This window comes from Nicotiana tabacum, chromosome 19, assembly GCF_000715075.1.
Source record: "Nicotiana tabacum cultivar K326 chromosome 19, ASM71507v2, whole genome shotgun sequence".
Lineage (NCBI taxonomy): Eukaryota > Viridiplantae > Streptophyta > Magnoliopsida > Solanales > Solanaceae > Nicotiana > Nicotiana tabacum.
Window position 1 is genome coordinate 36,250,642 of NC_134098.1, and position 72,089 is coordinate 36,322,730.

A 72,089-nucleotide genomic window follows, 5' to 3' on the forward strand; every position below is an offset into this window, starting at 1 on the left:
CGGGACTCAATCTTGTTCGCAAGTAAACCTTTCTTTCTGGGAACTATGTGAACAAAGCGATTTGTTCGAGCTCTTATGCAGTTGATTTAGTAATTATGTCTGTTTCTTTCGGTAACTGTAAAGATCTAGGCACTTGTAAATATCTGATGTCTCTTTCTATAAGGCCCTGTAAAATTTCACCTAAAACCCGGGTTTTCGTGGTGCCGAGGTAGGCTAATGTATTTGAGGCGGTACGGACTTTTTGGGTTGAAAAGTGCATTGGGGAGTTGAAGAAACATTATTGCAAAACATTCGTTTCAAGCAAAAGGAATTGAATCTGAGGCAGACAAGATGGCTTGAGTTACTCAAAGACTACGACATTGATATCCTATATCATCCGGGGAAGGCTAATGTTGTGCCAGATGCTCTTAGCCAAAAATCTATGGGCAGTTTAGTTCACTCGGAGGCATATCAAAGGCTGTTGGCTAAGGAGGTTCATCGGTTGGCTAGTTTGGGAGTTCGTCTTGCGGACTCTAATGAAGGAGGGGTGATTGTGCAAAATAGGGATGAATCATCGCTTGTTGTGGAAGTCAAGGAGAAGCAATATGATGATCCATTGTTGGTACAATTAAAGGAGGGGATTCATAAGTATAAGACTATGGATTTTTCTCTTGGTATGGATGATGGTACGCTAAGGTACCAAGGGTGATTATGTGTTCCAAATATAGATGGTCTCCGGGAAAGAATCATGACTGAAGCTCATAATTTTAGCTATTCCGTGCACCCAGGCTCTACAAAGATGTATCGTGATCTTAAGGAAGTCTATTGGTGGAATGATATGAAGAGGAATGTAGCGGACTTTTGTGGCAAGATGTCCAAATTGTCAGCAAGTGAAGCCCAAACACCAAAGGCCCGACTGGTTGGCACAAAACATCGAGATTCCATTGTGGAAGTCGGAGATGATCAACATGGACTTTGTGGTAGGACTACCTCGCACTCCTCGAAAGTTCGACTCGATTTGGGTGATTATGGATCGACTCACAAAATCAGCACACTTCTTACCTGTTAAGGCTATCGACACAGCGGAACAATATGCTCAGTTGTATATCAAGAAAATAGTCAGGTTGCATGGCATCCCAATTTCTATTATCTCCGACCAAGGGGCACAGTTCACAACTAATTTTTGGAAGATATTTTAGCAAGGGTTAGGTACACAGGCAAATCTTAGTACAGCTTTCCATCCACAGACCGACGGGCAAGCAGAGCGGACCATTCAGACGCTTGAGGATATGTTGTGCGCTTATGTTCTTGACTTCAAGGGTAGCTGGATGATCATTTGCCACTCATAGAATTTGCCTACAACAACAACTATCATGCTAGCATTCAGATGGCACCGTTCGAGGCTCTGTATGGTAGGACATGTAGATCTCTCATTGGGTGGTTTGAGATTGGAAAAGTGGAGTTCGTAGGGCCAGACCTCGTGCATCAGGCTATTGAGAAGGTTAAGATCATTAAGGAACGGTTGAAAACTGCTCTAAGCCGTCAAAAGTCCCATTCGGATGTGCGTCGCAAGGATTTGGAGTTCAAAGATAATGATTGGGTATTCTTGAAGGTTTCCCCCATGAAGGGTATAACGCGGTTTGGTAAAAAAGGGAAGTTGAGTCCGAAGTATGTCGGACCGTACAAAATCATTCAGATGATTGGTCCTTACAAGATTAAACTACCTCCAGAGATGTCTTTAGTGCACCCAGTGTTTCATGTATCCATGTTAAAGAAGGTGGTTGGAGATCCATCGCTTATTGTTCCGATTGAGACTATTGAGGTTAATGAGGAATTGACTTATGAAGAGATTCCAGTTGCCATTCTTGATAGGCAAGTCCGAAAGTTGAGAAATAAAGAAATTGCCTCCGTGAAAGTGCTATGGCGAAACCAACAAGTCGAAGAGGCCACCTAGGAGGCCGAGGAAGAAATGAAGAAGAAGTACCCTCATTTGTTTGAATAACTATGTATTTATGAGGTTGTGTTCTATGAAAATGTTAAGAGTTACCTTCTATGAATTATGTTTCACTTGTACAGTTGATGTTATGGGTATTCCTTTTTGGTAATATATCGCTTATGAGGCCACAGTTAGTGTTGTTTTCATGTTATGTTTCATCGTTGGATTATGTATATGTTGTTAGAATTGGTTTTTGGGTTCTCTGATAGGTGGATAGGCCCAGTTATATGGGAAACTCTACCAAAATTTCTGGAGATTTGGGGAGTTAGTTAAAAAAATTGGAGTTGCAGGTGTGTGAATTAAGAGTTGAATCACATTGGATGCTAATGGCGGATTTTGACCCTCATTCGAGGACGAATGATCTTAAGTGGGGGAGGATGTAAGGACACGTAAAATTTCACCAAAAACCCGTGATTTTGTGGTGCCGAGGTAGGCTAATATATTTAAGAGTTGTAGACTTTTTGGGTTGAACAGTGCGTTGGGGAGTTGAAAAAAAATTGTTGTAGAACATGGCATTTCTGCGGTCCATTATACGACCGCAGAACTACTCCGCAGACCGCAGACCCGTCGCGGAGTGAAACAGAGAAATGAGCCAATTTTGGAGGTTGTTTTGCGGTCAGTTATGCGACCGCATAAACATTTCACGGGCCGCACATCCGTCGCAAAACCAGCATGAGAAATTTTGGAAGGAGGTTCTGCGGTCCATTATGCGATCGCAGAATTGATCTGCGGACCGCAGACCTGTTGTATACCTGCACATAAGTGCCCAGTTCCAGAGGGCCATTACGCGGTCCATTTTGCAGACGGCATAAGTATTATGCGGTTGCCTATGCGACCGCAGATTTGCATCGGGGATTCATTTTTCCTAATTTCATAACCCAACCCTATTTCATTTTATATAGCCATAGGGGTCATTTTTGAGGGATTATCTGATATTTTAGAGAGAGTAGAGAGCTATTCTAGAGAGAGAAAAGGGAGGATTCAAGGATTTCATTACTCAACTCTATCAATCCTTGGAATTTCACCAAGAAAAACTTGCTAGGATTTCTAAAAGGTAAAAATTTCTTCTCCCAATTCTCCAATTTCAGATTTGGGTTGGTTATGGGTGATGAGAGTAAACTTATCACGTGCATGAGCTAATAGGGATTGTGGGGAAGTTGTTGGACAATCTTGGGTGGTTTTGTTGTTGAATTGGTTGAGGAAAAGTTGGGTTGTCATTGTAGCAGCTCTTGCCATACGAATTCCTCTAATCGTGCTTGTAATTCTCACATCTTCTATAAATTGGCATTGTTAGGAGTGTCGGGATGTTATTGTTACACCACAGAAAGCTCTTTCGAGGTATGAAGGTTGAACTCTTCTTATATATGGTTCTAGGTGGGAGGGGAAGGAAAGACGGGTGTAGTTCGAACTTGAAACACCGTTGAGGTGGGATATTCAAGCTAGTTAATTGATTCCCAAATTGCATAACGTGTGAGAACCCTCATGTGTTAATAATTCTCTATTTTGACTTAACTATGTTATACCCCTTTTAGGAAAAAAGTTTTGTATGAATCAATGTGATCAAATTCTTATATCTCATATGATGAAATCTTATGAACTTATATTTGTTAAGGCCAAATGTGCCAAAGGGTTTGATTTGAAAGGAAATCTTTTGTACAAACTATTATCGTTTTGAGAATCCAGATTGTGGTATTGTGATTACACCTCCACCCGCACACATTGGGGTGAGGCGGCAGGTCCGCTTTGTGTAGAGATTGTGGCATTGTGATTAAACCTCCACACGCACACATTAGGGTGAGGTGGCAGGGCCGCTTTGTGTAAAGATTGTGGCATTGTGATTACACCTTCACCAACACACATTGGGGTGAGGCGACAATGTTGCTTTGTGTAGAGATTGTGGTATTGTGGTAGAGGTTGTTATAGAGGATCCCCAACTTTAAATTTATAAATGTTATTGAAAGCTTTAAATGTATTTTCTATGGTTTTAACAATTATTTAATCTCTTTTATTGCTTTCATGATTCGTCACATTCATGTTGTACTTCCAATCCTTGAAGGGGGTGTTTGGTTTTCATACTAGTACTATTCGACATGTACTAATGTCTCTTTTGCCGGGTGCGCTGCATCTTTAATGGATACAGGTGGTTTAACAGCAGGTGAATTTGATCAGTGATAGCGGTACACCCTCTTCCCGACTGACTTGGTGAGCCCCACTTCATTTCGGGGTCGAATATCTTTTGTTCCTTGTGTATTATGTTTTGAGGTATAACCGGGGCCTTGTTGCAGGCACTATCATAGTACTTTTTTGTATCTATTAGGGGCTCCGTAGACATAGTGAGGGTTATATGTTGGTGTTGGGAAAGTCAAACTAGCAATGTTATATTTGCACCACGCGTTCCACTTCAAACTATGATAGTGTATGTATTTTGAGACTTATAAATGATGTAACTAATGGTAATGAATTGGTGTTGCTCACATGATCTTTTCCTGGTCTAATTAATGAAATAGATTTTCTCTTTATTCATGGGTGAATGCGGGTAGAAGGTATTGTACAGGCTTGCTTGGCCGGGTTATCTCGGTTGAGCGTCGGTCACGCTCCCCGAGGTCGGGGCGTGACAGTTTCTCATTGTCGTCTTCTACCGGGACGGAAATGGAAGTTGACACCATTTTTTGTAATTGCTATTTATTGATTCCTATTGCCTTACTGCTAGACAAAGTGACAGGATTCATTTCCCTTGCAGTAAGTTGTTAAACTCTAATCTACTTAATCCCATCCAGTGTTAGGAACTTTAGCAATTGATGGTAATTTGATGACATAGCCTTCATTTCGTGAATCCATGATCTACCAAGAATCACATTATAGCCCATATTGCCATCCACAACTTCAAACAAAATGGATTTTGTCACCCCCTCAGCATATGTTGGCAACACGATTTCTCATGTCATCACACTTGTTAGGTTGAACTAGCCAGCAGCTTTGTCGTCGGAACTACGTTTCAGTCCAATTTCGCTTGTTTTAAGACTCTGAATTTGATAAAAACTGCTAAACTACCTGGATCAACCAACACACGCTTAATTTAAAAATCTAAAACATTTAAATATATTAAGAGAGCGTCATTGTGCAGTAAAATAAGGCCATCTACCCTAGTTGCTCCAAATCAGGATTAGACATGAGATGTGTTATGCAGTTGTTAACTCGATTAATAGTCTAGCGGGCCCAGCGTTAGACCCATGGCACCTCATATAGAGCAGTTAGTGCGAGAGTTTGGGATTTTATTTATCTAGACCCTCTGGTAATCATTGGAACAAATCCAAATGAAGATCCTCGAATCTTTTAAATCAGATGCAACAAACTTTACGAGTTATGCATGCCACTAATACTGAGTCCGTAGAGCTTGCTTCTTATAGATTGCGGGATGTTGATGTGACTTGGTATGAGACTTGGGAACAATATAGGGGACCTCTTGCCCATTCAACAGGATGGAATGAGTTTTCTGAGCATTTTTGCAGCAGTATTTGCTTGTTGAGCTCCACCGAGTAAGGCAAGATAGATTCTTACGGTTGGAGCAAAGTAATACGAGTGTCCGGGAGTATCGTATACAATTTAACTCCTTGGATCGATATGCCCCTTCGGTTGTGGCTGAGATGAGTGATAGAGTACATTGATTTGTAGGTGGTCTGGGACCATATTTGATTAATGAATGTACCATTGCTTCTCTGAATCTGAATACGAATATTGCTCATATTCAAGCCTATGCACAGAACTTGGAGGATCTAAAGAGGCAGCAATGAGCCGCTCGAGAGCATGATCGGGGCCAACATAAGAGAACCCGATCCATAGGTAATACGGGAGAGTCTCGAGGTGGGGTTAGGCCACCATTTTCTAGGCATCCATCTTATCCGGCGACTATTGCACCCTCGCAGATCCCAGGCTGGCATTGTGATCGGACCACTTATTATGATCAGGATCAAAATTCCCGGTGACAGAGCTCACAGTATAGTAGAGGTTCTAGTAACATGAGTCCCCCGTTGTCGCATTATGTCCGATGTGGTAGGACCTTTTTTGGGCAATCTCGCCAAGGTTCGGACTTATGTTATTCGCGTGGGTAGCCCGACCACATTATGCGCTTCTGCCAAGATTACATGTGGCTGCTTCTCGAATAGACATGTTGTCACGACCTAAACTAATGGACCGCGACGGGCACACGGTATCTTACTAAACCGAGTGTCAATGTTACATATCCTTATTATCGTATTGTCATTGGCAAATGGGCCAAATGGGCAGTCATGGGATAACCGGAATAAACATAAGGGAATACTCAATATAAGATGACTCAATCTGATATAAAAAACTTATACATTTGACATACGGGCCTTTAAGGGTACACTGAACATAGGCCGACAAGGCCATACAATCTTTCATATACATGATATCTGTCTACAAACCTCTAAGAATACATAATTGTCATAAAGGTCGGGACAGAGCGCTGTCATACTAATTAATACATATCTTCATTATATTGACCAAATAGCAATTCCGGAGCAATTGGAGCTCACTAACACCTTCCGCTGAACTGATAGCCTATTTGGAGGACTCTCGATCTGGCTATCGGGACATGCGGGCATGAAACACAGCATCCCCAGGCAAAAGAGACGTCAGTACAAATAATATACCGAGTATGTAAGGAATGAAAATCAGTAAACAATAGACATGAGAGAAACATAGAGTAAAAGACTCAACATGTAAGTCTGAATAACTTTATGAATCATTAATATTTACAATGCCATGCAAATGCGTATAAATATCATACCATGTATAGGTATATGCGTACATAATATCATCAAGCCTCTGAGGGCATCCCATCATATCATCTTGGCTACTGTGGGTAAATCATCAACGTATACCAGCTGATCAGGTGGTGGTGCATATATAATGTCGTAACCTTTTCCCATATCCCATATACATATAATATACGCGTATATAACGCCATCTGGTCATGGGTCAATGTACATGTATAAATGAATGAACTGCATATGAAATACGTCAATAAAATCTCTCGGAACGTCATAAGACCATTATGCCTTTGATTAATGTCATAAAATAAACTTATCAACTTACGTATTTTCTGAGACTCATGAACAGATGATAGAATAATAAGACACATGGGGAATCAAGAATATAGACACCTCTAGTATTTCTATAAATAGAGTCATTTATGAAAGTTGCGTATTTTGCTCGTTTCATTTGTATCATTTGGATCATGCCAAAAGAAAGAAGGGATAGACTTAACATGCCTGAGCCGATTCTCTTGACAATCCCTCTAACACACGTCAATTGCGACAACACGTAATGGCGGATCGAAGTAGGGAAAAATCTGTATGATATTCTTGAGAAAGATTGTACCGTACTTTCTTAGAATTGCACCTCACGCATAATTGGATCTTGTATGAATTTCGTTGAAGCAATTTCACGTTGCCATCACTTGTAGGAGTTTGCTGGAGCACTTCACTTTGCTATGAAGATTTAAATGTGTCTCTCTTTGAATCTTTAAGATGTCTTTTACCTCAGTGGGTGTGGCCCCACTAAGTTGATGAGTTAGCCACAAAAGATCCTCTAGTTGCCACCTATTTTAATGACTATGAATCATTACTTGGGCTTTAAAATCAAGACCCCTTGGCTGCCACATTAGGATATTAATCAACCTTATCCAAATATGCTTAATTAATTAGTTAATCTCCCACTAAAATTAATAATTACCCAATTATCAACATAATCAAGAATTATCTCAAGTTACTCAAAATACTACTCACTTTTAACACACTTTATACACCTTATAATCATGGTCATGTGGTACCTTGTATATCATTAGTCCATAAATACGGGGTATTATAGCTTGGACCGTATTTTATCTCAAAATGACAACCTTCAACGAAACTCATTTCTTCGATTTGCTTACCCTGTCACCTTCCCGAACTTGTTTGAAATACCATAATACTTATAATTTTAAAATAATCTCATTCCCGAGCTTACGTCAATTAACTTACGACGAAACTTTAACATATGAAAATGCGGGATGAAACATCTCATTTCTGAGCTTCCATCAATTTACTTATGGTGTACTTTCACGTACGAAAACATGAGGTGTAACATCATTCCTCCCTTTGGAATATTCATCCTCAAATGTTGACTGATGCACTTATCATTATCATAACCTATAGCTGTTGCTAATACTTTAGTACTCTCCTTGCCATCTAGGCAATTGTTTTGTAAATAAATCCAAAGGGCAGGGCATTCCCTCTTTAGGCCTTTTTCTCACACCATGACTTGTGGTCGGAATCCTTCCAATCTCGTAACTGTTGTTACCTTTTGTCATGCAGCCTATACGACTCTGACCTTGTAAGTGCGCCTGTGCGACTCTTCTCCCCTTTTCCCTCCGGCTTTTAGCCAATCTCTAGGCCTCACTTTGTAAACATATACAGAACTTGACAAGATGTCCCTGTGGGCATCTATAAGTATACTGAAGTTCTTCGCTCGGTACTTTGTCGCACTTACGAATATTGCTATATCTTATTTCATAGACCCGGTTCTCTACCCGCATGACTTTACTGCATCTAGGTAGGTCAAACTATACCATAACTCTTACTTCGATTTACCGTTACTGAGGTCTGCTACCAAACTCCAGGTTACTTTCGTTGCTTATCCTATATGTATATATCTAAGTCTTTTAATGCTTCTTCATTACTGTTCATCTTAAGACTGATGGCCTAATCTCATCTCACACTTTGTAACATTTATCCATCCATTGTTGATTCACTTCAATATTGATCTACAATCTACCACTGAAGGCTTGAAACTTCTTACGTAATACATTGTCGCTAGGGCTCACGTCTCATCGGGGAATATCTGAAATGATTAGACTGATCCACCTGGGGGCGATACTATACTTCCATAACCGTATTTCATAGCATCCCAATGTGATTCACATTACGTGGGTATTTTAATCATGTACCATCCATGAAATCATTACTCAATTGAAGGTCCAAACGTCATCCTTTATCTATCACAATTACACCCTCAGTCTACTACCAGGGCAGCATTCCATCTCTTCTAAATGCTACTAGTCTTAGACTCCTTTGAGTTCATTCAGGCTATCTGAGCTTTCTATAACTTAGAGAGACTATTAGCTCTCTTGTTTTCATGAGCTTAATCCTGAGGACTTATCCATTCTCGTAACCCTCTTACTCGCCCTTTCTTATCCCTACTCCCGTCTTCTAGAACCTTATCATTTTACCATGCAATAGCTTGCGACCTACACATATCTATTTATCTTACTCGCACCCTTTCAACTTGCTTGCATCAAAGATTTCCTTATGTCATTCAGGAACATCAAGCGAGACATCACATCGTCTCTAACTCTTCTTTACTCTCTTAATCAGGCTTCTTGATACCTAGAAACCATAGGCTGGAAGACATGCTACTGACGACGCCGCTATCATTCCTGGATATTGAATCCCCGCGCTTCTAGCCTTCTATCCGAAGTGTGGACTATTCACAACCTTCTGCACTTGAGTATCTCATACGTTGTTCACCATTACCTTACTTACCTTAAAATCTCACATCACATCTTCTATTCTTTTCATAACCTCCCTTCCACATAGGTATGATTCACACTCACAACTTGAAGCTCTATTATAATACTTGTACCTCTGGTGCATACACAATCCGGTGGGAGCTTCATACTGACTTCCTATGAGGCTGCTACTCTCCCAACTGGCTTTATCATAGAGTCATTATAAAATATGGCTATTATACTGTCTCTCTTGTACCTTTGATATTAAGAGTGATTCTGCTATGTTCCCAATCACGATTCCTATAATTTTCTGAGTACAATAATGTCATGCCCCGAACCTAGGAGCGAGACAAGCACCCGGTGCCTCACCTAACCTGGCATACCAAATTGCGACTAGGGGACTCTGAACGCATAATGTCATACTTTGGCCATGGGGCCACCTTGCAAGACAATTTGTGAAGCAAAATATAAAACTGAATGGAAACTAGCGCTAACTAAACATCAATATAAAGCTAGGCTGAAAAGGCCGTCAAAGCTACTACAGCTGACAAACCACCAAATTATACATACCAGGCCTACAAACCCAACATACTGCACTAACCAACAGGATATGTCTACAAGCCTCTACTGATAGATGTACTATGATCGGAATAGGGCCCCGACCTACCCATAACATATATACAGATATACATAAGATGTACACAACACTCTAGACATGGCAACTCCGAAAGACGTGGAGCTTACCGATCAGGCTGAACTTGGGAAACACCTACTGAGGAGATCTACTCGTCTGTCTATCTGAACCTGCATGCATGAAATGCAGCGTCCTCGGAAAAGGGACGTCAGTACGAAATAATGTATCGAGTATGTAAGGCAATAACATAACTGAAAATCAAAACTGAACTGATAATATAATAACTGGAAGTAACTGGGAGTCAAAGATGATCTGGAGATATACTTACCTGCTGATACTGACTCAACTCCTTCAATATAGTAAGTAAAATAATTGTACGGCCTTATAAGGCTCGGTATATATAACTGCTCTGCCATAGTAGGCTCGCTCATAGGCGCTCGGCCATACTAGGCTATGTATCTCGACCATGCTGGGCTCGCTCATAGGCGCTCGGCCACAGTAGGCTCGATATATAACTTTCCATCTGATCAGAGGTTGTCCAATAGGGGCCTGCCCATCGATTATAGCTCGATGGTAATGAAAATACTGTAATACTGTATATATAGGCTTGCTTCTCTCTTGACTGGAAGAAGACAATACTAAAATTGAATATAGAGTCTCGATAAGGAATAATATTGTAACTTATGAGACTAGAATAGTGTGAATAAATTCATGAATATGAACTTCTCTTTTTGTCTCATTACTAACACATGTAGCTACGAGATCATGCCAAAATGAAGGAAGGCTTAGCCTTAACATACCTTATCACAACCTTTTCAATCACCAAGTTGAACTCACCTCTTCGCACCTTAATCTACAAGAATGATAATAATACTATCGTTAAGTTACGAAAGGTACAACTATCGCACAACGAACGACAAACCTATTTTGTATTAAAACGGGCAGCATCTCCCCTATAATCCTTACTTCCTCCAAATTCAAGATAACACCAACAATACAAGAACAGAATAATAACAACATATATACATCATTTTCCAGCCCTATATACACCATCAAATACTACAAAACAGCCCAACACACCCCAATCTCTTCGTACACAAAACGACCACCGTAGTAGTGTCAAACGACCCGAAAATGTTATGACGAATGACCAGCCAACCACCCTACATTTATATGGTGTTTATAAACCCCCTTCCTCCTCCAAAACTCCACAAAATAGTAGTAAAACACGCAGCCCAACAGCAACACAAAACAGTCCACAAAACAGTCCGCTACAAGTGAATAACTCGAACTCACGGCTTCCGATCACCGTCCCGTGAGTTCTCACAAGTATAGAACGACTTACCATGAATTTATAGAAGAAAAACTGGATGAAAGAGAGAAGTAAACTCACCTTATTTGTTGGATAACTCAGCTCCTATCTTGGTTCTTCAAACTCTAGGTTTTACCTCCAATTAGAACTTGAAAGGGAGAGAAAATCAATTAGGGTTTGTGGGAAATTTTTGGGAGGATTCTTTGCAGAGCTTATATCTGGTTATTATGCTCTATTTTAAGTCTAATATATGAAGAAAATAGGCCTTTAAAAGGTCTCTTTGGACGACCCGAAATGGCCCATTTTTGGGCTTTCATTTAAGCAAGTAGGTGACACACCTACTTGTCACCTAGCAGCTTGCGCAGTATCGCAAAAATGCCCATATCTCATTACTCCGATATCATATTGACAAACCCTTTAATGTATTGGAAAATAGACTCATAGATCTTTAATTTGATGGGTGGAACACCCCATAACTCTAAGTATATTGGGAGAAAATTGCAGTTACATTTGACCCAAAGTTTCAGTAAAACTTATGAGTGTAACTTGTGATGACTTTCATCGACTTTTGTTCCACAACTCGCTTGACATTAAAACATAATACACGGATGTCATACGACTAATATAAATCATAACATAATCTCCTTATCATGTTAATCACCCTAGTCTCACCCCAAAGGCACATGTTATAACATTCCCAACTTGTCGACTTTCGACGAAACATTGTTTTATTTAATTGCTTTAGCTTCTGAACTGTCCAACCCTCTTTGTACTTGTGGTTCATGATCTTCAATATTTGTAACCTTAGAGGTAACATGATTAACTTACTTTATATACTTTTAAATATTATCTCATTTTTGGTCCTACATTAGTTTGCTTACGATGCATTTTTACGTACAAAAATTTAGGGTGTAACAAATAATCCGACTCCTGATTAACTTTGTTGATGTAACTCTTTAGTTTCCTCTTCCTTCTGATTAGCCTTTATGTAGGCTTAAGCTATCTTCCGATCTGCGGCTTCTGGTATTAGCTATTACTTTAGCCTTTCATGGATGCTATGGAATATCCATGATACAATCTTCTAATGATTCAATCCTTTGTCTATGACCTGGACTCAATTCTTTCTTTTAACTTATACCGGAGTCTTCTACGGCTATATGATTGTCAGAATTATATGCTGCATGGATACCACTCCGAAATCTTAAGTGCATTCATAACGTAACTAACTTTGGATCATTGATCGAATAATTCCTTTCGTTCCTTCTCAGCTTTCTTTAAATATAAGCAATTACTTTTCCTGGTCGTTCTGCCCCCTTGTTGCGTGCATACTTAGCTTATCTTAGTTCCCACGTATGCCGGAATTTTCGTGCAACTCATATGATCTCGAATATTACTTTTGACTTTACTTCTCGTTCATTAGCCACGGTAGGTGCTACTTTCTTATGGAGTGCATACAATGTTGTAGTGAGACTGTTTTTACATGGCCATTTCTTCTTCAAGTTACTACGCTTAGGTTGAAGCCTCCTTCCTTATTTCCTTAGCTAGTCTTTCATTGTAGTACTTAGGGAAGACCCTCTGACTCTGGTAAAGCTACGAGCTTATTACATCGTATACCCAATAAAATTTTTGATGTTCGTACTCACCTATAATTATCCTTAGTTAATTACCTCCACGCTCATGTGCTCGTATAGTTGCTTCTGAACTGAAGTTTTGACTGTCTTCCCAGTGAGACTCTCTTTTATTTCCGTAACATTCATACAGTACGTTTAACTACCCCAACTCCTATCTGAATATTTCTCAAGGGTCATGTTGTCGTAACTGCGAGGCTGAATTCACTATATTAGGTTTTACTTTGTTTATCTTGCACTATCTGTTGATTTGTTTGTATCCTCATGTCTACCCATAAATAGGCCCTTCCTGAATCAATTACTAATTACTCGTTGGCCCCTTCTCATGTCAATATTCCGCAAAATATTTCTTGGGTTATTTCCTTTGCCTTAACTTACCTCTCGCATTGGCTCCTTATTTATCAGTAACATCCCGGGCAGGAATCCTTATTTCCTTTCCTTGACACCGTGCTTGCATAATGTTCTGTAATCGTAGCATATCTGTAGGATTTAGATAAGTGCAATCTCCTTCCTTTCTCATTTTTATCGCATTCTTCCTTTACCATTCCATAGTTACTAGAACCACTTAATTTTGACTTAATGCCACATCACTCCATATCCCCCCCCCCCCTTTAGGGGAGTACTAAGATTTAGTGCTACTGCGATCTACCTATAGATGTTTTATCTCTTCATCTCTGGCGTCTTTTCACATCATCGATGACCCTTACTCGCCTTGCGGTAATCCTTTTGTACCAAGGATAACTAAATTCCTTACTCACCTAGTATAATTGGCACACATAGTCCCTTAAGCTTAACTTTGCTCACATTGCTTGCTTTAGGGAAGCGTCTTCCTGAATGAACTTTCTCTGAATTTCTCATGAATCTTCTTTTGTTGTCCATTCTATTATCGTCGGAATGAAATATGAAATTCTCATGATGTCGACCATTATCAAATCACTCAGTCCCTAATTCATGTTTAGTTTATCTTGTTCACCAATCCATAGTGATTTCTATTACTTTGGGTCTAACTTTTCCTTGTGGTAATCACGTTAGAGTCACGAACTTATTTCTCGAAATGAGGATGTGACTTTATGACATATACTCTTTTGTTGCCTCAAGGCCTAACACCTCTCGTCTTTTCCTTCACTTGACTATAAACTCTGTAATACTGCCATTGCCATCCATATATCACATCTTACTCGTAATACTTCATTATCTCTCTTCTTATTTCCATGCTAATGTTTCTGTCTACCACTTTATTTTGAGAACCTCAACAAGACATTCTTTTGCTTTTAGCTCCCCTTGCTCCATCCATTGGCTCTTCGGGTTGCCTAACATTCTCTCTCTACTAGGGACAGGAGCCATACTAAAGTAATATTTATCCCTTCAAGGCTTCCAGTGCCTATCTTTGTAGTACTCATATCTAGCTGTACTATTTTAAAGTGCACCATCTAGGTGTCTCACAAGGAGATCTATTAGCACATTTGCAATATCCTTTGGAAATGTCAGCTAACGTAACAATCCATCCACCATTTTGGGTTACCCTAACCCCAACTAGATCCTGATATTCTGCCTTCTCTTATACTACTTCTGTTAGCCCCCCATAGGGCATAAATGAGATGGGTGTGGCCAATTGTACATACCTCTGTTATTGTTGAAGGTAACTCAAAAGGCTTATATTCCTCTACCTGAATTATAAATATTGATAATCTTCATTAGCTAGGTACCTCGTACCCTTTTTCATCTTGCTTCTTTTACTTGTTAAAATTTGTATCTATCTTCTGAATCTCTCGTTGCCTTTCACCATAGGGATGGATAGATATTCTTGCCTTAAGGCTCCTTATCAAGAAGCTTACACGTCTTAGTACACGAATGATCTGCCGGAGACCTTACATTTACTCATCATAAGCATGATGCAAAATTGAGTTCCTCTGACTCAACTCTTCCACATCTATATCTCTTACCAACCGTCTTTCTGGATATAGGTATCGCCGTATTATGAATAAGATGGAGTTTAGAAAATTAAGTTCTTATAACTAAGCTCTACCACACGATCTAGAGTAAGAAGAAAGAGTGACAATCCTAAATGCCCTGTAGCCTCCTGCTTATAAGTGTGGTGCACAATACACCCATAAACAAGACTCTACTAGATACGGCTTGTAGACTCCCTAGGACAGAACTGCTCTGATACCACTTTTGTCACAACCCAAACCGATGGGCCACGATGGGCACCCGGTGCCTTACTCAACCGAGTACCAATATTACATATCCTTATTATTGTACTGTCATTGGCAAATGGGCCAAACAGGCCGTCATGGGCTAACCAGAATAAACATAAGGGAATACTCAATATAAGACGGCCCAATCTGATATAAAAACGTATACATTTGACATACGGGGCCTATAAGGCCACAATGAGCACTCGTACACTGAACATAGGCCGACAAGGCCATACAATCTTTCATATACATGACATCTATCTACAAACCTCTAAGAATACATAATTGTCATAAAGGTAGGGACAGAGCCTCGTCATACCAATTAATACATATCTTCATTATACTGACCAAATAGCAATTCCGGAGCAATTGGAGCTCACCAATACCTTCCGCTGAGCTGATAGCCTACTTGGATGACTGTCGATCTGGCTATCGGGACATGCGGGCATGAAACGCAGCGTCCCCAGGCAAAAGAGACGTCGGTACAAATAATGTACTGAGTATGTAAGGAATAAAAATCAGTAAATAATAGACATGAGAGAAACATAGAGTAAAAGACTCAACATGTAAGTCTGAATAACTCTGTGAATCATTAATATTTACAATGCCATGCAAATGCGTATAAATGTCATACCATGCATAGGTATATGCGTACATAACATCATCAAGCCTTCTCGGCTACTGTGGGCAAATTATCAACGTATACCAGCTGATCTGGCAAATCATCAACATATACCAGCTGATCAGGTGGTGGTGCGTATATAATACTGTAACCTTTTTCCATATCCCATATACATATAATATATGCGTATATAACGCCATCTGGTCATGGGTCAATGTACATGTATAAATGAATGAAATGCATATGAAATACGTCAATAAAATCTCTCGGAACGTCATAGGACCATTATGCCTTTGATTAATGTCATAAAATAAACTTATCAACTTACGTATTTTCTGAGACTCATGAACAGATGATAGAATAATAAGACACATGGGGAATCAAGAATATAGACACCTCTAGTATTTCTATAAATAGAGTCATTTATGAAAGTTGCGTATTTTGCTCATTTCATTTGTATCATTTGGATCATGCCAAAAGAAAGACGGGATAGCCTTAACATGCCCGAGCCGATTCTCTTGACAATCCCTCTAACACACGTCAATTGCGACAACACGTAACAGCGGATCGAAGTAGGAAAAAATCCGTATGATATTCTTGAGAAAGATTGTACCGTACTTTCTTAGAATTGCACCTCACGCATAATTAGATCTTGTATGAATTTCGTTGAAGCAATTTCACGTTGCCATCACTTGTAGGAGTTTGCTGGAGCACTTCACTTTGCTATAAAGATTGAAATATGTCTCTCTTTGAATCTTTAAGATGTCTTTTACCTCAGTGGGTGTGGCCTCACTAAGTTGATGAGTTAGCCACAAAAGATCCTCTAGTTGCCACCTATTTTAATGATTATGAGTTATTACTTGAGCTTTAAAATCAAGACCCCTTGGCTGCCACATTAGGATATTAATCAACCTTATCCAAATATGCTTAATTAATTAGTTAATCTCCCACTAAAATCAATAATTACGTAATTATCAACATAATCAAGAATTATCTCAAGTTACTCAAAATACTACTCATTTTTAACACACTTTATATACCTTATAATCATGGTCATATGGTACCTTGTATGTCATTAGTGCATAAATACGGGGTATTATAGCTTGGACCGTATTTTATCTCAAAATGACAACCTTCAACGAAACTCATTTTCTTCGATTTGCTTACCCTCTCACCTTCACGAACTTGTTTGAAATACCATAATATTTATAATTTCAAAATAATCTCATTCCCGAGCTTACGTCGATTAACTTACGACGAAACTTTAACATATGAAAATGCGGGATGGAACATCTCATTTCCGAGCTTCCATCAATTTACTTATGGCTTACTTTCACGTACGAAAACATGAGGTGTAACATACGTGGCAGTGAAGACAGGTAAGTGATGAGTCAGCAAATGGGTAGCACCGGTTATAAGCGTGTGACCGATATTATATAAGTTCCGAAGGTATCAAGACCAGTGACGAGAGTTTGAAAGTAAGGTACCATTTGGAGAGGATAACATTAAAGGAGCAGCCGTTACATAAAATTATAACATTTATTCTTAACTGTTATTTAGCTATCAAGAAGGGGGTTTTACTCGCCTTAAAGAGGAGCATGATTTGGGGATCTTGTCTCCTCTAATTTAACTATAAATAGTGAAATTTATACTCATTGAAGGACACAAAATACTTGTACGAAAAAATGCTGACACTATTCTCTCATCGATAAAATTTTATTTTATTGTTATTAAGATTTTCGCATTGTTCTTGACCCCGAAGAGATCAATTTGAAGCTCTAATTTGTTTTTTCCTCATTTATCCTTATTTTACTTGCTTTGCTCTTTATTATTTTATTTTATCGGATCAATTTAATTCACGCGTCTATAAACCACGTAACAAATTCAACTGTGCCTATTTGCGAGTAAACAGTTCAGATTTATCACATATCACATCTTATTCCTCTATTTATATAATTACCTTTAGGCTTACACAAAGATTGCCTTAAACATGACATTAATAATTTGGATTATGGGGAAGATCATGGAAGATTACGGAGGTGTGAAAGTTATAACTATAATAGTGAGGAGTAATAGGAATTAATTACATAATGGAGAAAAGTATTGGGAACAGTGGATATCCATAGTAAATACTATAATTTACAATAAAATAATCTATACTATATTAAAAGCACGAATGCCCTTAGCGAAATGTCGTTCGCCTTTTTTACCCTCTAAAATTTCATTTCATATTGGACAAACTTGTAATTTAATCATTTTTTATAATTTAGAATTTTAAAATCAATATATTTTATTATTAAATATTTCTTTTTTGAACTATGTGCAAACTCCTGATATTTAGGTTGTATAAATTTGTTCCTTATTTGGCTTCTATCCTATATATAGTAGTTAAAGTATGCACACGTAATTGAAGTTTACTTTACTAGCACATTAGGACGAGTAAGAATAAGTCTTTAAATAAGTTTAAAAACGACATGCCTACGTTCGAAAATAACAATTATTTATAGTCATAATAAATATATACTATTATGTAGCTTAAGTTTATATTTAAATATCGCAATATATACTTATATAAAATCATAAACCCAATTATAAAATTCGATAAGGAATCATAGATAAGATATTCAAATTTATTGAGATTAATAGCAATAGGCCGTGCTTTAATTTATAAGAAATTGCATATTTCTTTAAAATCTTTTTTTAGTTGAACAATACCGGAAATCCTTATATTCAGGTAATTTTATTTTGTATATTTTATTTGTTTATTTGAGTTATGTAACATAATTATAATACCTTTCATTTATTTTGTAGGACATAATGAAACATGCGCTTTTAAAACAAGCCATAAATATTTATATGGATATATATCATCTTATTTAGAGTAAATTAAAAGGTTTAAGGTTAAATTATTTCTAAAATAAAAAAGTATGATATTCTTTTTTGGGACAGACTAGAAAAAAAAGTATGACACATAAATTAAGATAGAAAGACTAGAATTTTAAAATCAATAAAAAAATTATCTTGTATATACTCATTAAATGAACGAGGTAACATAACGACAATTCATTCGGAAAGTATGCAGTAAGGTAAAATAAATAAACTTCTTACCAAAAAAGTATTAGAAATTTATGTTGCAGCCTTCACACGCAATTACAGTTAAAGCAACAAAGATAACCCATAAATATGAGTTTATTATTTCATGTTAAAGCAATACTTATACTATGAGAGACACAAAATCATCATCATTCAATTTTTTTTTTTGTGGCAATTTACACTTTTTTTCTTTCATTTTAATTTATATCTCAACCATATTTATATTTTTACCAATATTTATAACATGCAGTTTTATGAATATTCATTTATAATATTTATAAAGTATAGTCTTGCGCATACCTAAGACTAAGTATTTCTTATATATATTCATTTTCATGGCTCATGGCTCATGGCTTATAAATTTCAGTTTGGGTTGTTTTTGAAGTTTTGTGAGTGAAAATTTTAAAAAATAATTTTTTGTAATTTTTTAAATTTTTAAAAATTTTCTAAATATATTTTCAAGTAAAAATTAAAAATTTTATGAACATAAAAAAAAATAAAATTGTTTTGGAAAAATCTTCAACCAAATTGTATGTCCAAACGGGCCCTTCTTTTATTGATACGAGGTAAAAACAGAAGGTGAGATTATTACTAATCCCTCAAACAACTGTGCTTTCTCTCGTTTACTCTTTGCAGTCTTGCCTCGACTTCTTCACCTTCTTGCCCGTCTTTCTCTCATTCTGAGCTTCCATATCATCCCTATACCTTCCTCTCTTATACACCCACCAATTTTACCAATTACCACAGGATAATTTTTTTTTCCCACCCTAAACTTTGTTTCCCTGAAAGAAGGGTCGCGTCTGTATCCAATCTAACTAATACCCACAACAAAATCATCTTCTCCGCACCTTAGGTTTTTCTCTGTAGGGTTGCCGCGGTTGCATCCTTTATCCTTCTTTTCACTGATAAATACTGCTTGATTTTTCTCTGTAGGGTCTTCTTATCTAACTCGCTTTTATTCTATTTATCGACATATGTATCAGAATTGTATATTTTGAAAGCACCGTTTAAAAATTAAATTAGGTTAAAAAAGAAGAATCTTTGGAACCGTTCAATCGAATTCCCCCAAAGTTATGGTGTCTTCGATCATATGCCACGTGGGACCCAGTGAAGCAGAGACGAATCATACCCCATTCTACTCTCGAAAGAGATTAAAGCCTTCGGATTCACAGGGTTCTATTGAGGATGAAAATCCCGCTGATGTACTGTCTACAATGGAGTTCACTATTGGGTATTGCCTGATTTTACCATGTCTAATTTTTATTTTCAATTGGTATATTTGCACTTTTAGTCCCTACTTATTGCCAAATTCTAATTTGGTCCTTGTGATATATGGTTAAACACATTTAATTTTCAATTAAAGGAAATGTGCTCTTTTGATCCTTCTACTTGTAAATTTTCACAAATATAACGAATTGGTAACTGTTAAACCATTCAACTACACGTCTATTGTATTAATTTTGTCTTGCTACTCCATATTTGAGGGTAATATAATTCTAAAAATAGTCTATATACCATATTTTCTATGTAAAGGGACCAAAATCATACTTTTTAATTAATTCAAGGTTACATATGCTGAGTGAATCTCAGGTTCAAATCGCAATGAAGGCAAAAAAGACACTAGGTGATTTCTTCCCATGTGCCTTAAGACTTAGTTGGCAGAGTTAGTGGGTACCTGTGCTGGGGAGGTAGCAAGTACGCACAAGTTGGCCCAGATTCCACCGACTTAACAAAAAAATGCGTAGTGAAATATCACAAGGACTAAAATCAGGGGAATCATAGTAGTTAAGTTGGTTGGCTATTGGCTATCTGAACTTTCACCTTATTGGTGAGGGTTCGATTACCCACCTTGTAATCCCCTTCCCCATTTCCCACTAGAAAAAAAACAAGGACTAAAATCAGAATTTACTAGTAGCAGATGGATCACAAGTGCAATTATCCCTTTTCAATTTTATGTGCACACTTCACACTATTTATGCTTTATTGTTTCTTCTGTTTTTCCGGGCTTGGTGTGATATTATCAGTTGCTTGAAAAATCTTGGTTCACCATTATGTGTGGAAATGAGTTGCCAGTCTAATGGGGAGATTGAGAATGTTTCATCGCCTCGTGATGTCGGTGGCAGTTCAGTGGGTGACAAGATCAGTATAGTGTACCCTCAACCTCCACTTGCAACCGGATGGATGTATGTCAATCAACAGGGTCAAATGTGTGGTCCTTACATTAAAGAACAATTATATGAGGGTCTATCTACTGGTTTCTTGCCTGAAGAACTTCTGGTTTATCCCATCTTAAACGGGACTATTTCAAATGCAGTGCCCTTAAAGTATTTCAATCAATTTCCTGACCATGTTGCAACTGGCTTTGCTTATTTAACTGTTTCGTCCGGACCGATGAATAAGTTCTCCGGAGTTGCCAAAGACTTAGGAGGAAATGGGGTGGAGTTGCCAACAACTTCCCCTTACTCTGACTCAGAGGCTAAACATGGAACTCATTCCTTGAACCAGCATATCTCGACCACTGGCTTTGTGGGAACAGTTGCTCCCTCTATGTCTATGGTACTTTCTCTTTTTTGTTCTGAGGTGATTCTCTTATAATTATTAATGTAATTATGGAATCTGGATGAAACAAATATACTTTTATTGTATTTTCTGCTATTCTGATTCCCTATTTATGACCTTCCTTTGCTTAATATTTTGTGTGAAATAGGACTACGAGGAATCGTGTTGGCTGTTTGAGGATCATGATGGGAGGAAACATGGGCCGCACTCTCTTGTAGAGCTTTATTCATGGTATCATTATGGTTACATTCTGGATTCAGTGACGGTGAGCCTTATATCTTCCTTAGCATTTTGTAAGTCTTTAACCTAGCACTATAGCACATGGTGCAGCTGTTTCTCCTACTATCCCACTCATTCTGCTGGAAGATGTTTTTTTTTGTTGGATGTACCATTGGATTTTCTAAGCTATATGCGAAACTGTATCTATGTAAATGGTGCACCAGTTTTGATGGGTGGTGCTACTGATCACTTAACTTTTTCAAAATTCAATATGACTGGGTTTTAGCGGAAGTACAAAAGCTGGGAGAACTCTTTCAACTAAATATTAGTATTGTTTTTATAAGTGATATGATTTTTATTAGAGAAGCAAACTTGGGAGGTGGGGAAGTAGCCCCTTTTTTGAACAGTCAAGTAAGGGACAGGTATGCATTATTTGTATAGACAACTCAGGAGAAGAGGCTCTTTTTGTGATAATCTTGAAAGTAGGAACGTTATAGGATTCATTTCTTTTTTCTTGTTCTTTTTGAAAAGGTAATAGGATTCATTTCTATTAAGGTGAATTCTTAGAATTTCTGTTGCGACAAAGTTCTATTACCATAGTTAGTGCCATATTTCAAAGGTGTCTTGATCTTAATTCTGTGTGGGCCTGTTAGATTTCGATTATTCTTGTTGTCACTTTCTTCCTCCTGACTTCTGTCAGTTGGTCTTAGTTAACCCATAGTCTCTTCTCTTTTTATCCGCACGTTATTCCCGCACATCTTCTAATATCTCTAACTTTGCCAGTATAGCTTTCCTATATTCTTTGCTCTTGTTGCCGGGTTAAAGCTCTTGTCACAACTTGAAAAGGTTTGTTTATTAACTGTTTCTCTATTCTACTTTATATCATTTGTCCCACGTTGCATTCTCCAAACCAAACCCAAAGATACTTCACAATTCTGTTAAGTAGTCTCCCCTTTTCTTATCTTCACATCAGTTGAACTTTATTTTTTCATTATGAATTATTCCCATGAGTTTCAACTGCTTCTCTTTGTTTTTCTAGCCTCATATAGCTCAATTACTAGTTTGGATTCTAGGCAGTTGAAAAGACTGTTCATGGTTCTCATCGCCAATTAGTTTAAAATCAAAGTTTGCATCCATAGATTGGTAATCACAAGAGAATCCTACTCTTAACTCGTCGCTTTAATTTTTTCTTAGGTTTCTGGACTAATTGTTTCAGTGTAAATTAGGGCCTCTACTTGAATTTTTTTGGGTACATTTGCTTCTCATTCAAACCTATTTATTTGCTTTACTCAGTAGGTTATTTTTTTTTTACACTGCTCTTTGAATTTTTGGTCCCATCGGAGTGTTGTGGCAATAATGCTATGGTAATGAAGCACTAATTAAGTTTTTTTTCTTGGTTTTGTGTTGATTTGAAGATTTTGACCTTTTTTTCCTCGTTGGCTGTATTATTGGAGATTTTCCAAATTTTTCATGCAAGGTGGCACCGAACCTAATTGGTATGTGCTCAATGTTTTCTTTTTCATGTTTACTTTTGCAGATACATCATGCTGATAGTAAGTTCAGACCCTTTACTCTGAAATCTTTAATAAGTAGTTGGACTACGGCTACCCCTGGAGCTCTTATGTCTAATTCCAATGGGCATGAGACTGCCTTTCTACCAGATTTTGTATCTGAGATTTCTCATGAAGTATGCTCACAGCTTCATATGGTGATCATGAAAGCAGCTCGTAGGACTCTGCTTGATGAGATTGTTAGTCATGCAATTTCAGAGTGCATCTCTAAAAAGAAAGATCGCAAGAAAGTCACTAATCAGTCTGTCAAAATGTCCTCCCCTAGTACCAGAATGGTAAATAACATTCAAGCATCAAATTGACATTTAGAATCTTGCGTGCTACTTATCATTTATGCTGTGAACAGTCTGCAGGTTTTAGTGGCAGTAAGGCCTTAGTTGCTCCTGAGAGCAGTACAAAAGCTCCTAATCTTCTTGACCAGAAATCTCCTACTGCTGAAATTTCTTTGCAGTCTTCAGGAAGTTCAAAATCTGTCGGAAGCTTTGAGAACTTTTGTGATTCTTATACAGTTGTTTGCAGAACGTTATTTGACTCTTCCATGCAAAGCATCTGGAATGCAGTCTTCTGTGACCATGTCTCAGAGTTTGCATCTGCGTGGAGGAAGAAAAAGCGATGGTCACCTCCTTGTCCTATGGTTGAATCAAAAATTCTAGCAAAGTCGTACACCAATTGCACCACAAAGCTCTCTACTAAAGTTGTAAGTTTTTTATGCTGTTGTTTTTCCTGTCATTCTGCAGTGCTTATATATCCTGTCTTATTGACAGACTTATGATTTTGTAGTTGCAAGTGGAGGAAGAATCTTTTGGCTGTGATCTTTATTTACCTCCAGGGTTTGAGGAGAAGATTGTGACAGTGGATTTGCCTTCAGTGTTTTCATCAAAAGATTGCACCACAAAGCTCTCCACTGAAGTCGTAAGTTTATTATGCTGTTGTTCTTTCCTGTCATTTTGCAGTGCTTGTGTCTCCTGTCTTACAGACAGATCTATGACTTTGTAGTTGCAAGTGGATCAAGAATCTTTCGGCTGTGATATTGATCTCCCTCCAGGGTTTGAGACAAAGAATGTGACAGTGAATTTGCCTTCAGTTTCGTCATCAAAAGATTGCACCGCAAAGCTCTCTACTGAAAGCGTAAGTTTTTTATGCTGTTGTTTTTTCCTGTCATTTTGCACTGCTTGTGTCTCCTTTCTTACAGACAGACCTATGACTTTGCAGTTGCAAGTGGAGCAAGAATCTTTCGACTTTGATCTTGATTCCCCCCCAGGGTTTGAGACAAAGAAAGTGACAGTGGAGTTGTCTTCAGTTTCTTCATCTTTTAATGATGAAAAGGGGTTGTCCAAATCCAGTCATGCTATGGACTCTGAAGCTAATGACCGTATGCAACTTATCCTTGAGAGTGTATTGGAAGAACTCCACCTGTCTGCTAAGATGTCATTGGAAGAATACTTTACCAGCCTTTTGCATGAAGAGGTGACGGGAAAAGTTTCCCTTGAAGATGGCATGATAATCAAGGTGAATGTCTGAACTTGCTGTAATTTTTGTATACTTTATGCTCTCTCCCCTAGAAGAGGATAGGTGGTGGAGAGATTTTGTTGAAGTAATGCCTTACCTGCTAATGTTTTCCCCTGTACAATTGGAGACGCCAATGTGTTACCAAATATAGTGAATTTCAGTTTCTCAAGGAACAGTTTTATTCTGCAGGTTGCTGAGGACTCGAATATCTGTCTTGGTGTTGCAAGTGAAAATGATTCTTCTGATGCCATTTCGGTTTCAAAAAACTTATCATGTATAGATATTCAGAACACTTCACCGCTCGAAAAATCATTGCACCAGAACTCTATTGATACATACATGATTCCTTCATCTTATTGTCTTTCAAGTGCATTTCAGAAGTCTGCTTGTTTAGACAATGCCACCATAGATGAAATGACTGACGAGCTGCAACCACCTCAATGTGAAGCTGTTCCTGTGCAAACTTCTAAAGTTCGGCTTGCTAGGTCTGATGATCATATTCTGAGGATAGTATGGTATGCTATCCTGTCAAATTGCCGGCAGAAGTTACACGAGAAAGCACTGGGAGAGTTGAAATTTTTTCTTCTTGACGACGTTAGAAAATTTTTGACGACTTGGTGTTCTGCGAAGAGACGTGGTAAACCAGAGGATTCTGAGGTGAGTGCAAATTTTGGGCTTCTTAGTGCTGTCAGTTCAAAGAGTTAATTTTTTACCCCAGTTCAGTGAGTTAATCTTTTTCCTCAATTCAGTTAATTTTTTACCCTCGATTTGGAGGCTAATTTCTCCTTAGTTTAAAGAGTTAAGGTTTGCTGAATGTACTTCTGCTTTGTCAGGTTACAAGAAGCAAAGCATATAACGAGAAACGTGATAACTCTCCAGTTGCATTGAGCAAAAGCGTGGATGATTTTCCTAAGGCACCTACAGTAGCAGGGAAATACACATACTACCGGAAGAAAAAGTTGGTCAAAAGAATGTCAGGTTCTTCACTGCAGCCTCTCCCTGATAGAGACGTTGGCTTTCAAAAGAGATCTTCTTCCAAGTCAAGGAAACAAGATCTCTTGGGGGAGGCAACAGAGAGCACTAAAGGTGTCAATGCAGCTTCAAGTGTTAAGGAAATTGGGCTGAAAGAATGTCGCGGAGAGTTGTTCACTAATGCTTCTTCAGTTACTCCTCCATCATCGCTTATTAATTGCAACACCATCTCAGAGAAGGTTGCCTCTGTTTCCCGAGGTATTTCAGTTTTCCTGAGTTTTCTCAAATGTCATTATATTTTTTTGTCATGTTTATCGTACTTGTACCAAATTTTGCAGCAGAGAGAAGTAATGCAAGCCGCAATAAACTGAAGGCTACTTTTGTCGTTGAGGACTCCAGTAATAATGGAAAGGTTGATGGAGACGTTGGCTTCAAAAAGAGATCTTCTAACAAGTCAAGGAAACAAGATCTCTTGGGGGAGGCAACAGAGAGATCTAAAGGTGACAATGCAGCTTCAAGTGTTAAGGAAATTCGGCTGAAAGAATGTCGCAGAGAGTTGTTCACTGATGCTTCTTTAGTTGTTCCTCCATCACTAGTTATTAATTGTAACACCATCTCAGAGAAGGTTGCATCTGTCTCCCGAGGTATTTCAGTTTCCTGAGTTACTCTATTCAAAAGTCATTATATTTCTTGGTCATGTTCGGTGTACTCAGTTATTAATTGTAACACTATCTTAGAGAAGGTTGCATCTGTCTCCCGAGGTATTTCAGTTTTCCCGAGTTACTTTATTCATAAGTCATTATATTTCTTGGTCATGTTTGGTGTACTGTACCAAATTTTGCAGCGGGGAGAAGTAATGCAACCCGCAAGAAACTGAAGTCTACTTTTGTTGCTGAGGATTCCGGTGATATTGGGAAAGTTGATGGAGACGTTGGCTTCAAAAAGAGATCTTCTAACAAGTCAAGGAAACAAAATCTCTTGGGGGAGGCAACTGAGAGCACTAAAGGTGACAATGCAACTTCAAGTGTGAAGAAAATTGGGCTGAAAGATTGTCACAGAGAGTTGTTCACTAATGCTTCTTTAGTTGTTCCTCCATCAGTGGTTATTAATTGTAACACTATCTCAGAGAAAGTTGCATCTTTCTCCAAAGGTATTTCCGTTTTCCTTGGTTACTTTTCTCAAATGTCACCAGAATGGACATTATATTTATTGATCATGTTTATCACACTACTAAATTTTGCAGTGGGGAGAAGTAATGCAAGCTGCAAAAAACTCAAGGTTACTTTTGACTCTGAGGGCTCCAGTGACAATGGAAAGGTAGCTGAGGTTGTGAACAGCGAATTGGGCACACTTGAAATGGAACCTTCTGCTTGTTTGAAAAAGACTCCTCAATGTTAGTGTTTAAGTATCATCTAAATTGTGCTCTATCTTTCCTTCGTTTATGTTATCACTGTTCGCATGATCTCCCATGTTTATTTCCTCTATAATAAGTCTTGTTTGGGCTATTGAGCAGTGGCCAAATTACCGAAGTTGAATAAGAGAAAACTCGAGAATAATATGTCAGCATCTCGTTCAAGAAAAATTCAGAGAGTATCAAGTGGTGCTGGCAGCCAAGCAGCAACGAAGGAGGTTGTTGTAGAGAAGAAACAGAAGGGTAAATCCCGGACAGCAAAGCATTGTCCACAATCAGATGGCTGTGCTCGATCTTCCATCAATGGTTGGGAATGGCATAAATGGTCGTTGAGGGCAACTCCTACTGAAAGGGTTCGTGTTAGGGGAATTACTATTGATCATATTCAATCTGTCAGTTCAGATGCTAATGGTTCTCAAGTGTTGAATGCTAAGGGAATTTCTGCAAGAACAAACAGGGTTAAGTTGCGCAACCTCCTTGCTGCTGCCGATGGTGCAGATCTCTTGAAAGCTACTCAGTTGAAGGTAACATGAGAATGCACTAAGTTATAATTTTTTTTGGATTTATTTGTTTTTTGTAATTTGTTATATACAAGTTACATATCATCTCTGTCTTTGTTAGGCGAGGAAGAAGCGCCTACGCTTCCAACGAAGTAAGATACATGACTGGGGTCTTCTTGCCCTTGAGCCGATTGAGGCTGAAGACTTTGTCATTGAATATGTTGGGGAGCTTATACGTCGGCGTGTAAGAGCATTATTTCCCTTCCTGAAGTACATTCCAGCATGCTGCTTTTGCCTAAGTCTTCTTCATCCATTTTGGTGTCTTAGCTTTGTTTAATTTGTGGCCAAATAGTTTTGTTTGATTGTCTGAAACACTAATCTCAAGTGCTCATTATTTGAACTGTTACTCAGTTTTTGAGCTTTTCAGGTATCCGACATACGAGAGCACTATTATGAGAAGATTGGAATTGGGAGCAGTTACCTTTTCAGACTGGACGATGATTATGTGGTGAGAAAGTATTTTGAGAATTCAATTTCTTGTACTATTTACTTGATGATACAGATTTCTCACATGGTTTTACTTAAGATAGAAAAAGAAACTTTATTAATACAGGAAGCTAGAAATTCTATTCTAGCTGTACTCTGTCTATATCTATCCAAAAAAAGCCATTACTCTTGGATCACACTGATGTAATGAAACTCACTCATCCCAAATCTATTTTGGTCCATATTGCTGTTAAAATGTTCTGGTAGTACTGTCTGATCGAAAAGACCATGTTATAGAAGCACGAAGGCAGACGCACGAAGGCATTATTTTCTTAGTGTTCCAAAATCTGGTAGTAATAAGCTCATTAAAAAGTCTTTCCCTGTATCCCGGACAATATCTCAGTGTATAGAGCAATGCAAAAAGGCATTATTTTCTTCTTCTGCTGCTCGAAAGCACTTTTTGTTTTTGGCTGAACTCCTCAAATCTTAAAAAAGTGCTTTGGCCCCAAAAAGTGCTTTTGGCTTCCTAGAAGCTTGGCCAAACAGACTATTACTAAGGAGCATTTATGACATGTCAAACTAGAAGTAGGATTGGTGTTTAAGAAACTATAATTAATAAAAAAAGATGATTCACACATCTCTCCTCAAGCCTTAAGTAGTTTGGGATTGAGGTATAGAGTAGTAGTTGTTGTACACATCTCCGTTCACCTTCCCTTATGTGTCAAATTTCATTTTTTCTGTAACAAATTACCTATCACTAGAATGAATCACTATTATCAGGATATTGACTTTTCACCCTCACAATCTTAACTAAAACATTTTGCAGACCATTATTTAGTTTACCTTCTTGTTTCATGTCAAACAAACTAGGTAGAAGCTTTAGATGAATCTAATGGTGACAAATGCAACTGTCTGTAATTAATATAGGTTGAAAGCTATCTGTCCAAAATAAAAATGGAAAAAAGAAGTTAACAGCTTTAATTTAAGATTTTATTTCCATATTTATTTAATCTGTACTTCCATATGTTGCACCTACGAATGGAAGCCAGAAACCTAACAGGAATGAGAAAGAAAAAGCAAATGGAAACACCCTAAGAGGTTGGCCTAGCGGTTAAAGAGGTGGAGTAACAACAATAGTGATCAATGCTCGAGCCCTAGCAAAGGCGACTCTAGGTGAATTTTTCCCATCTACCTAAATAATTGGTGGGTAGAATTACCTGATACCTGTGGTGGTGGGAGGTCGTAGGTACTCAACGGATTAGTCAAGATGAGTTGACTAAAGATGTGAAAACATGCACAACAATATACGAAGTTATTAAATTGGAAAATCACACAAATATACGCACAAAAAAGATTGAGATCTGGAGTTTATCTTTTTAACAAGGAAAAAGCCTGTAGAAATATTACAAACACCTAAAGATATGTATTAATCAAATTTAATACATAACACTAAGAGCTTCTCATTCCTGAAGCAAAACTAAGTTGAATGAGGGATTAACACTTGGCCTACTATGGGCAAAATCTTTTAGGGGTAAATTGGTTATCTCACCGATTGATTGGAATCTTTTGGGTATTTAATGGTTTTGTGACTTAAAGAATTGAATACGGAAGATTTATGTAGTGTGTGAAACATATACTTAGCAAGATCACTAGTAAAGAAATCAAGAAGTAATTATTTCCGGATCTTATGTTCTTTAAATGCGCAGCTTATCAGTCAAGACACCTGGTTGCAAACGGAAGATATTAGTTCACTACCCCAAAAGCCGAAAGTTAGACCCCAATACTGAAGTATGGTCTAAAGAAGTCTAACACCTAGCTACAACAACAACAACTACCCAGTAGAATCCCACCAGTGGGGTCTGGGGAGGGTAGAGTGTACGCAGACCTTACCCCTACCCCGGAGGGGTAGAGAGGCTGTTTCCGGGAGACCCTCGGCTCAGAGTCTAACACCTAGATAATTGCTTATTAAGGTTACGTAGTGGAATTGGACTTGTTCCCATTCTACAAACCAGATTGATCTACATATTAGGTTTGTTATTGAAATGAGATACACTTGTATAGAGCTGAATGGATACATATAGTTGAATAATTGATTGATAAATTGAATTGTCAAGTTTTAAATGGTGTAATAACTGCTTAATGGAACCACATGACTGTTCAGTTGAGCTGGATCTGAAAATCAATTGCTACTAGATTCCCAAACATGGGGATTAATATTTGGGAAAAGGGCCAAGTATACCCCTCTACTTTCATATATTGTCTATATTTGACCTCCGTTATACTATCGGGCCAAATTTACCCCTGCCGTTATACTATCGGACCAAATTTACCCCTACAATCAGCAAACTTTTAAAAATACTCCTTGATCTGTTAAGTAATCCAAAATCTCCCAAATTCCTTTTATTTAAATCACTTGTTGTTCTTCTTGGTCCACTAATTTTGAAATAATTGGCATTTACCTGCTTTCTAAATTAGAGAAAAACAAATAAGAGAAAAAAATATTAAATAATACAACCGAATAAACAAAGTATAGTAAATTGAAAAATCTAAATTAGGTAGCTTTTCTAAATTTTAAAAGTATTTACAACATCCCAATTTTAATGATTTCGTTGCACCAAATGTATGGAGACTTTGCAAGTATTAGTGATTGAAGTTGAAGTTCCTCGGAGACTTTACATTGTCTAATTCAACTTTGCTTTAATTAAATGCCTACACATTATGCACTCTTAAGTTAGTCGATCGAACTCTATACTAACCAGGCAATGACAAAATAAATTTGAATATACATGTACATACATGATGATCAACTGCATATAATACACTATAGACCCACTAAATTCTACGGTGTGTATATGATTGAAAAATAAAAAAAATTCTAAACCAATTTTATTTATTACAAGAAGAGAAATGGGTGCATTGGTAATTAAAAAAGAATTATGAATAATTTGTATAGTCTAGTAACTTTAACATTCACATCAATAGTAATTTTTGAAAATAATGGAGCAAGAAGAACAACAAGTGATTTAAATAAAAATAATTTGGGAGATTTTGGATTACTTAACATATCAAGGGGTATTTTTAAAAGTTTGCTGATTTTATGGATATATTTGGCCCGATAGTATAACAGTAGGGGTAAATTTGGCCTGATAGTATAACGGAGGTTAAATGTAGACAATATATGAAAGTAAAGGGGTATATTTGGCCCTTTTCCCTTAATATTTGGATTGCTAATTCTTGTAATTGAAATTGCTGTTGTTTGTTTCTGAATGGTGGATGCAATTCGCACTTTACCAGGGGCTATAGTGACCGTGATAACCCTGGGTATAATGCTAAGTCTAAAGGAATACTCCTCCAAATCATGCAAATTTTCTGGGAGTTAAGTCTAATTAATTCGATGTTGAAACAATAGTCATATTATGTTGTATATTATGAGAATTTGATGGAGATTGAACCAACATTTCTTAATAACTGACTGATTCTTGTTCAGGTTGATGCAACAAAACGTGGTGGTATAGCCAGATTCATAAACCATTCTTGTGAGGTAACGTTCTTACCGTTAGAATTACATGACTCTGTGATATGAAGTAAGTACTGCAGGTTTTTCCATTCAACATAACGCCATCCGTTTGATTTTAATGAATGTTGCAGCCGAATTGCTATACAAAAGTTATAAGTGTTGAGGGTCAGAAAAAGATCTTCATATATGCTAAGCGGCATATTGCAGCTGGTGAAGAGATTACTTACAATTACAAATTTCCTTTGGAGGAAAAGAAGATCCCCTGCAACTGTGGTTCCAAGAGGTAATATTTTGGTCGAAGATTGAATTCTTAGCTAAGGTTTTCTTTTTTGATAAAGAAATTCTTACCTAAGTTTTTATTGTCTCTGCGATATAAAACACGAGGTATATGACGGGAAGAAATTTATTGCTAGTTTTATCCTGTGTTTGATAGTTCTGTTGGTGAAACACAATCTCCTTAACAAGATGACAGTTGACGAGTATGTTTTTTTTTCCTTTTCTGGATGACATTTGGACAAGACTTGCATATTAATTCTCTGGATCGTATAAATTTGTTGCGTTTTAGCTATCAACTTGTGTTTTTGTTCAAGTGCATAACTGTTATACTCTCTGATTCTTTTCCAAGCCGTTTATTTCTCCAGCGATGTCTTAAAACTGTTATTTCTGTTAGCTTTCTTCACTCAGTCTTGTTAAGGATCAGGAAAGGCCTTAGCTTATTTTGTTAATATATACATGACTTATTAGGTGTCGTGGCTCAATGAATTGAAATGGAAAGGAGATGCCAGATCTGATGTGTTCTGCTGCTGTATTTAGGTATCTTAAATTTACTTCTGAAGTTTCTTGAGTTTAATCTTTTCGCTGTCTGTTTTCGTATATACTCACTTCTTTTTCTTCTTCTTAGGGTCCTTTCTTGACTGATGGTTTCCAAGAACACTCGCTCTGCAGTTTTGCAGACAGATATTGTCATCATGTACATATAGTAAGCAATGATGTTGTCAATAGCAGCTCTTTTTTTACTGTTTCTAGAAACCAATTTATACCTTGTAGTGGAATTATTGTTTTCTGAATATAGCCATCTTTCCCTACTTGTGTTTCATCTGCATTTTATTTTGTCACTATTTTTGTTGTATCTCAATCCTGCTCCAGCATATGTTGTGCCTCTGAATTGCTGTAGATCATCCACTAGTAGATTCCTTTTCTCCCGTCTGTAATTTAGACAATCTACTGCGTCTCTTCCAATGCTTCAGTACCTGGATTAAGATGAGATATATGTATTGCCTCTAGGTGAGGAACATATGGAAGTTCTTTTTGGTTAGGTCTTTGTACACATCAGGGATCATAAAGTCAGGTGTGTCTAAAGGTCCAGGACCTCGACCATCAGAATCCTGGTGGTGGAATGATGAGGTACAAAGAGTAAATAAAGCTAAAAGAGAGTGTTATAACTATAGGAAGTTGCCAAAAGCAGAAGAGGAGAGAGAAGCCTTTGCAGAATACAAGAGAGGTAAATAGGAAGCTAATTAAGCTATTAGTGAAGCCCGAGAGGAAGCTCTAGATGGCTTGTACCAAAAGGGGACACGAGAAGGGGAGAAAGAAATGTTTCAACTAGCACGACTGGGAGGAAGAAAGATAAGGATTTAAACTAGGTGAAATGTATTAAAGACGATTCTCAACAAGTGTTGAAAGGAGATAATGAGGTCAAGGAGAGATGGAGAGGCTATATTGATCAATATCTCAACTCTAACTAAGGCTCGAACCGAGGGTCTCTTGGACACAGCCTCTCTACCTGCACAAGGTAGGGGTAAGGTCTGCGTCCACACTAGTCTCCCCAGACTCCACGTGTGGGAATATAGTGGGTATGTTGTTGTTGTTGCTCAACTCTAACTAAGATAATAACATTTTAGACCTCCACACATCTGTGTACACAGGAACTTAAGCTACACTCGGAGAATTAGCGACAGAGGTAAAGGATGCTATGAAAATATGAAGATTAGAAGAACTTGTGGTCCATATAATATCCCTATAGAGGTTTGGAAGTGTCTTGGAGAGGTTGGAGTAGAATGGCTTACCAAGCTGTTCACCGCTATACTAAGAAGTGGTGTAGGATACCCCCAGAGTTGAGTAAGAGTACCCTAATCCCAATTTATAAGAACAACGGAGATATTCAAAGTTGTTTGAACTATCGTGGCATTAAACTGACGATTCATACATTGAAACTTTGGAAAAGAGTAATAGAGCGTAGACTTACAAACACGACAAGAGGGACAGAGAATCAATTTGGATTTATGCTAGGTAGATCTACAATGGAGGCTATATTCTAGTTAAGAAGATTGATGGAGTTTATCGCGAAAGGAAGAAAGATTTACGTATGGTGTTCATTGACTTAGAGAAAGTATATGATATAGTACCACTAAAGGTCCTTTAGTGGGTGATAAAGAAGAAAAATTCATATTAAACATATAAATGCCATAAAGGACATGTATGAAAGAGTCGTCGCTAGCGTGAGAATAGTAGTAGGAGATACAAAGGAGTTTCCCATAACGGTGGATCTACACCAAGGATCAATGTTGAGACTCTGCTTGTTTACCCTATTTATGGATGAGCTAACCAACACAATACAATATAACACCCCATGGTGCGCGTGATTTGCTTATGATATTGTGTTAATTGACGAAACCAATGAGGGCGTCAACCAAAAGCTTGAACTATGGAGAAACACTTTAGAGAGTAAACATTTTAGGATAAGTAGAAGTTGACTGAATACATGCACTGCAAATTTAGTAAGCATAAAGTTGAGGTGAGACTAGAAGGTATTACAGTGCCAAAATATATGCAATTTATATATCTAGGATCGTCGTTTCAAGAGAATAGATAGATGAAGATGTTACTCATAGAATTTAGATCAGATGGTTGAAATGGAGAATTGTTGAGTGTTATGTGATGGAAAGATGCCTACTAAAGTGAAATGTAACATAACAACTATAAAAGTGACAATGTTATGTGGTAGTAAATGATGGGCTGCAGAAGCCCAACATAACCACAAGATGACTATTGCAGAGATATGAATATGAAAATGGATGTGCAGTCATACAAGATTAGATAAGATTAAAAATGACTATATATGTCATAAAGTGCAAATAGTACGCATTGAGGGTAAAATGGGAGGTCCCGTGAGATGGATTTGGCCATGTCCTGCGTCGACCTACACATGCACCAATCTGTTGGTGTGAGATTATGATGAGTGAAGGTGTCAAAAGGGGACAAAGTAGATCTAAAATCACATGGATGAAAGTTATCTCGAAAGACCTACAAATTCTTGGAATTAATGCAGACTTAGCTAAAAAAAAGACAAAATGGAAGAAAGAGATTTATATAGGTGATATCTATTAGTTAGGAATATGTTTTAGTTTTGTCAGAGAACATCTTGTATTCTTATTATTATTACGATTATTTATATAGAATTATTTTGGTACGATTATGACATGAGTTGAGCTGAAATGGAGAAGTGAAGATTCATGTTGCCGATCTAAACTTGGTTGGGATTGAGACATAGTTATTATTATTGTTGTTGAACGATCGGTGTAAATGTTAAAGTACTTCCATCTTTCATTCTAAAAGGAAAAGAAATAGTGTCAATTGCTCTTTATATGTATTGCTTGTTTTCTTGGTACCTATTTTGTCAGTCAGCTAGTGAAACCTCTTCATTAATGGGTTCAAGAGACAAGAGTGGGTTGCTCTAGTGGTGAGCACCCTCCACTTCCAACCAATATGTTGTGAGTTTGAGTCACCCCAAGAGCAAGGTGGGGAGCTCTTGGAAGGAGGGAAAAAAAAATGGGTTCAAGACATTTAGCTTAGTTGTTGATGTTATCACTTAAGCGACAGAGCTTACCCAGGAATGATATGAGTTTCTCTCATGCTACTTGGAGAGGTTATTATAGCCGATGAAGGGCCATCTCATTGAGAGGGAAGTCACAGAGGCTATCAAAGTGGTGTAAAGTGGTGTTGGCACCGATGCTACAGAGCTTCACATAACGCACACATGTGTATTGTACAGTGGCTAGGAATTCCGTCAAGGATATTCAAATTTTAAACAAGTTCGATGAATGGTGTACCAAAATTTTTAGATTAAACTACGCAATATTTAGTTAAATAATATTTTTTTTAAAAAATAGAACTATAATTTTATAAATCAAAATTAAAATAACAAAAAGACAACGTTAGAAATTTTACTTATAAAAGTAAGTATAAAACCAAAGAAAACAGAGAGTCGAAAGGATTTGTAGTTTGTAGAGAGCTTTTGTTGAAATTTGTTTTATAAAGCTTGACTTTTAAATTATAAATTTTTTTTAAGAAATAACTTTTAGTTAAAAATTAAAATTAGTTATCTATTTCTACACAAATTTTAAGTTTTAAGAGTTATTTTATTAGGATTTTTTTTAGATTGAAAAAGAATAAAATAGACCATACATGGTGGACTCCGTTTAGTTTTAGCAGAACTTTGAACCCGTGAAAAACACGTCATTTTGAACACCCTGAATCGCTGAACTGCCTCACTCAACTGTGTTAAGGGTGTTCAAAATATAATAAATAATCATATAAAGTAGTATTTAACTTATATACGCAGTATAATATTTCGGCGAAGGGTATGCGCTTAGCTACCCTTTGCGTAGTGTGGCTACGCCACTGATATTGTATATGCATTAATACATGGATATCTATGTTTGTGTGTGTATGTATTGTCAGTTTTCAGTGTTTTGATTCTAGACCTCTCTTCTTCTTCATCATAATCTCTCTTTGCTTGTGTGTGCGGTGTCTCTCTATCCTCCTGTTTTGTTGAGACAATTGATTTGGTTGTGTTCACCTTTTACTTTTGGCAATATGAAGAGTTATTCACTTGAGCTTCTTCGTGGTTGCATTTGAAGGTTGAATGTAGAAGGATCTGTACGAATTCCAAAAATGTAATACAATGCACGTATAAGACATAACCATTGAAGAATGGATGCTAATTTGGAGATGGATGTGGAGATTGCAAATCTTAATATAAGCTTTTTACGCCCATATGCTTTATTGTAACTTTGTTTTGCCAATTTGATGTCATTTCAGGGTTTGCCCTTGCAACTCTTAGTCGGGCGATACAAGATGCATACTCGTACTTCGGGGTATACACATTCTTGTAAAAGGACGATGAGTGTGTGCCCCTTGCATATATTCTTGTAGATATCACAGTTGCAGATGAGTTCCTCCTCTTAAGAATTCAAAATCGGTTGTGCTTTATTATGCAATTTCAAGGCAATATTTTGGAATTATATATCTTGTACAGACATACATTATAAGTATACTTCACATTTTAAGTATGATAATATATCATATTCAGCTTCACAGAATTCAGAGCACTTTTTGGTTTTTTTGGTTGTTATGTTTGAGATATCTTGTCAATTAAAGTTGTGTGAGAATTCAGTAATGCTTTTAACGGTTATTGATGGCTCTACTTATTTTCTTCAAGCTTACATCAAAGAGTCAATATGCTGTGTTTTTTGTGAATTTAAGTCTCCATAATCTTTGCAGAGATACAAATGCTATAATGTGGTAACATAATAAGAGAGTATGCTCAAAATTCTAGTATGCCTTAATGTTTTTGAGCTTGAAACTTAGCAATCATGCGCAAATTCAAGTTGCTAAATCTAAATAGCATCCCTAACTTTTTCTTAGAGTTAAAACCATTTTCTAGTCTTGGGCTAACAATTCCTTAGACTGCAACGGCAAAGGTCCAAGTGTGGTTATTGTCAAGTTACTTGCAATTTAACAAAGACAACATTTTTTAAAGGTTCAGTGAAGTGGACGCAGATGTTGTAAAGGATATTGTTTTATTGTTGTTCTTGCCTTAGACATGAGTCATGACGTGATACCAATCCTAATTATTAATGACGCAGGAACAATCAGGTATTGCATGCCCATTCAATATTTTGCTTAGATGATGATGATGTGGGTTGACATCTATCTGGTACGTGTCTTCTATCCTCTATTTGGTTTTCTGCCTTCCACCCAAGCTGCAATCTAATTCGCATAAATGAATGCATCAAAGCGATGGAGGTTTCTTGCAATTTGCGAAAACACAAGTAATTGCAACAATGATTAAGCAGTTCTCAAGAAACTTCCATCCCCGGTTCTTGATCTAGGCACATGCCACGGGTTCAAACCTTGCTACAGACAAGCATGATAAATAAGTGAAGGGTAAAATAACGTATTCCTTGTCTATTGAGTTTCAAACAGCGTGTCACTAGCCTTCAGTGATTTCTCGTCTATCCAAAAAAAAAAAACCTAAAGAACCTCCAAGGGACAGCTTCTGTATGGGTTCAAGTGCATTGTCAGTTTGGCCGTGGGTCAATAATCAAATGGGGCAGCTCTTCGTTCATGGTAATATAATATATCACAATTTAGGGTGGAGCTCGTGATCTGAAGAAGGGGAGGGTTTTGGGGGGTGGGGTGTTCTAATAATAGGTGAGTGGTGCTTAGCGCAGACGTGGTCGAGAATTGGAAGCCCTTTTGGTTTCGCACCTATACTTTACATGTACTCTTCATTTTGATATCGCCCAAGTTACTCGCATTGGACCTGTATAATTTCGAGAGTCCAAGTCAGGGATTGGGTTGAGAGGGTCATAGTTCTAACTCCTATATACGTAGCTAATGGCCGTAAGACTTCTATCCATCCATGTTGAAGTTTTTGAGAAAGCAATTCTTTCAAAATACGATTAAAACCAACATGATCGAATACACCTTTTTCGGGTTCATGCTAAAATCCAGTACATTTATTAGACTCCAAGTTCAAGCTGGCACGCTTTTGATTTGTTGAAATTCAGGTTGATGTGTAATCAAGAACGGGTGGGAGACCAATCAATCGCCAATTTAACTGATTCAATCACCGAAAAATACTTTAAACGTATCTTTTTGCCATTCAAATGATTATTGTACTCATATACACACGCCCAGTATGCATGAATTTTTGGGTACATTAATCAGCTTTCTAATTAGTCTAGAGCCTTACTGTAGCCAACCGATCGTTTGATGTTAGTCTGCTTTAGCTCAAATTTGATGGCTATTTTGGTTTTGACTCTGTGGCATCTTTGCAAATATATCATATAATGTCACAAGTGAAAGACTCAAAACTTGAAAGAAAATATCAGGAACTCAGACATTCAAAAAATAAATGCTGTAGGCATTTTGTAGCAAAGGTTCCAAAACGAAACAAGCAAGAATCTATTGCTTCAGGAAGGGAACAGTATAGATGGTTGCTTGTTGAGGTAGGAAGATTGTTGATAAAATAGAAAGAAAAGGGAAAGAGGTGGCATCGTGTAGGAGAAGTCCTTTTTATGGACAATATCATCTTTGGATCGAACTAGATTCCCCATACAAAAGAAAAAGATCCCCATAATATAAGGAATGGTTTATTTTTGGCTAACTAGGTTGAGGTAGGCCCCACTGAATCTGTACTGGAGTAGATTCCGAAATCCTAGGAAAGCATCAAAATCATCATTACTAGTTTCATACAATATGAGTAGTGGATAGTGTCGTATTATTACCATCTTGTATTGGAGTGTTGTTGATGAGTAAGAATCTACTCGCATTTGTTATTTATATCAATAATACTAGTTTTAAGTATATTTTCCATCCCAATTTATGCGGCACTATATCCTTTTTACTTTCTTCAAAAGTATTTTTTTCCCATGCCTAATCTAAATACTCTCATACAAATTGAGAGGAGTGGGAGGGAGTACTAAATAAGGTGTGTTGATGTGCTACTTTATTTGGTAACTCCCATCTTTGTTCAAAGTGGGAGAAGAGGCTGGTCAATAGCAGGGTGTCATAAATCCTTAGCAAATGCGATTATTATAAGAATCAGAATAGATGTAAAAGCTAGAGGATGGACCCAATTGCTACGTATTTAAAAGCCATTTGAGCCATGTCATTTAAGCTACTTCCCCGTTTCAATTTAGATGATGTAGTTTGACTTGATACAAAGATTAAGAAAAAAAAAAAAGGTTTTTGAAGCATGTGGTCCTAAAAGCCTAAGGGAAAATGCTTTGTGGGGACATGACATCTGTGTGGCTATACAAATTTCTCATTAAGGGTAAAGTGAGTAAAATAAAAAGTTTAAAGTTAAATTATTTTCAAATAAGGAAATATGTCATTCTTTTTGGAACAGATTAATAAGGAAAGTGTGTCATTTTAATTGAAGCGGAGGGAGTATCATTTTGTTGTTTAAAGTGACAAAGTGATGCGAAGCGAGGGGTTACTGCTCCGTGAGTGAATATGCGATTCAAAAATGTATGTGCTTGAATTTTCAGGTTCAAATTTTAGCGGAGGCAAAAATATTAGGTAATTTTTTGCTATCTATCCAAGCCTTGATTGGTAGAAACCAGTGAGAGATAATAGGTATCTTGTGGAATTAGTCCGGTGTATGCAAAGTGGCCTAACGTCATAATTATTTTAAAAAAAAGGGTGTGCTTGAAACCTTGACTAGCGCGCAACTTGCTTAAACGAGAAGTAGATTCTTTGAATCTCAACTTTGAAAAGTAGGATTGATATCGGCATCATTTTTTATTTGAACTGAATTAGTTATTTAAATTGAAGTTTCATCGTTATAGCTCTAAACTCATATTTATGTGGTATTTTTTGATTTTTGTGAATTGTGTGCTTCATTTCAAAGAAGTTTTGCTCTCTAAATCAAACAATCTTGTAGGTCTTTTGCGCTTTTCACTTTAAAAAGCACGAGGAGTGAACATGAAAAGTCGAACCATTTCTTGGAGCTAAGGGTGTATAGACAGGTCTATTTTGAGGCTCCACGGGTGGGTAGATAGGATCTATTTTGTGACAGGCAATTTGGTCGATGTTTGGATTGTATGTAAGCTGGAACAAAACCAATTGTTGGTTTACTTCTTTTTTAACATTCATATTTTGGTCAACCCGTAACACGGGAGTTGAATTAAATAATAATGATGATGATTGTGAGCACAGATCTTGAGAACCACTTCTGGATGAACTTTAGGTTATAGTTTGTCTTTGTCCACTTCTGATTAAAAATTTATGGACCGTACTTGTGGATGAAAGCATTAGAGAGAATCTAAAAAGTAGAGATTGATACAAATATCTGAACTCTCAAATAAGCTAGGTTTTTGTGTTGTTGGAGATTTCCACCTTTGAGTTGTGCAGACTGGAGAAAGTGTAGTTTGGTTGATGATGAGCGTCTGATCCTACTGCAACGGACGCATAGGTGTTCAACAAATTTCACTATTATATATGTAGATGATACTCAAATTTCTCCCTTAATCTTATTTGGAAAAAAGGAGAATTTTTAGGTAAATAATTTTGTTTCGCCCACCTCGACTAGACTCTCTTGTCTTCCCCTCTATCCACACCAAGCTACTTGCTTGCCCATTCGTTCCCAATCCTTTTTTTTTTCTTCCCAAAATGCGTTGGACGTCTCGGCTAAGTCGCTGCCTCGCCTTGGCTACTCCAGTGCTCGTCTGTACGTAGTATAGAGCATTTTACTCTGCTGTTGAACAGCGGAAAGCATGGAGTAAAAACGAAGAATTTTTTTTTTTCCCCAAGAACAAAGGAACTTACAGACGGGGCATTTGTGGGAACTAGCCCGCAGGAGAGCTATTGAAAGGTGATAGAAACACTAGAAGTGCTGCCTCCCCTTGGCTGCTCTCTAGTACGTCCCCATTTGGCAGCATGTCATGTGGTCTGCCTGAAACGAGGATGAGGTTAGTTCTGTTGTTTCTTTCTGAATTTTCCTAAAGTATGGTTACGATTATTTTAGTGTAGTTCATTATTTGTGATTTTATATTACAATGGAATGTCTTATTTACTATATTAATGTATAATACGTTATGCTAATTAATTTAAACAAAATTTTGTGAACGTATGCGAAAGAAAGAAAATCCTAAATGAAAAACCATGAATAGCTTACCAGCAAGCTATCTTAATGTTGGAGATCTCGAGAAAAAAATCATAACGTAGTAGTCAGATCATAATAACACCATAAACTGTTGTTTATTTGTATGTTTATGCCTATCATTTGTGTCTTTTTATTCGGGTGTCTAAATCCGTTTGGACACCACTTAATTCTTTCGTTCTGAACTGGCTTAAAGAGAGGAAAGTATATGTCTCATCACTCATGTCACTACACATGCAACAATTTGGTATATTTTCTGACTTAGGCTGTTCTATTATGAATCCGGAACCAAAATAATGCATTTTTGGACTCAAGACACAAAAATATGTGGAAAAAAAAGGTTAGTGACCAAAATACATATAGCGCCATTTTAAAGGGAGCTATATTTGAATATGAAAAGACGGTCAGGTATAACGCCGTTTATTAAGGCGCTATAGTACCCCCTCCCCCTCCCCCCCCCCCCAAAAAAAATATTATTACAAACAGCGGTCCCCCCATTAACGACCAAAAAATCTTGAGTAGACCCCACTCGTCCCGCAAAAAGTAAAGATTCTCGGTTCCACTTCCTAACTAAGGCGTTCTCTCGTTGTGGGTTGCCCGTTTCGGCTCCAAATCACCAAATCTTCAACTTTCCAAAAACCTTAAAATCGAGGTATTCCGACTTAGTTTTTGTTAAAACTTGTATAAAAATGCATATTAGTTGTTTTTAATGTGTTCTATGTTGTTTTGTGATTGTTTTGCGATTTAACTAATTTGTTATTTTTATCCGGACTATGATATTAGTGTGCTAAAAAAATTAGTAAAAATAGAGAAATTATTATTAGTTGTTAAAAAAAATATTAATTAGTTACTTTTTACTGTGGTATATGTATTTTCGTGAATGTTTTGTGATTAAATTTATTTATTGTTTTTATCCGGTTTAGATTATTTATTTACTTAAAGACCAGTAAAATAGATAAATTGTTACTTTAGTTCCCTCTAGTGGTATCTTGTGGCCTAATGTAGTGCTTGTATTTGTAATGTAGTGCCCTTTTAGCGTAGTAAAATGTAGTGCCCTTTAACGTAGTATCCTTTTAGTTATTGAAATTAATCATTTAAGTATCTATTATACCTAAAAATACGTCAAAATAACTGATAGTTCAAATACAAACTTTGCCCAATTCTAGTCAACAATCGTAAGAAAATAACATGAGAAAACAACAATATTTCCCGGATACCTTGGTGCTACTTGGCCTCAAATATCGAGCCCAGAACCCATATGTGAATATTTAATAATTAAATCTTGTATAATTATAAAAATTAATTATTTAATTTTATTATAGTCAAAAATAAGTGAGTCATAAATAAAAATATATAATAATAAAACTAACATATACAATATTAAACTAACATATAAATAATAAACTAACATTTAAAATAACAGACATATTGAGTGATAAATCGAAAAAAATTTCTCATCATGAAAACAAGAATTCAGGATATCTTGGTGCTACTGGGCCTCAAATATCGAGCCCAGAATCCATATGTGAATATTTAATAATTAAATCTTGTATAATTATGAAAATTAATTATTTAATTTTATCATAGTAAAAAATAAGTGAGTCATAAACAAAAATATATAATAATAAAACTAACATACAGTACAGCTTTTCCAGAAGATAGCATTTGCAGGCGAGCAGCTTTTTCAGGTCGACAAGACAACACACATAACGTAGTATTTAACCGCGCTATGCTTCGCGTGTTTAAGATTCTTTCGGGTACAATACAACTTTTCCAGAAGATAGCTTTTGCAGGCGAGCAGCTTTTTCAGGTCGACAAGACAACACACATAACGTATTATTTAACCTATGCTTCGCGTGTTAAAGATTCTTTCGGGTACAATACAAATTTTTCAGAAGATAGCTTTGGCAGGCGAGCAACTTATTCAGGTCGACAAGACAATTATTTTTTTTAAAAAAAGGGTTTATGTTAATTATTGTACTGAAGTATTAATGTTAAATATCAATAAGATTTAACAGCAATGGAAACATAATTTTATTTCATACATTTTGCAAGATAACCAAGTACATACACTTATTACAACCACATTACGGAAATAAAACACTACATGTATCCTTGATAGTTGGGCACATTAGATGAACTTTCACTAGGAGCTGGATTACCACCGCCACCCAAACCAGCTGAAGGACATTTATGATGGTTTGTCCTGTTTGCGAGCATATGCCACATTTGCACGCATAAACGATATTACCAACATCCATTTGGTTCCGTATACGCGTTCTTTTTTGCACTTGTCGCTGACGCAAAAATTCCTTGTTACACACCATTTTAAATGGTTCCGGCGGCCAATAATGCTCAGCACCCACTGGCTGTAACTGCCCACTATAGGTGTTTAAGTATGCAACAACACTATATTCTTTATCAACGTAGTTGATTGGCCCTAAACCTGTATGTTGAAAGCACTTGATGGCATGTGAGCACGACATGTGGTAGATAGACCATTTCCCACAAGAGCATAACCTTCTGGATTCATTTACGGTGTGTGTATTATTCCCCCAGTTGTGATGGATAGCGGTGCGAACTTCAAAAATATTTCGCTCGTTGCAATACTGCAAAAATAAATGCCAATGTGCTCGCTTCCTATATTTCTCAAATCTTTTCATTGGTATTGGCATAAATTCAACACCCATTTTCATCAATGACGATGCACTTATAGCCCTTTCAACAAACCTCTCCGCTATCAGCTTGAATGACATCTGCACCATGGCAGTGACAATCAATCCTCGTGCAGACTTCAATAACCCGTTGAAAGACTCTGACACATTTGTAGTCAGAATTCCCCATCTTCTGCCACCTTCCGCGTGCAAAGTCCACTTGTCAAGCTCATGTCGCATCAACCAACGATAGGCTCCCTCGTCTTCCTGCCTGATAGATTCCATGCGCCTCCTGAATTTACACTCTTGGTGATCTATTGCAGCCATCCACATTAAATCATGCAAATTCTTGTTGGGATATGCCTTCTGAAAATTCGCCTTCAGATGCCTCACATAGTAATGATGGTAGACATACGGTTCCTACCATGCACGCAAATTCTGTACAGAACTTAAAATACCACTATGCCGATCAGATATTAGACAAATACCTGAACGCTGTTTGATAACGTGCTCTTTCAAGTGGTTCAAAAATAGTGTCCACGTCTCTTGGCTTTCATTGGCACAAATAGCAAAAGCGAAGGAAAATATACTTCCAGTAGCATCTACTGCAACGGCGATCAATAGCTTAATATCATACTTTCCATAGACATGAGTGTCGTCTATGGATATTACCGGCCGACAATGCACAAAACCATCAATTGCTGGTTTAAATGCCCATAACACATATCTGAATATATATTCTGGTATTCCCGGACTCTGCTCAAGCTTCCATTCAATAACAGTCTCGGGGTTAAAGTGTTGCAATGCGGCCATGTACCTGGGTAGAGATGCAAATGACTTATCTCAGTTACCATAAATAATTTCAAACGCACGTTTGCGCCCGAGAAATGCCTTTCTTTTAGTAATGGTGCACCCATATTCCTGGTGGACGGATGTAATACACTCTTTGATCTTGTACCTTATGGACGCTTCAATGTGTGGAATCAAGACAAGAGAAATCAAGTCAACATCCAAGTTGAAGTGATTCCCACTGAATGTGTCTATTTCACAATTGTGGGTGCCGATGTATTTACCCACAACCCACATATTTGTTTTCTTCTTCTTCGCACGCAGCATCCAATTACAACCCGTAAACCATCTACGACAAACAACCTTGTATACATCCGGAGTTGACTCCTATACTGTCATATCACGACACTCTTTTACGTTGTACATTTTCACCGCCCTGCTTAGGTGCGCTTTATCAGTCTAGACTCATCTCATATTGCTGTCCGAATTTCGCCAGTATCCTTTGTGAGAGCATCCACATCCGACATACTTGGAAAATGATCAAGGCATCTTCCTTGAATGAAACGGCACATGGGACTCGTACACTCTTGGTCTAACGGGGGGAGGGGGGGAAGGCTTGGTCTAACGGGGGTGGAGCATGCTCCCTCGTCAAATCAGGTCCATCATTCTCTTCCTCCTCATCATCACCCTCATCACGGAAGGGTGTGTCATCTCCGAACTCATTGATATTGTTGTCATAATCACTGTTCTCTTCCTGACTCTGTGCATCTGCCAGATCCCGATTAAATATGTCGTCTTCGGGCAATTGAGTCAGGACGGGACGTTCAAGTTGCTCGTTTTCACTGCACAACCAACAAAACAATGAGTTACTCAAATTGATAAATACTTCACATACAACTATATCACTTCACTTACAAATCGTAATGTGTTGACATCCCATGATAGACATCATCCTGTTAATGATGACTCCCGGATGGACCACCATGATCCTTGTCACGACCCAAAATCCAACTAGTCGTGATAGCACTTCACGACCCAAAATCCAACTAGTCGTGATTGCACCTAACCCAACCCGTTAGGTAAGCCAATTACCAACTATCCAATTCCAATAACAATTATTAAAGCAATTTAAGTGAATAAAAGTCTTAATCTTATACAATCCCCAAGAACTGGTAGTACAAATCATGAGCTTCTAAGAATAGAGTATACAAAGCAGAAATGAAATAAATACATAGTCTGTTTGAATAATACATAAACTTAGATGCGGCTATACCTATATATATACACACACTTTGTTGAACTACTTTAACTATATATAGCTTGTTATAATATATGTTAGTGTATTCATTATTTGTATTACAAAATAACGGATTAAATTTGTATTATTTAGATAGTAAATATTAATGTGATTCAAAAGTTTGACCATGTTTGACCTATGAACCGACCGAAGTTGGTCGATTATTTTCTAGAAATTACATCTACCAACCAAAGTTGGTCGGTAAATTCTTCTCCTTTAATAACCGATCGACTTTGGTCGGTAAATTCAACTATAAATTTTATAAAATATTTTAAATAATAATATAATTATTAAAATTTAAAAATGTGGGTCCACATTACCGACCGATGTTGGTCAGTAATCAAAAAAGTGCTTTGACTAAGCAAGTCTGACCATTGCGGTCAAATGTTTGACCAATATACCGACTGATGTTGGTCGGTAATCAAAAAGGTGCTTTGACTAAGCAAGCCGGACCATTGCGGTCAAATGTTTGACCAATATACCGACCAATTTCGGTCGGTATGTAGTTTTAAAAAAACATAAAATATTTTTTTGATAGTTTCCGTCCGCTTTGGATGGTTTTTTGGTCGCTTTTGTTGACCGACCAACGTTGGTCGGTATGGCTCGGTGAAATTTTTTCGGATTTCTAGCAGTGTATCATCTAAAATGGAATAAAGAGAAAATGATTTTTTTAATTTAATTTTAATCATGTGATCCTTTGATGAAGTTCATCATTTCTTTCCCGGTTTGACGTGGGAGGATTTCTAACCTAAAGTGTGATAATTTACTCCTACATGAAGATGTCAGTATGGAAGCACAAACATACAGCAGCTCACAATTTAGTACTTGTCAAATCTCAAGTAGTTTTTGATCCAGGTTAACAGGCCAAGATGTATAAAATTATATATCCAAGACTCACTTTAACTACAAATTTCAGAAAAAGGCCTCAAGTTTATCCATTGGAAGCAATAGCATGAATCGCATGTGAATGGAACGGTTCTATGAATCATGAAATCATCGGAAGATTTCCCTCCATAATATACAAAATTTCCCAAATCATTCATATATATATTGCACCCTAAAATTGCTCTAATTGAATCTGGGTAGAGCTCTTGTTTCAACCTCCACATACGCCGAGCGCTCATGGCGTGATTTGTCAAAGGGTCGGTGGGAGGCCAAAAATCATGGTAAGCCCCTTTATCGTACTCTTTGATAATTTGAATGAGATGCTTTCCAAATACTTTAATAAAATTTCCATATGCAGGTTTGGGCAAAGATGCGATTTTGAGGCCCTTGTCCAACGAGGAAGAAACTTTGGCCTCCGTCCCAAAGCCGGTGAAGGAAAATAAAAGGAAAAGATCCTCCGTTCCCGAAGATCCAAAACATAAGAAGAGGACGGCTCGTAAGCCGAACACGAATGCCATTCCTTTGACCGTGGAATCAGTTATGCGTCTAAGGGATGAAGACGACGACGAAGAAGAAAATGATGGGTCCGCGCTGGCGGCCCGAACGAAGAGAACCACTGATGCCCCATCGGCAGCTAGATCGATGATGCTTCATGAGGCTCCACCTCGAACTGAGGATATACCGGAGAAAGATTCGGGCGGAATCCCTGAATTATCGGAGATCGAAGACGCATCCCATCGGAGCCAACAAATGGGGAATATGTCTGAAAGGGCCCCTCTTGAATCCCTTCGAACCTAAGAGAATGCTCCAAGTGATTCATTTGGGGCAGCAGCAATCGAAGATTCGCCCACCTTCCTCGCTTTTTCCGCAGGGGTGATTCGGGAAGCCCAAGCTTTGGAGGCCCTCGATCTAAACAGATCTCATGATGGAGAGGATCCCTTTTGTGACATGTTTACCGGTATCGAGGACGTTGCCGGTACTAGTGATGAATTGGATCTATTTCACGGGGTGCAACAGGCTTTGAATTAGATAAGCCTTAAAATTATTTTGTCGGTACTGCCTTTATGTTTACTTTTCATTTCTGACTTCGTTTCTTGTTTCTTTGCAGGCAGCAGCAGTTCATCGGGAAGCATGTTCTCGGTCCCAAAACGAGCTGCGTCGATACGAGGCCGACCTTTAACGGGCTACTGAGGAGAGGAACTCCCTAAAACTTCTCTTAGGGCAAAGAGAAGAGGAAATAAAAGACTTCCGAGCTGAGTTGTCCAAGGCTTACCGAGATCAGACCGATCTGTCTGAGCAGGTAATGATACTTTTAAAAGCCTATGGGCTTGATACCGGAACGATGGCTAATTTTTTGGTCTCACAGTTGCAGCAAAAAATTGAGATGATCGGGAAGCTTCGTGAGGAGGTCGACGTGATAAAAGCGGAGTCTTTGCAGTGGAAAGAAGGTATGGACCGCTTTGCTGCAGAGAAAGAAACTGCTCGAGCCCAGTTATCATCGGCCGAAACCCAACTTCAGAGAATGAAGGAAAAAGGCCTAGTTCAAGCAAGAAGAATAGAGGAGCTCGAGGCTCGGTTGGGCTCTGTACTTGCTAAGGCCGAATCTGATGCCGAAAAGGCAAAGGCCGATGCGGATGCACTCGTGGCCGTCTATCGGGCCGATGCTGAAGCTGCCCAGGTCCAAGTAAGAGAGGCAGTTGAACCCACCGATACTCGAGCACATTGGGTCGCTGAACTTGCTAAGTGTCGATCTCGGAGGGAAACCCTCGAGAACATCCAAGCTCGTGGTTTTGACCTCGCTGAAGAGATAAAAAGGGCTAAAGAACTCGAAGCCGATGTTGAAGCCTTGGTTTCCGATGACGATGATGATGACGATGAAAGTAAGAGCGGATCCTAAATGGGGGGGAGCCCTATAGAGAAGAGACCGCTCCTGGGGATGATCAAGAAGCTTAGTCCTTAATTTTTACGTTGTAATCAACCATGTAAACAATTTTGTATATAAAAATATTCCCTTTTTGCCGACTTGCTTCTGTTTTGTTTCCTGTCTTGTGAAGACTTTATTCACGCCTTATGAATGTTTTCACAAGGATCTAAACAACTTAATCAAATTTGGACTTTGTAGCCTCTATAACCGAGCGAGCGCTTACTCAAACTTGAAGTGATGTAGCCCTTAGGCTTATTAGTTGAGTCAATGATTTGAGCTCGAAGAAATGTAGCCCGTAGGCATAATGGTCGAGTGAGTGCTTTCTCGAACTCGAAATAAAAGTAGCCCGTAGGCTTAGTCGAGTGAATGATTCGAACTCGAAGTAATGTAGCCCGTAGGCGTAATGGTCGAGTGAGTGTTTGCTCGAACTCGAAATAAAAGTAGCATATAGGCTTAGTAGTCGAGTGAATGATCCAAACTCGAAGTAATGTAGCCCGTAGGCGTAATGGTCGAGTGAGTGTTTGCTCAAACTCGAAATAAAAGTAGCTCGTAGGCTTAGTAGTCGAGTGAATGATTCGAACTCGAAGTAATGTAGCCCGTAGGCGTAATGGTCGAGTGAGTGTTTACTCGAACTCGAAATAAAAGTATCCCGTAGGCTTAGTAGTCGAGTGAATGATTCGAACTCAAAGTAATGTAGCACGTAGGCGTAATGGTCGAGTAAGTGCTTGCTCGAACTCGAAATAAAAGTAGCCCGCAGGCTTAGCCGTCGAGTGAATGATTCAAACTCGAAGTAATATAGCCTGTAGGCGTAATGGTCGAGTGAGTGTTTGCTCGAACTCGAAATAAAAGTAGCCTGTAGGCTTAGTCGTCGAGTGAATGATTCGAACTCAAGGTAATGTAGCCCGTAGGCGTAATGATCGAGGGAGTGTTTGCTCGAACTCGAAATAAAAGTAACCCGTAGGTTTAGTCGTCGAGTGAATGATTTGAACTCGAAGTAATGTAGTCCGTAGGCATAATGGTCGAGTGAGTGTTTGCTCGAACTCGAAATAAAAGTAGCCCGTAGGCTTAGTCGAGTGAATGATTCGAACTCGAAGTAATGTAACCCGTAGGCGTAATGGTCAAGTGAGTGTTTGCTCGAACTCGAAATAAAAGTAGCCCGTAGGCTTAATCGAGTGAATGATTCGAACTCGAAGTAATGTAGCCCGTAGGCGTAATGGTCGAGTGAGTGTTTGCTCGAACTCGAAATAAAAGTAGCATATAGGCTTAGTCGTCGAGTAAATCTTAACTCTGTTTGCATAATAAATCTCCAAATAGAGGAATTTTTCTTGGATATAAGATATCGATAAAGAGGAGAACTTTCTTTGCAAGTCATTATACATGTGTTCATGTTTCGCATCTGGGTTCGGGCCAACTACATGAGCATGGTTCTTTTTGACCATTTGGCTCTTATAACTTTTCCTATTAGAACCCCGTTGTTGCGAAATAACTTTCTTGCATCAGAACTTGATATATTTGAGGGCTAATGCCCCCCCCCCCAGTATTCGAGGTCAATTGTAAAGAGGCCTCAGATACTATTGTAAATGCAGCACGATCATTGATTGCCTCATTAAAAACCTTGCCGAAAAACCCATTTGGGATAAAACCGGTCTAAGAAAAAAAGAGTGCAAAGCGTGCTTTCAGACCTAGGGCTTCATATTGAAGGATCCATCTTAACTCCTGATCGGACTTCTGCAGGGGTTAATTTTGAAATGTAAATGAATATGGGAGGGTCGTACCTTAGCAGTAGTATCGTTTTAGGTGTGACACATTCCAATTGCTTGATAGTTGTTTGCCGTTTATAATGCCGAGCTTGTATGATCCCTTTCCGACGTTCTTGAGAACCTGATATGGTCCTTCCTAGTTCGGTCCTAGATTTCCTTCGTTCAGGTTTCGGGTATTGAGGGTGACTTTTCTTAACACTAAGTTCTCGGGCTTGAAATGGCGGAGCTTGGTTCTTCGATTATAGTATCTTTCGATTCGTTTCTTTTGGGCGGCCAATTGGACGAGAGCAACTTCTCATTTTTCGTCCGATAATTCGACGCTAGTGTTCGTAACCTCGTTATTTTGCAGTTCTATTGTGTATCGAAATCTGGCACTGGGTTCGCCGACTTCGACGGGTATCAAGGCTTCAGACCCATATACTAAGGAGAACGGGGTTGCCCCCGTACTAGATTTTGACGTTGTTCGATATCCCCAAAGGACTTCGGGTAGGATTTCTCTCTATTTTCCTTTAGCGTCGTTCAACCTCTTCTTTAGGTTTTGAATGATAGTTTTGTTCGTTGATTCGGCATGTCCGTTCTCACTGGGGTGATACGGTGTTTGATAATATCCTTCTTATTTTGTGATCTTCGAAGAATTTCGTCACTTTGCTGCCAACAAATTGTTTCCCATTGTCACACACTATTTCGGCGGGTATCCCGAATCGACATACGATATGATCCCAGATAAAGTCTATAACCTCTCTCTCTCTCTTACTTTCTCGAACGCTTGTGCTTCAACCCATTTAGAGAAATAGTCATAAATAAATAAAATAAATTTAGCTTTACCTGGGGTCGATGGCAGAGGGCCGATGATATCCATTCCCCATTTCATTAATGGCCATGGGGATATGACTGAGTGAAGTTGCTCCCCGGATTGATGGATCATTGGTGCAAACCTTTGACATTTGTCACATTTTCGAACAAATTCCTTCGCATCTTTGCCCATATCGATCCAATAATACCCTACCCTGATTATTTTTCGGACTAGTGGATCTGCACCAGAGTGATTCCCACAAGTGCCCTCGTGCACATCATGTAGGATGTAATCGGTATCTCCTGGACCCAAGCATACTGCCAATGGTCCATCGAATGTCCTTCTGTATAGAGTTCCATCTGAAGCCAACGTGAATCGATCAGCTTTAGTCCGTAGGGCCCTTGAATCTTTAGGGTCCTATAGGAGCTTTCCATTCTTTAAGTATTCAATATATTTATTTCTCTAATCCCAGGATAAGCTCGTAGAATTTATCTCGGCATGACCTTCTTCGATCACGGATCTCGAGTGTTGAACGACAGTCCCCGAGCTCAAGTCACCTTTCTGAACCGATGAACCCAAATTCGCAAGTGCATCAGTCTCATGTTTTTCTCTCGTGGAACATGCTGTAAAGTCCATTGTTTGAAATGGTGCAAAGTGACATGCAATTTGTCCAAATACCTTTGCATTCTATCTTCTCGAATTTCGAAGGTTTTGTTTACTTGACTTACCACCAGCAAAGAGTCACATTTGGCTTCAATGACTTCTGCTCTCAAGTTTTTAGCTAGCTCGAGACCTGCAATCATGGCCTCATACTCGGCCTTGTTGTTAGTCAACTTGGTAGTTTTAATAGATTGCCTAATAGTGTTGCCCGTAGGTAGCTTTAAAACTATGCCTAGCCCGGACCCCTTCACGTTCGAAGCCCCGTCCGTAAAAAGGGTCCATACCCCCGATAATGTACCCGATTTCAACATGAGTTCTTTTTCGATTTCGGGTATGAGGGTTGGCGTGAAATCGGCCATGATGTCTGCTAAAATTTGAGACTTGATGGCCGTACGGGGTTGATATTCGATATCGTACCCACAAAGTTCGACGGCCCATTTGGCCAATCGGCCTGATAGTTCGGACTTGTGCAAAATATTACGAAGCGGGTAAGTAGTTAATACGCATATGGAGTGACATTGAAAGTATGGTCTTAACTTTCTAGAGGCACTTATCAGTGCAAGTGCCAATTTTTCTAGGTGCGGATATCTAGTTTCTTCTTCACCCAAGGTCCGACTTATATAATAAACGGGAAATTACTTACCTTGATCTTCTCGAACTAGGACACCGCTTACTGCGATTTTCGATACCGCCAAGTACAAGCAAAGTTTTCGTCTATTTTTGGAGTGTGAAGTAGTGGTGGGCTCGATAGATATCGTTTTAGTACCTCTAATGCCTGTTGGCATTCCAGGGTCCAAGAGAAATCGTTCTTCTTTTTTAGTAGAGAAAAAAAATTGTGACTTCGATCTGATGACCTCGAAATGAATCGGCCTAAAGCTGCAATCCGTCCCGTTAGCCTTTGTACAGCTTTCACGCTGTCCACGATGGTGATGTCTTCGATAGCCTTAATTTTGTCGGGGTTAATCTCGATTCCCCGATTTGACACCATGAAGCCGAGGAACTTGCCCGAACAGACCCCGAAAGTACATTTTTCGGGGTTGAGCTTCATGTTGTATTTCCTCAAAATCTCGAATGTTTCTTGCAAATGGGTCAAATGGTCCTCTGCGCATAGGAACTTAACTAGCATGTCATCAGTATAAACTTCCATTGATTTACCTATTTGTTCTTCGAACATTTTATTTACTAGGCGTTGGTAAGTATCCCCTGCATTTTTTAGCCCGAAGGGCATCACATTATAATAATATGTTCCATATTTGGTGACAAATAAAGTTTTTTCCTGGTCTTCCGGGTTCATCTGGATTTGATTATACCCGGAATAGGCATCGAGAAAAGTGAGGATCTCGTGGCCGGTTGTGGCATCGATCATGCGATCGATGTTGGGCAGTGGAAAGGAATCTTTGGGGCATGCTTTGTTCAAATCCTTATAGTCCATGCACATTCTAAGTTTGTTCCCTTTTTAGGCACTACAACTACATTAGCTAACCATTCGGGATATTTCACCTCCCGAATGGACCCTATCTTAAGAAGTTTGGTTACCTCGTCCCTTATGAATGCGTGCTTTTCCTCGGACTGGGGTCTTCTCTTTTGCCTCACCGGTCTGAACCTAGGGTCCAAGCTTAGCCGATGTATCGTTATGTCCGGTGGTATCCCTGTTATATCTAAATGGGACCAGGAAAAGCAATCAATTTTATCGATAAGAAATTGAATAAGTTTCTCCCTGAGTTCGGGGCTCAACCTCGTTCCCAGGTATACCTTCCGTTCGGGCCAGTGCTCGATTAGTCTGACTTGCTCCAGTTCCTCAATCGTTGATTTGGTGGCGTCAGAGTCATCAGGAATCACGAAGGATCGAGGGATCCTCTGATTGTCACCTTCTTCGATCTTCTGGTTATCTGGTTGGGTCAAATCTGGTGTCTGTGATTGCTATTTGGTATCTCGTTCCCCTTCTGAGCTCGATCCCTTTACTGGCGAAAGTGAGGATATTGGTTTTGCTTCCTCGACGGCGAATGTTTCTCTTGCGGCTGGTTGTTCTCCGTACACTGTTTCGACCCCTCTCAATGTTGGGAATTTGAGGATATGGTGTAGGGTCGAAGGTACAGCTCTCATGTTGTGGATCCATGGCCTCCCGAAAAGGGCATTGTATCTCATGTCGCCTTCGATCACGTGGAACTTCGTTTCCTGGATGGTTCCAGCCACATTTATTGTAGAATTATCTCGCCTTTGGTGGTTTCACATGCCATATTTATTCCGTTTAGAACCAGGGTTGCGGGTACGATCTGGTCCTGCAGGCCGAGCTGTTCTACGACCTTCAATCTGATGATGTTGGCCGAGCTACCTGGATCAATCAACACACGCTTAACTTTAGTTTTATTCATGAGTACGGATATTACCAGTGCATCGTTATGAGGTTGTATGATTCCTTCTGCATCTTCATCATTGAAGGACAAAGTTCCTATGGATGTGTAATCTTGAGTTCGAGATCGCTTTTCTCTCACAATCGATGTCTTAGTGCGTTTAAGCATTGGTCCCTGGGGGATATTGGCGCCGCCGATGATCATGTGAATGACGTGTTGTGGTTCTTCTTGTTCGTTTTGCTTGCCGAAATCCCTATTTTAAAAATGGTTCTTCGCCTTATCGCTCAAAAATTCTTGAAGGTGCCCTTTGTTGAATAACCGGGCTACTTCCTCTCTTAGTTTCCTGCAATCTTCCGTTCTATGGCCATAGGTGCCATAATATTCGCACATTTGATTGGGATTCCTCTGGGCAGGATCGGTCTGCATGGGTCGAGGCCATTTAGTATCTTTGATGTGTCCGATAGCCGAAATAATGGCGGATGCATCAATGTTGAAGTTATATTCCGATAGTCGAGGTGCTTCCTTAGATCCGGCAGGACTATCGAACCTACTTCTGTTCATCAGCCTCCGGGACCCTTGACCTCGATCACTTCTTTTGTTATTTTGCCCGAGGTTATGTCTTGATTCACTGACTCTGTGGCTTCCGTTATACGGTTGGTATCGATCCCCGATCGAACCTCGTTCTCGATTAGTATCCCTTCGAACAGTGGGTTCAGACCCCAATTGATCATCTTCGACCCTAATTTTTGATTGGTACCGATTGTGCACGTCGGCCCATGTGATGGCTGGGTATTCGATCAGGTTATGCTTTAGTCACCATGAAGCCGTAGAACTTCGTTCATTCAAACCTTGAGTGAAAGCTTGAACAGCCCAATCGTCTGTGACTGATGGCAAGTCCATTCGTTCCATTTGAAAGCGAGATACGAACTCCCTCAGCATCTCGTTATCCTTCTGTCGTACCTTGAAGAGGTCTGATTTCATTGTTGCTACTTTTATGGCGCCGGTATGTGCTTTCACAAAAGCATCTGCTAACATGGCGAACGAGTCGATGAAATTGGTGGTAGGTTGTGATACCAAATCATTGCCCCCTTCGAGAGGGTCTCTCCGAATTGTTTCAACAACACAGATTCAATTTCATCGTCTTCTAAATCATTGCCCTTGATGGCACATATGTAAGAAGTGACGTTCTCCTTGGGATCGATCATTCCATTATATTTGGGAATTTCGGGCATACGGAATGTTTTGGGGATTGGTTTCGGAGCTGCGCTCGAGGAAAAAGGTTTTTGCACGAATTGTTTTGAATCCAACCCTTTTATCATTGGTGGAGCTCCCGGGATCTGATCGACCCTAGAGTTATAAGTTTCTACTTTTTTATCGTTGGCTTCGACTCGCTTTGCGAGTTCCTCGAGCAATTTAGCAATTTTGGGAGTAGTCCCCGATTCTTGCTCATTTGACTTCACTATGGCTGGCCCCGTTCTGTGGGTAATTTCTCGAGGTGGATTGGGCTCCAGCCTGCTTTGGAGCTGGGTTTGGCTCAACAACTGAGCTATTGCTGCCTGTTGGGCTTGTAACATTTCAAAAATCATACGCAAGCTAACGCCATTTTCCTCGACGTTATGGGTATCTCGAGCTGCAGACCGAGTACCACCATAGATGTTATTCTCGGGTTCAGCATGTAGGTTTGCCTCAATGGCTACATGCGAATTAATATCTATTGGCGCTCCGATTCGAGCTCCATCGGCGTTTAAAAGTGGTCTTTCAGTACTGGGTGTCAAGTTGTTGTTTTCGTCTTGAAGGCCGGCTCTGTTGTCGATTGGTGAAGCCATTTGATTGGTGGTTAGTCGTAGCTAATCCGAAATTTAAGATATTTTCGAAAATAAGCGCAAAACACAATGTTGTATTTTTTCAGATTCGTATCAAATAACCACTGTTATCCTTAGCCCCACGGTGGGCGCCAAACTGTTTACCCGTAAAACGGATAGAGTTGAATTTATACGTAGTTCTAAGGATATGTGATATAGCTTAATATAAATCGTAAGGATAAAAGGAAATATCAAATATGGACTGCAGAGAATGTAAAATAAACAAAGTTGTAAAGAAGATGATTTTTAGGACTAAGCAAGATGGATCAGTTTTTTTAGAATTAAAAGAGTAACTCTTGAATATAAGAGGATATGATGCTTGAATTATAATGTGAGCTCTATCTGAAAACTGCCCCTCTACAGAAATGATAACCATCCACCTTTATAGTAGAGGGATCTTACTTTAAATATAATTAAAAATACTCAATGGGAAGTCCATGATAAATCAGCTTTTTCACAATTCCTGCCAAGATTCTCTCCTCTAGTGGGATTGCAACGGTTTTTGTCTATGAGCTCGATCTTGACTCGAGCTCTCGATCTTAGCTTGAGCTCGATCCAGACTCGAGCTCTCGATCTTGGCTTAAGCTCGATTCTGATTCGGACCCTTGAATTGGTTCGGAGTCAATGTTAGTCGATCTCTGGATCATATGCTTAATAGCTTTACTTTGCATCATAGTTCGATTTGGATTCGAGCTTGATAATGATATCGAACTCGAAATTGATCGGCCCCTCGAGTTCGAAGCTTGTTTGTACCATCTTCGGAACCCATCTCGAAGTCTCACTTCGATCGCTTATCTTTCGAACTCGATCAGACGTACGAAGGCCGAAATCTATTTCGACCGTATACACTATTATTAGAGAGGTCCTCATTTAATTATATATCATGTACTCGCCGTTTTCTTTTGTTTGAACCTTTTCGAAGTACAAGGGTTAAATTGACTAATTTCGAACATAGAATTTTTAAGTTTTTTATAATAAATGTTACATATATAGAGACTATATAAAAAGTTTTGTAAGTCACAATAGTCAATAATTCAAAATATTTTAAAACTATATATGAAAATTATAATAAAGAAAATCTTGTTTGACTCTTCAAATTACTAGTAAAAGGTTTTTTTTTTTTTTTTTTTTTTTTAAGAGAGTTTATAATTGGCAATGGTATACAAAGTAATGTATTGGGCTTCAATCTTCCATTTTTTCTCTCCCCCTTCTTCCTTCCCCAAATTCAAACCTCTTCACCCAAAGCTTAAATTCACTTGCTTCTCGATCTTCATGAATAGACTCATTCAAGTCTTTCCACAAGTAAGTCAATCGTAAATTTTTATATCTCAATAAATTAAGGAAAACAATATCTCAATAAATAGTGGACATGAAATCAGAATGTGATTCGTCATTCAAATTTCAACCATGGATCATGCTGTCATTGGACCTTCCTATTTTTCTAATTAGCTATGAGAATTTTTTTGTACCATTGGATGTTTTTTGTATCAGTTCGAATTAAAAAGCCTTGTCGATTAGTTCTTATGTTCTTTCCAGTTAAACATTGCATGTTCCAATTAAAAAGCTTAAACTTCATTAATGAAGAGTTTAAACTCCATTAATGATCTGACTAAACAAAACCATGTGATTAGTTAAAAGCTTAAATTAAACTCCATTGATAGCCATTAAAAAGATCTGAAGCTTTGAATTTGAAAATCGAATTTTGCGAAATTATTGGATTGGATGTTGTTACAAATAATTAAGAATATCTTTTAGAATTTATATCTCAAATTTTAGGAAATTTGGTGAAAATTCGAGTTGTTATTTGTTAGAATTTTAGAGTTAAACTCGAAGAGGAAGACATAAATAAATTGTATGCAATTATATATTGGTTGCGCAAATAACATACAAAATATAAACCATTAACATAATTACATGCAAGGTGCATATAAGTTGTACGTGTGTTGAGTGAATTATAGCAAAAAATTGTGTAAAAATTATATATAAATCGTACCTACGTTATGGCTTTTGACCGAATTCTGTACAACTAAAAAGTTGTATATAAATTATAATTTTTGATCGAATTTTGTAAAACAATTATAGTTGTAAATAAAAAAAACCTAGCAAAACATAGTAAATATTACCCATCTATAAGAAAAAACCGCCTTTTTATATGTGATCAGTTAAAATAACATATGAGATGGAATGATGGATAGATTAGATATTTGTAGGATCATTTCTCCCGGTCAAAAAGATCAGTTTTTTGTTAAAATATGGTTCTAGTACTCTTTTTCATTGCCCATTTAAAAACAATTTGAAATAAGATGTTCTAGAAAGGTCTATCATGCTATGCACATGTATCCGTTTCCAATTTCTTAAGTAATGGGCACCACTTGGGGCATCATCATCATCATCATGATCCAGGGAAAAAGATTAAACCCCATTAAAGAAAATCCCCAAAATATGAAAGAGATCGTGATAGAGAAAAATCCCAAGATGGCTCTTCTTCTAGTAAATCCAAGATTTTTGAAGAAGAACAACCAGATGCCGGAAGGGATGAGCTTTTAGCTGTTTTGGGCTATAAGGTTAAATCTTCAGATCTGGCTAAAGTTGCGCAACAACTTGAACAACTTGAGATGGCTATGTGTACAACATTACAAGATGGAATTTCTCATCTTTCTACTGATACAGTTCACAAGAATCCTTCTCAAATCGGAACATTCAAAGTAGTTGGAAAAAACTGATAAAGTAATTTTTGGTAGAAGTTTAAATGAACAATAATGGCACCTACAAAAAAATTACAGCATAAAATCGGAAAGGAGATAAGAAAAAAATTTACCAAGCTAGTTGAGAAGATGAACTAAAATTACAAAAGAGTGAAGGAGATGAAAGTGAGAAGATACAGCGACTTACAGAGTAAATGAGATAAAGTGTCTGGGCAATGTAGATGAAGTGACCGAAAAATGGGAGTTGGGGTTTTGATAGAGTAACTTTTCTAGAATAGTATAGATGTATTCTATGTTTTCATACGTCCATTGGTTTAACATTCTTAGTAGAAAATTAAAAAATAATATTGAAATATATAATAAAATAAGAGGGTATAATGATAAATATACCCTTGGTTTACCAACTTCTCATTTCTATATAATAGAAACATTATAACCTAGTGGTCCTGACATAACTTTACAATTATGTAGCCAGGTCCGAAAAAATTCGATTTTCTAGATCTTCTACTGCGAATTTTTTATGATATTTTATTTTTTGCATGCAATCAACTTAAATCGATCATATATTCCTATGGCAACTACAAAATACAAATCAACCACAATACAACTCCAAAAAAAAACGAAAAAAATATTCCTCTTCCCCAAGTTTCAAAGAGCAGAAAGCAAAAATGAAAATTGATAGCATTTGCTGCTACAATTCAAGATTTGACATAGAAATTGACAAGGACATCAACGTATACAAAGATTGTTGGAAAACAAGTAAGAAAAAACATTAAAAAAATTCAGTTTTAGTTTTAACTGCATAGGTGTATTATAGCCTGTTTGGCCAAGCTTCTCAAGAGGCCAAAAGTGTCTTTTTTTCAAAAAACACTTTTTTTTTCTTAACTTGAGGTGTTTGGCCAAGCTTTTTTAGGTAAAAAAAGTGATTTTGGGAAGAAGTAGAAACAGTTTCTGAGAAGCAGCAAAAGTAGCTTCTTCCCGAAAGCAAAAGCAATTTTGACTTTTTTTCTTACCAATAATACCCTTAACAAAATATAGTATATACCAAAATAACTGTTAAACCTAATACTTAGGATATTAATGTATAAATATTTCTTATTATTTTTAGGATAACTTTCTAATATATAGTGACTTTAGGGGTGAATGATTTTATATTTGTTGAATTATTTTTAATATAATTAACTTATATTAAAAGAATTAAGTACTTTTAAATTTTATTTTCATATTTTACTTAAATAAAATAAAAAGATTTAATTATTGCATGTAATAGCAAATTTTTTAGATTATTTATTTACTTATAATATTAACTATTAAGTAAATATATTCATGTCTTTATTCGTAATTTGATACTTAAAAGCACTTTCTGAAAAGTTTGGCCAAACACAAATTATTGCTCAAAAGTGCTTTTCAGAGTGATTAACCAAACACAAACTACTTCTCTCCAAAAGTACTTTTTTCAAAAGCACTTTTAAAAAAATACTTCTCAAAATAAGCTGATTTCTCTAGCTTGGCCAAACAGGCTATTAAATGTTTAATGATGTATAATTTTGTATCAACTTGTATACGAAATATAGTCCCATATTTAATAATGCATGAACTCTTTTTTCTGTATCGAGGATCATCAAAATAAGCAATAATACTATTTCAACAGAAAATACCACTTACGGGGATTTCAATCGAGAAATCTGAACAAAGCTCATTTTAGTAGAAAAAGATCTTTTATGTAGCTCAACTCATAGAGAGTTTTGTCACTTGGTCTGAACCCATTTCTTCTATTCCTATGATTGTTCAGTGATGGGTGCAATTATCAGGGGCACGCTCTGCCACTGAGCTAATAGCCCATCGTGCGAGCATCCTATTAGAGATACTTCGATTGTTAATACGATGTATAAGGCCGCTACTACAAAGAGTATTACACCCTTATCAACGTCCGACTTCTCAATGACCGAATGAGAGAGGTTTTTACCGTTTTCTCTTCTCTCCAACACTCTCAGATTGATCACCTTGACCATCTCGGTAAAACAGATCAAACTTATTATTACTAAATGATTTGAACTATTTCAAAGACCCGACATGTATTTTTTTTTTTTTGCATGGGCTCATAGTCTGCCTTTTTTTTTTCTTGACAGAAAAAAATAAGGAAGCATAATGAATCACTTAGTGTCCACCCATTGTCAATCTACTTTCCGGCCTCATATGACAATAAAAAACTAGAGTATTTCTTTCATCGATGGATGAAGAATCGTGAACATAATAATTTTTTGACGCTATCTCCTGGCAGTATCCTTATGAAACTATTTTGGATCTTTCCTGAAACATAATTTATAATCAAATCTAAAAGAACCCAGAATAAACCATCGGGAAGTGATTCAGGTACTAGTACATCGAAGCCTTAAGAGAGCCGCTGGACTCCATACAAGGATTTACAAAGCACCCAAGTACTCTTTTATGAATATTTCTCGCACTTCGTCATTAAATTTGTAAAATTATGACCAATTTCATATTTGGCAATCCCGCCAAGATCTCCTCGTTAGTTAGGGGAAGAATCCGCCCGAATCGAGTTGTTTGAGGAACATATCGAGAGAATTGGAATCCCCTAAGAAGAGTTAGAATGATAGTTCATGCCCCTTGGGCGGTACCAAATAAATGACTACTCACCTCCTTCCTCGACTGTAGTTCATGAGGAGGCATCATCTACTGAAGCAAATCCAACTTTTCCTATTATAGCTCATAATTCATCACCACTCAATTCTGATACAGCCCAAGAGCTCAGGAGGTCTAGTAGACCAAGCAGACCTCCTGTATGGTTGCAAGATTATGTCACTAAACCAGTAACTCATACCTATCCCTATCATATCTCATCATATGTAACCTACTCCAAATTGACGACACCTTATTAGCATCTACTGAAACTTCACTCAGTTATTCCTAAACCTAAGTCCTTTAAAGAGGCTGTCTCAGATCCCAACTGGGTGCAGGTTATGAAGCAAGAAGTAGCAGCTCTTGAAGATAACAATACCTGGACCATTGTCGACATACCTCCTGGCAAGGCTCCTATTGGGTACAAATGGATTTTTAAGGTCAAGTACAGGGCTTTAGGTGAAGTTGAAAGGTATAAGGCCAGGTTGGTGGCCAAAGGGTACATCCAGAAAGAAGGGCTTGACTACACTGAGACCTTCTCCTTAGTGGCAAAAATGGTCACTGTGAGGTCTGTTATAGCTCAAGCTGCCTCTCTGAATTGGCAGATTTACCAAATAGATGTACACAATTCATTCCTCAATGGCGATCTTCTTGAGGAAGTGTATATGCAAATTCCCGAAGGCTTTTGCAGACAGAGGGAGACTCAGAAGTTCTGCAAACTCCAAAAGTCACTGTATGGGATTAAACATACCCCAAGATAGTGGAATATGAAGTTAACAGAAGCTCTAGTGGAGATGGAATTCCAACAAAGTCACTTTGACTATTTTCTCTTCACTAGAAAAGCAAAGTGTGACATAGTTGTAATCTTAGTCTATGTGGATTATTTGATCATCACATGCAACGATCCTAGTCAATTAAACCAAACAAGATATGGCCTACAGACTTGGCTCAAAATGAAGGACCTTGGGGAGGTGAAGTTCTTTTTGGGCATTGAATTTGCTAGGTCCAAAGAAGGGATAGTAATGAATCAGAGGAAGTATGCTATGGAGATGATTTCTGAGTCTGGCCTAAGTGGAGCAAGGCCTGCTGGCACTCCTCTTGAAATGAACCAAAAATTAAAATCAGCAGACTACGACAGTTGGATGAAAACTAATGCAACAGATGCGGTGTTGAAAGATCCTAGTAGTTATCAAAGGATGGTAGGGAGGTTGCTGTACCTCACCATGACCAGACCTGACCTTGCCTTTGCAGTACAGGCCCTTAGCCAATTTTATACACTATCCAAAAGTGTCACATATAGAAGCAGCCTTTAGGGTGGTAAGATACATCAAGGCTGAGCCTAGGTTAGGTCTCCTGATGCCTACTAATAGCACAAACAAACTTAGAGCCTACCGTGACTCAGATTGGAGAGCTTTCCTGCAAACCAGAAGATCAGACACTGCTATTTAGTAAAGTTTGGAGATGCATTGATATCATGGAAGTCCAAGAAACAAGAGACAATTTCTAGGAGCTCAGCAGAAGCAGAATTCAGAAGCATGGCTGCATGTGCTGCAGAAGTAACTTGGCTAGTAGGACTCTTTGGAGAGCTTGGAGTGAAGATTGAACTACCTGTTGAGCTACTCTGTGATAGTAAGGCTGCAATTTAGATTGCAGCCAACCCAATCTTTCACGAAAGAACAAAACATATATACATAGATTGCCACTTTGTGAGGGAAAGAATATTACAAAGAGTAATGAAGACTAAACACATATCTACAAAAGAGCAATTGGCTGATCTCCTGACTAAGAGCCTGGGCAAGCTACAACATGACTATCTACCGAGAAGTTTAGAAGTGAAGAACATGTTCAAGCCATCAACTTGAGGGGGAGTGTTGAAGATGAGTTAGTTGGAAAGCAAGTTGTGGCTGTGGGACCCACCTAAATGTTAAGTTATTATAATCTATGTAAGTGGTTAGGCGGTTAGAGTAGTTAGGCATCAGTAGAGTAGCGTGTATAAATACACTGTAATTGTACATGATTAGAGACAATTCAATGAAGAAGATAATTTTTCATTTCCAAAAATTCTCTCTCTAAAGCTCACAACATCTTTTTCCTTAATTCACTCTCAAACTAAAGCTTCCACCCATGGAAGTTATCATCTTTTCTTGAAAGTGAGTGGTCAAGGAACTATAACCCGTAACTTTGGCATAGTTCAAATATTTTTAATGAATGAAAAATTAAATGCATAATGGAATTATTTTTTTTGAGTTTTCACCGGTCACCCACTGTCCGGCATCCAAATTACTGTATGCATGTTTGTATGTGAATTTCTCTTACTTAATCATAGTTAGTTTATATGTATTTTATGTCATTAAATCACTTAATCATAATGAGTTGATATGTATATACGGTTAAAATCGGGCCCACTCTATTTTACTATTTGACCGAGACCGAGAGGTTGCATCGAAGGACGACCTAGTAAAGGAACAGACTAAATCACAAGGATAAGGTACCGAGTTCAGAATCGAGGTACATGTCGAGATCGAGACTAGTAGCGATCGAAGCCAAATGAGACAGACATCGAGCAAGATCGAAGATAGCACAATAACAGAAAGGCGAGATATCCGTGACTGGTCGAGGATCATGGAGTAAATCTCAGAACGGATCAAATCAGAAACGGTTAATTAGATAATCATGAGATTTCTTTCTATAATTAGAATTATACCATAAGTGGAATTTTTCTACTATATAAAGGGGGGTTCTAATCATTTGTAACGGACGTTGTTCACAGATATCAAAGCAATATAATTCTCTTTCTCGTTTATACTATGGTTCATCAGCTTGTTATATTTTAATCGTTCTTGCATCAACCAGTTCAAGGGTATCCAAACACGAGGGCTGAGTTCCATTCGAACACTGGTTTGCTTTACTTTATAGTTCATCTCTGTTATTAATCTTCATATTTATCAATTGGTATTAAGTGAAATCACGTGTCCTTAGAACCACATTATACGTTTAATTGTTATTCAATTTTAAGGGTAAACAGTTTGGCGCCCACCATGGGGCTAAGGATAATAGTGATTGCTTAATACTAATTCCGATAACACATACTACTTTACACTTGTTCTCGTAAGAATCTTTGTATTCAGGATAAACATGTCAAACTTACAAGCAGCGCCTACACATGGTGACAACGGCCTCGGATTTCACGGGAAAAATGACAATATAGTCACCCCAGGGATCGAGGTGCCTCAGGTTGACCTCGAGGGAGCACCAATTGCAAATCCCATCGATGTCAGTTCACATGTCGCCCTAAATGCAAATTTGGGCGTTGATCCCGAAGGTAGCGTACGCAGGGAAGTTCGATCAGGTGGTCGAGGTACGCAGGGCGGAGAAGATGGTGAAGTTAGCCTCCAATTGATATTCAAAATGCTACAGGCTCAACAAGCCGCTATAGCACAACTACAAAATCAGCACCGAACACCAAGTAGGATCGAACCAGAAGTCGTCCACAGGACCGAGCCTGTGTCGGAAAAGTCAAACACTAACGAATCGGGGACTGACCTCGCCATTATGAAAATGCTCGAGGAGCTCACTAAACGGATTGAATCGGGAGAAAAGAAAATCGAGGTAAATGACAAGAAAGAAGAGACATACAACTCTCAGGTTGACCAAATACCAGGGGCACCGCCAATTCTAAAGGGTATGGATTCAAAGAAATTCATACAGAAACCTTTCCTTCCAAGTACGGCTCCGAAACCCATTCCGAAGAAATTTCGAATGCCAGAAATTCTTAAGTACAATGGGACCACCGACCCTAATGAGCATACATGCGCAATAAAAGGGAATGACTTGGAAGACGATGAGATTGAATCTGTTCTACTGAAGAATTTTGGAGAAACCTTGTCGAAAGGAGTATTATATGGTACCACAATTTGCCGCCTAATTCCATCGATTCCTTCACCATGCTTGCAGACTCCTTCATAACGGCACATGCCGGAGCAATAAAGGTTGCGACTAGGAAGTCAGATCTCTTCAAGGTGAAACAAAAAGACAACGGAATGTTGAGGGAATTTGTATCTCGGTTCCAGATGGAATGCATGGAAATACCACCGGTCACAGACGATTGGGTTGCTCAAGCATTTACTCAAGGTTTGAACGAACGAACTTCGGTGGCATCATGACAGCTAAAGCAAAATTTAATTGAATATCCAGCGGTAACCTGGGCCGATGTACATAATCGGTACCAGTCAAAGATCTGGGTCGAGTATGATCAATTGGGGACCCCTTCCGGTTCCGTTTATCAAAACAGGCCCGTCGGCAGAACTCAAAGGGAGATCGATAGAGAACCCTGGCGAATAGAGATCGGTATCAACCATACAATGCAGATCGTAGAAACAGCATCCCAGGACGCAATCCCATCCGAAATGATCGAAGGAATGATCGAGAAAAGAGCTCTCGAGGGCTCATGAGCAAAAGTGGCTTCGATAAACATGCCAATCCCGCAGAAGCACCACGATTATCAAAATACAACTTCAGCATCGACGCATCAGGTATTGTGTCAGCCATTAGGAGAATCAAAGATACTAGATGGCCCAAACCCCTACAAACCGATCCATCCCAAAGAAACCCCAATCAAATATGCAAATACCATGGTACACATGGTCATAGAACCGAAGACTGCAGACAACTAAGGGAGGAAGTGGCCTGTCTATTCAACGAGGGTCACCTTCGAGAATTCTTGAGCGACCGAGCTAAAAACCATTTCAGAGACAGGGATGCAAATAGGAAAAACGAGTAGGAAGAACCACATCACGTGATTCACATGATCGTTGGTAGGGTCGATATTCCACAAGGGACCGTGTTCAAATGTACTAAAGTATCAATTACCAGGGAAAAACGAACTCGAGACTATATACCAGAAGGCACTTTATCATTCAATGATGAGGAAGTAGAAGGGATCTCAAAACCCCACAATGATGATTTGGTAATATCTATCGTTATGAATAAAATTCAGGTTAAACGTGTTTTAATTGATCCAGGAAGCTCGGCCAATATTATTCGATCGAGGGTCGTGGAGCAGCTCGGCCTACAAGATCAGATCATACCCGCAGCTCGGATTCTCAATGGCTTCAACATGGCGAGTGAAACAACTAAAGGTGAAATCATCCTACATGTAAATGCAGCCAGAACTATTCAAGAAACAAAGTTCCATGTGATCGAGGGCGATATGAGATACAACGCACTGCTCGAAAGACCCTGGATTCACAACATGAGGGCGGTCCCCTCAACCCTTCACCAAATGCTGAAGTTCCCAACACCGGATGGAGTAAAAACAGTGTATGGGGAACAACATGCTGCCAAAGAGATGTTTGTGGTCGACAAAGTAATACCGGTATCGGCGCTTTCGTCAACAAAGGGATCGTAGTCCAAAGGAAAATAGGAAACTAAATAGCAACCACAACCACCAGCCTCGACTCAGTTGGAGAAGCAGGGAACGGTTGAGGACTACTGAATCCCTCTATCCTTCATAATCCCCGAGGATTCTGACGCCACCAAATTGACATTCGAAGAGTTGGAGCAAGTCATACTGATCGAGCATCTACTCGATCGAAAGGTATACCTGGGTACGGGGTTAACCCCCGAGCTCAAGGAAAAACTCATTGAATTTCTTATCAATAACATGGATTGTTTTGCTTGGTCCCACCTAGATATGACAAGGATCCCGCCGGAGATCACTACACATCGACTGAGCTTGGACCCGAAGTTCCGCCCGGTAAAACAAAAGAGAAGGCCCGAGTCCGAGGTAAAACATGCATTCATCAAGGACGAGGTAACCAAACTTCTCAAAATAGGATCCATTCGGGAGGTAAAATATCCCGAATGGTTAGCAAACGTAGTCGTAGTCCCTAAAAAGGGAAATAAACTTAGAATGTGCGTAGACTATAAAGATTTAAACAAAGCATGTCCTAAAGACTATTTTCCTCTGCCGAATATCGATCGCATGATCGATGCCACGACTGGCCATGAGATACTTAGTTTTCTCGATGCCTACTCCGGGCACAATCAAATACAAATGAATCCAGAGGATCAGGAAAAGACTTCGTTCATCACTAAGTACGACACCTATTGTTATAATGTAATGCCGTTTGGACTAAAAAATGCTGGTGCCACTTATAAACGCTTAGTAAATCGAATGTTCGAAGAACAAATAGGTAAATCAATGGAGGTTTATATTGACTATATGCTAGTTAAGTCCCTGCGAGCATAGGACCGTTTGACACATTTGCAGGAGACCTTCGATATACTAAGGAAATACAACATGAAACTCAACCCGGAGAAATGTGCATTCAGGGTCAGCTCGGGCAAGTTCCTCGACTTTATGGTATCAAATCGGGGGATCGAAATCAACTCCGATAATATCAAGGCAATCGAAGACATCATAGTCGTGGACAATGTTAAGGCCGTACAAAGATTAATAGGATGCATAGCTGCCCTAGGCCGATTCATCTCAAGGTCTTCAGATAGAAGTCACAGGTTCTTCTCACTACTCAAAAAGAAGAACAATTTTTTATGGACCCCGGAATGCCAACAAGCATTTGAAGAATTAAAGCGGTACCTCTCGAGCCCGCCACTACTTCATACTCCGAAAGTGGAGGAGCAACTCTACTTGTACTTAGAAGTCTCGAAAATCGGGATAAGTGGGGTCCTAGTTCGAGAAGAGCAAGGTACGCAATTTCCTGTTTACTATGTTAGTCGAACTTTAGGTGAGGCCGAGAACCGGTACCCACACTTAGAAAAATTAGCACTTGCCCTAATAAGCGCCTCTAGGAAATTAAAACAATATTTTCAGTGTCACCCGATCTGTGTGTTGACTACTTATTCCTTCACAATATTTTGCATAAGCCTGAACTCTCGGGCCGATTGGCCAAATGGGCCGTCGAGATCAGTGGGTACGATATCGAGTATCGACCCCGAACTGCCATTAAGTCTCAAATCTTGGTGGACTTCATGGCCGACTTTAAGCCAGCCCTCGTACCCGAGGTCGAAAAGGAACTATTATTAAAGTTGGGTACATCATCGGGAGTGTGGACCCTCTTCAAAGATGGCGCTTCGAACGTGAAAGAGCCCGGGCTAGGAATCATTTTGAAGCCTCCCACGGGTAGTACAATTAGGCAAGCTATCAAAACTTCCAAGTTAACTAACATTGAGGTTGGGTATGAGGCCATGATTGTAGGTCTCGAGCTAGCTAAAGGTTTGGGAGCAGAGGTCATCGAGGCTAAATGTGACTCCATGTTTGTGGTAAACCAAGTCAACAGAACCTTCGAGGTTCGAGAAGATCGAATGCAGAGGTACTTGGACAAACTACAGGTGACTCTACATCAGTTTAAAGAATGGACCCTACAGCATGCGCCTCGAGAACAAAACAGCGAGGTCGATGCCCTTGCAAATTAGGGTCATCAGTCGAAGACGACGAGATTAGCTCGGGGACTGTCGTACAACTTTCAAGGTCAGTAATCGAAGAAGGCCACGCTGAAATCAACTCCACAGTCTTACTTGGGATTGGAGGAACAAATATATCGAGTACCTAAAGAACGGGAAGCTTCCATCGGATCCTAAGTAATCGAGGACTCTACGTACGAAGGCCGCACGATTCACATTGGCCAAAGATGGAACACTATATAAAGGATGTTCGGTGGACCATTGGCAATATGTTTGGGACCAGAAGATACCAACTACGTCCTACGAGAAATCCATGAGGGCACCTGCGGAAATCATTATAGTGCCAAATCATTGGTTCACAAAGACATCAGAGTAGGATACTATTGGGCCGATATAGAAAAGGATACAAAAGAGTTTGTTCGAAAGTGCAACAAATGTCAAACGTATGTGCCGATGATTCACCAACCCGGAGAGCAACTCCACTCAGTCTTATTGTTACATCTCTCATTTTCGTACGTAAAAGTTTCGTCTTCAGTTAATCGACGTAGATTCGAGGATGAGATTATCTTGAGGTTAACGTATTTATGCTATTTATAACAAGTGATAAGTAGGTGTCTTGAAGGATAAAGGGTACACGAATTAAAGAAAATGAGTTTCATTGAAGGTTGTCGATTTGGGATAAAATACGGTCCGAGCTATAATACCTGATATTTTATGGACTAGTACCATACAAGGTACCATATAACCGTGATAGTACGATGTATACAGTTTATTAAAAATAAGTAGAATTATACATAATTTGAGATAATTTTTAATTATGTGGGTAATTGGTTAATTATCGGGTATCGGAATATTACCTAATTAATTAATTGGTTATAGGATAAAATTTAAAAAAAACCTTCCCAAAACGTGGAAGCCCCCCCCCCCCATATTCCACTTAATGACTCTTAATTCAATTTGCAAGGTGGCAACGTGTAAAGAGTTAGTACCTTATCTCATTTGGTTAAAAGTGTTATCAAGAAAGCAAAAGAATGAGACATAGTAATCATTGTACTCTTTTCCATTCAATATTTCAGTTTAGATCTAAGGAGTCTCTTCGGCAAACAACATGAAGTAAAAGTGTTATGAAGCAACACTTTTCATTATGTCGTACAAAATTTTGCAACGTGATTTCTTCAACCAACGAGGTTTCTTAGCACAGTAGTAACGTGAAATTTTGCGGTTCTAAAGGAGTATGGTACAACCTTTTCCAAGAATATCATACGGATTTTTCTCTACTCCACGTATGTTAAGGCTATCCCTTCTTTCTTTTTGGCATGATCCAAATTATACAGAAGAAACGAGCAAACGCACAGGTTTCGTAAACGACTATATTCATAGAAATACTAGGGGTCTCTATGTTCTTGATTCCCCATGTGGCATATTATTATATTTTCTGTTCACGGGTCTCAGAATGATATGCAATTGATAAAGTTTATCCGAAAGGAATATTGAGATTATTAACATATTTCCATGCATTTCATTCATTTATACATGTACATGCCCAGATTATATATATATATATATATATATATATATATATATATATATATATATATATATATATATATATGTGTGTGTGTGTGTGTGTGTGTGTGTGTGTGTGTGTGTGGGAAAAGGTTACGACGTTATATACGCACCACCACCTGATCAGTTAGTATATGTTGATGATTTTGCCCATAGTGGCCGAGATGATATGATGGGATGCCCACAGAGGTTTGATGATATTATGTACACCTATACCTATGCATGACATGACATTTATACACACGTGCATGACATTATAAATGTTTCAGGATTTATAAAGTGATTTAGACCTATAGTCGGAATTCTTTATTCCATGTTTCATCTATGTCTGCTATGTACTGATTTTTATGCCTTAAATACTCAGTACATTATTCGTACTGACGCCCTATTCTCGGGGCCTGCGTTTTATGCCCGCAGGTGCAGGTAGGCAAGCCGACGGTCCCCCTTCTTAGGATCCCCGATCAGCGAGAGTTGGCGTGCTCCACTTGATCCGGAGCTGCTTTTGATTTTGGTATGATATGCTTATATACATATATGGGTATGATGTGGCTCAGTCCCGTCCTTGTACAGTTGTATTTTCTATTAGAGGTCTGTCGACAGTTATGTATAGTTGGATAGTATGTGGCCTTGTTGGCTTCCAGTTTTGGGTATATATAGTTGTCTATAGCAGCCTTGCCGGCTCGCCCCACTGTATTTCGCATGTCTATCTATATATGTCTTTTGGGCAGGTTTCCCTCACATACACTATTCATGTTTATATCTTAGACGTATGCTTAAGGGTGTTCGATAGGTAGGACTCAGGCATCCATCGATTATCCCCATGACCATTCATAAAATGGGGAATGGATATCATCGGCCCTCTACCATCGGCCCCAGGTAAAGCTAAATTTATTTTGTTTATGACTGACTATTTCTCTAAGTGGGTTGAAGGCACAGGCTTTCGAGAAAATTAGAGAGAAAGAAGTTATAGACTTCATCTGGGACCACATTATATGCCGATTCGGGATGCCTGCCGAGATCGTATGCGACAATGGAAAGCAATTCGTCGGCAGC

General features: G+C 38.4%; 1 protein-coding gene and 1 long non-coding RNA gene across 10 annotated transcripts; one reads left to right on the forward strand and one right to left on the reverse strand.

Moving 5' to 3' along the window:
- Nucleotides 1–19,610: 19,610 nt before the first annotated feature.
- Nucleotides 19,611–40,798, forward strand: LOC107818607 (histone-lysine N-methyltransferase ATXR7). Of its 9 annotated transcripts, none has more exons than XM_075239831.1 (23): nucleotides 19,614–20,263; nucleotides 21,057–21,588; nucleotides 21,740–21,856; nucleotides 23,348–23,656; nucleotides 23,728–24,078; nucleotides 24,162–24,293; nucleotides 24,378–24,509; nucleotides 24,594–24,890; nucleotides 25,080–25,547; nucleotides 25,724–26,120; nucleotides 26,201–26,506; nucleotides 26,707–27,012; nucleotides 27,106–27,255; nucleotides 27,376–27,797; nucleotides 27,895–28,017; nucleotides 28,201–28,281; nucleotides 31,554–31,634; nucleotides 31,747–31,800; nucleotides 31,908–32,059; nucleotides 32,521–32,589; nucleotides 32,678–32,755; nucleotides 36,877–37,774; nucleotides 40,511–40,798. In XM_075239831.1, the coding sequence occupies exons 1-17, from the start codon at nucleotides 20,106–20,108 to the stop codon at nucleotides 31,560–31,562; spliced, it is 4,290 nt and encodes a 1,429-aa protein (XP_075095932.1). In that variant the 5' UTR covers nucleotides 19,614–20,105; the 3' UTR covers nucleotides 31,563–31,634; nucleotides 31,747–31,800; nucleotides 31,908–32,059; nucleotides 32,521–32,589; nucleotides 32,678–32,755; nucleotides 36,877–37,774; nucleotides 40,511–40,798. The 9 variants fall into 9 exon arrangements, with proteins under 9 accessions (XP_016500134.1, XP_075095932.1, XP_075095934.1 ...); XM_075239830.1 differs by having other exon boundaries at nucleotides 19,636–20,263; nucleotides 21,057–21,612; XM_016644648.2 differs by lacking the exon at nucleotides 31,554–31,634 and having other exon boundaries at nucleotides 19,611–20,263.
- Nucleotides 40,799–59,327: 18,529 nt separating this feature from the next.
- Nucleotides 59,328–59,728, reverse strand: LOC142173343 (uncharacterized). The gene is made up of 2 exons (XR_012703104.1): nucleotides 59,596–59,728; nucleotides 59,328–59,469 (listed from the first exon to the last, which is right to left on the reverse strand). It is a non-coding gene; the product is annotated as an uncharacterized LOC142173343 (long non-coding RNA).
- Nucleotides 59,729–72,089: the final 12,361 nt, after the last annotated feature.

Bases quoted from the DNA above. Each gene is read 5' to 3' on its own strand.
- LOC107818607 (XM_016644645.2), top strand. From the start codon at position 20,106: ATGGTGTCTTCGATCATATGCCACGTGGGACCCAGTGAAGCAGAGACG. The intron at 23,657-23,727 runs GTAAATAACATT...TGCTGTGAACAG, and splicing joins CCTCCCCTAGTACCAGAATG to TCTGCAGGTTTTAGTGGCAG. The intron at 31,801-31,907 runs GTAACGTTCTTA...TGAATGTTGCAG, and splicing joins TCATAAACCATTCTTGTGAG to CCGAATTGCTATACAAAAGT.